The sequence below is a fragment of the Glandiceps talaboti genome, chromosome 15 (assembly GCF_964340395.1).
Source record: "Glandiceps talaboti chromosome 15, keGlaTala1.1, whole genome shotgun sequence".
In the NCBI taxonomy this organism is placed as follows: Eukaryota; Metazoa; Hemichordata; class Enteropneusta; family Spengelidae; genus Glandiceps; species Glandiceps talaboti.
This window is the reverse complement of record NC_135563.1, coordinates 13198847-13270935: the sequence shown is the minus strand read 5'-3', so window position 1 is coordinate 13270935 and position 72089 is coordinate 13198847. Positions and strand designations below refer to the sequence as shown.

Below are 72089 nucleotides of genomic sequence, written 5' to 3'. Positions count from 1 at the left end.
TCAGGATTAGCTCCATTCTTTGACTCTCTGTGTTTAAAGAGACGCGGTCGGAGTTTTAGAAGTTAGACTTTTACTGTTGTCTCTGCAGTTTTCAATTTTCTGTAGCCTGCAGAGTAACCCAAACCGTGAGAAAAATGTATCATATGTGCTTGTGAGCATATATCATTTGGTGAAAATCATGTCAATTGCGATCAGTATGGATACCCACAAGGATTTTGATATTGCTCATTTCTGATGATGTCCAGACCCATTTACTTTGTATCTTGATAAACTTATACTTGGAAGCCAAAGGGTAAAAGTCAAAAGTCATTTTCATATCGCATCTCAGATATCATCTCTTCAATATATATATCTTGTGGTTTGCAAAGCATCCTCGTTCGCATCATACATCAGATATCATCTACTCAATATATTTTGCCGTTTGCAAAGCAGACTCGTTCTCATGACAGTTTACATAAAATATTTTTAAAAAATGAAAATTGTCCTATGTTACCACATGTAGTACAAATAGTTTGTCGTCAGTTCTTAAAAGTGTTTGTGCATATAGTCTAACCAGGTCAAAGTTTAAACCAGGGCGACGAAAGGAATTTTTCGGAAAGCGATATCAAGTTGGTTGAATAAACAATTCTAAAAGAGATGCAGAGACAAAAAATGAATTTTCATGAGGTCAAATCATGTACAAAATACAGAGCTATAATTATAAATTTTAACAATGACAAAAATAGAAAGGTACTTGGAACTTTCTAGAAATGACTATTCAACGTGTATGTTACTGTGACCCCGGCAGGTCATTGAGCAGACGACATATATGGTGGCCAGATCAAATCGAACAAATTAACTACATGGGATTTTAAATTATTTGAATTTATGCAAAGTAAGTATATTGTAAAAACTACAAAGAAGTAAGGATATTTGGCAAAGAATTCATGCATATTGATAACCTACTTTATCGTTGATGCATGTATACTGATAAGATATTTTGCATCTTTTTTTACATTACTGACGATGCATGCATATAAATGGGATAATTTGCATTCTGCCCACATTCTTGATAATGCATGTATACTGATACGATATTTGCACATTGTCTGCATTTGGTTATATGCATATCAATGAGATAGTTTGTATGTAGTCTCGTTTATTTTACAATTACTGACACGTGGTTTATGATTAGAGTCAATATTGTTATTTTGATAAAAAAACACACAACAAAACATTTTCATTCCCTGTTCGATAGTTGTTTGTTCTATAAACAAGCAAAGTCTGGATCCGTTCAAATGTATTTGAGTTTCTAGCTGATTCGTCATGGTTAGCCGTTATTCGTCTCACGTGTCATTTGTAAAGTGGTATGCAGATTGAGTTTTGTGTGCTTTTTCACTGAGATGGATTACAGAAGCAATTACATAATAACTCGATTAATCTAATCTAGTGTCGTGTTAATGTCGATGCATGCTAGAAAAAAATGTTCTGTCATTTTACATATTAAGGGGTTCCTTGACATTTTAGCATACGTACACTAAATTACGTCATCAAATCATTTATTATACCTATAAACCAGCAGGTTTGAGTCGCTGATGATTGAAATTGAAGATTCAGCATGCTGAAGTAAGAATAAAGCTATGAATATTTCTTAAATATGCAGTAGAGATTACCCCAAAATGTATTACTCAAAGGAATCTGTGACGTCATATACTGTATAATACACACTGCCTGATTGGCTAGAGTTGCAGTCGTAGGAGGTTTTAACCAATCATACTTCAGTATTCAAGTAGAATTGTAAAGCTAGTTTAGTTTCATACGAAACTAAAACGTCCAAGTACAGAATGAAGTCATGTATTGCTCGTGCTTTCCTTTTCAAAGATAACAAGTGTGACCAGTATTGACAATAGAACATTTCTCTGTTTAAATATGTAGGACGTAAGCCATTTCTGTGCTCTTTCGTTGTATCGGAACGTGACATGGCTACTCACCCAACAAGAAGTCTGGGTCAAGTGAGTGCGTTCACCTGACGTAACCATAGTTACATCATCACAATCATCAAAACAGTCTCAACGCCTCTTAGATATTTTGGATGGGGTATCTTGAGATGGTTTCCGTTTCTACTTTATTTTGACTTCCCCGAGGCATCGTGGTTCATCCGTTCGTCTGAATCAATGGGATATGTAAATGACCCTTTCCCGCCTTTTTTATACAGTTACCCATATTGACAGTGGGCAAGACAGATTCCCCTTACTGTTAGAACAAGTCTCGTTAGTCATCATTATTTTCAATTTATAACACAGTAGATAGAAGACAGATTCCCAAGTTGTAAATGTCCCCATTAGACGCACACCACAATTTACAACAGTTTTAAAAAGGCAATCGTAACGACTTCATATAATATTTAAAAAAAGAATGCGAGTACCCCACCGCATGGTAGCTGTAGCATCCGAAGGCTAATTTTGGCAATTTCATTTCATGTTTTTTTTCAGTTTCCATAGTAATTAAAGAACGCAAGAAAGTGTGATCTAATTGAAGACATTCACAGGCTTGGTCTGAGATTCGATGTGCAAATGCAGAAAGTATTAAAAGCTAGTTCGATGATTAGTTGCTGAAGGGGTTGAAGAGTAGCACTTGTGTGTCTTTCAGGTCGACCAGCTTTAAAAGAGAAATCCGGAGCTTAATTGACCGTGAAGTGAGAACTATTACTATGTTATTGGCCAAAGACCATCATGGCAGGCTGGCGGGTCTTTGTTAGCTCCTCAGTCACTCTTGTCATTGGATTGAGGAAAGTGTCTGAAGTTAAAATCACGGCAAATTGACTTTCAAATATTGGGTCCTCGTTTGGAGACTCTACTGTTGGAAAACCGTACAGGCAGCACGTAAACATCATTACGTTGAAGGGAGCCAAGGAAGGGTTTGAATGAAAATAATGAAATGACGTGCATTACATTGATGAAGACAAATTACCCTAAGACCATGTGTACCTCTGTTTAGAAGAATGGTTACAGGGCATTGGCCACTGTCAAAAACTGACAAGTATGCCTCTCTGGTGATATACTTCTGTCGGTCTTTCATTCTGTCACACAGCCTCACACTGACCTGTTTCCTTTGAGATTGCCTTGATGTGAACAGACCCACACTGCATGTTATAGCCAAAAGAGAAAGCATATATTGTTCACTAGAATAACTTCGGGGACACTTTGTAAAATATATCGTGCGGAATTGCTTGAAGTCGCCTTGTCATAGCACACTGGAATACTCCAGTTTACAAGGTGTTTCATTCTAAACAGAACAAAACAAACAGTTATGTGTGTCAAAAGCATCACTTCCTTTTCAATAATAATCAAAAACCATAACACAAGATTAATTGGTACATATCACTCACAAATCTGTGTTTGTTATGTGTTTTTAACTACAATTTGTTGTATTCGTCAAGGCACCTTGCTGTCAACCAACTATTTCATGTTGTTGTCGAGAAGGAGAAAAAGCTGACATCCACCGACCTTACTACAATGTCCTAGGTGTTAAAGCAACGTATACACGGGAAACAAATACACCTTTATTCGAAGCTTGGTTCTTCATTCTAGGCGATATTGTATTTACTGTTGTTACAGATAGAACATTAAAATTTCAGATTTTTGGCATGATATCATTCATTCCTCCGCAATTGTCTAACTATTGCATTTCGGGAAACGACGCTAGTCAAGTGTTTCGTGTTCTCAATTCAAGTTTTTTTTAGTTCGACCAACTGTACATGTAGCATTTGTGTCATGTCCTGAGAAATATAAGGGTGTTATGTGAACCGGTTGTGTTCAAACGAAGACTTGTTATATATATGTTATCATTGAAATCAAATATATGATTCATTGGTCACTTGTTGGTGAAACAATTGATTTGTTTCATGTCTCGGACTTAATAAAACATTGTCAATCCATAAAAATGTCTTAAGGGTTCGCTGTAAAAACAGTCTGTAATTTGTTTGGTTTTTAACGTTGTTGATAGGTACAGATTCTAAACTTGTGAATGTTATTTTTAGCTGATTCCAATATTTTGATCTGTTTTAACTCCTTCTAGACTAAACTTTATCAAATAGACTGAAAAGTTCCCCCTTATAGACCCTATCCTACCATATATATATGTGTGTCGTTATACCTTCTGTTTCGCTGTCACTCTTCGTCTATGTCTGTCTGTCTGTCTGTCTGTCTGTCTGTCTGTCTGTCTGTCTGTCTGTCTGTCTGTCTGTGTCTGTCTGTCTGTCTCTGTTTGTCTGTCTCGCTCTGTGTGTGTGTGTGTCTGTCTGTCTGTCTCGCTCTGTCTGTTTGTCTGTCTGTCTGTGTCTGTCTGTCTGTGTCTGTCTGTCTGTCTGTCTGTCTGTCTGTCTGTCTCTGTCTCTCTCTGTCTCTGTCTCTCTCTCTGTCTCTCTCTCTCTGTCTCTCTCTCTGTCTCTCTCTGTCTCTCTCTCTCTCTCTCTCTGTCTCTCTCTCTCTCTCTCTCTCTCTCTCTCTCTCTCTCTCTCTCTCTCTCTCTCTCTCTCTCTCTCTCTCTTTCGTGTTCATTTTTGTCACTGTTCATTTTTTTATTTATACAATCCGTAATACATCTAAACACTTTTAGACTTCGAATCGACGAATGTCAGCATAAAAGTTTATTCATTATGTTTTTACACCTATAAATTTCAAAATTCTAACATCTACCATGGAGGTTATATATGGTTAATATGTCAGTGACCCACTTTCCTTTCTTTTGTCATCAGGCAAAAAAGCGAAAAAAAGTCCTTTGTGCTAAAGGACACATTACATTAGTTAAGTACCACGCCCAGTGTTTTATGTCGTGGATTTTAAGTCCCAATGTGGGTTAGTGTAAAACGTACAGCACAACTGGTTTGTTATTATACAGTTAACAATTGAGATACTTCTGAGTATGAATTTTAAATTGACCACCAGAAAATCAAATACTATATTCAATGCACTTTAATTATCACGTGATCTATTTTGGGATGGTAATTGTTTTCGTGTCAGAATGGATGCCGCGGATTGCAACTATGCATTCTCCTCTCCAATACTATGTATATACATTTATGTGAATCTAGAATTAAAGTCCTATCATTTTTTCGTCCTGGATTTATCAGAATTTTTAAATAAAGTTTAACAATGGCATTTAGAAGCTCATGGTAAAGTTTGTGCAGCTCACTCTGTTGTAATTATATACATGCACTAGACTTGCACCGGTAACAGGTAAGACTTAACGAGCCAAATTATGTTTCCGCTGTTTCTCTTTTTCGCAACATGTATGTATAGTATGTATGTATGTATGTATGTATGTATGTATGTATGTATGTATGTATGTATGTATGTATGTATGTATGTATGTATGTATTTTTTACTTATTTATTTATTTATTTATTATTTGATTTTCAAGGAAATATGTCCCCGGGGCGCTTTCTACCAGTCGGGGGCTATACTTCTATCACCCACATGACCAAAGACGAGAATAACGCTAAGAAATTACAAAACAAGACACAGAGACAGACAAAGGAACAGAGAGGCAGGCAGTCAGTCATACAGACAGAAAGGCAGACAGACAGACAGGCAGGCAGGCAGAGAGACAGAGACAGACAGACAAGCAGAAGGGCAGACAGACATACAGACAGACAAGCAGACAGAGAGACAGAGACAGACAGACAAGCAGAAGGACAGACAGACATACAGACAGGCAGGCAGACAGAGACAAACAGGCAGACAGACAGACAGACAGACAGATATACAGGCAGACAGACAGACGGCAAACACACACTAACGATAATTAGGACATGAGTGTATTTATTAGTAGATAGGAATTAAACTGTTACTCCCGAAATTCGTTCAAATCAATTAAGCCCCTCTGAAGCATTTGTGGCGATCCGCAAAGCCAAATATTATAATATCTCATAACCTACTTCTGTCCCATACCTTGCCCCTATGATGTCCCATACCTATGCCCCCTAACCAGCTCCACCCTTTAAAGCAAATCAGTTACATACACCATCTTAAATAGCGAGCTACTTAAAACGCCAACTAAACAATAAGAACTTTGAGATGATATAGAGATTCAGCTCAGCTTCAATTGTTGGTAATCGGACCATACCGTATAATGGGATTGAAAGAAATCTATAGTACTAGAAAGTAGTGGACATTTAGACGTATATAATGGCGACTGTCGAAGTTTTACCAAACGTGCACTTCATCCGCATTTAATTGATGAGTTTGTTCATTATAACATCGCACTTACAGAAATTTGCATAAGTGGACTACAGAACACATTATACCTAAAGAAGCAATAGAACAGGTGACCGCACCCTATATTGAAATAATGAGCGATAGTAAGGCGTTCTTTAGAAGAAAAAAAACACAAGTACTTCACCGCAATATATTTTACTGTGAGAGTTCTCACTGCACGAAATTCAAAATCTGATGAAAAGAATTACTAAAATGCAGTTCCTCCCGTGCCCCCAACGGTGGTAGTAGATATACTTAAGTATCGCCATAGACTAAATATCTTCGTGATTTAATCATTACTCTACAATGTCATATCAATTTTATCACAATTGATAGACGAACACAGTATGTATACATTTGTACTTTCAGTCAAGATGTATGGTTATCCATCTATGCATCTGTCTGTCTGTCTGTCTGTCTGTCTGTCTGTCTGTCTGCCATCCATCCACCCATCCATCCATCCCTCCATCTGTCTGAAGTGTATGGTTACCATATAATACAGTGTATATCAAGAATTGCAAAACAGAACAAAGTAACTGAGAGAAGCTAAGAAATCAGAACAACTTCAGCTTTCATGAAAAGGTGATTTTTCAAAGTATTTATTGAAAGAATTTTACGCATGTGCTTGGGACTGTAATGTTTTTGTGATGTTGTAAAAACAGATACCTTTAATTCACTTTTACCTGCCAGCTTTGTTCCAGACGTAAACAATCGTGTCTATTTACCGAGCATCACTTTCAGTTGATATTTTCTCTTAAAATCGTACCAAGTCGGAGTAAATTGGCACCTTTTCAAAAAAAATGTAGACATGGAGTCGAGCTTGAGATTCTCTGAACAACTTCTCTCGCTGGATAAAGAGCTATTTGCGAGGTCATACCAATTACGACTGACTTCGTAATTTACTTTGTAAGTAAGCAATTGTCATTTACTAGAAAGTGTTACGGTCAGTTACACAACCCAATTATTGACTGTAAGTGTCCCATCTGTTATCTGTACAGCAACTTCTGACCCTAACAATCATCAGTGTACAATACACACTATGTCGAGTAATCAAGTCGTAATTGCCTTGCGTGAGAGATTCCAAAACAACATCACTATCCAAAGTTTTAGACAACGAACTGCTACCAATAAAAATGGTCACAACAATAGTTTCAGTGTCAAGGAATGATTTACCGCTAACATTGAATGAGAGACCGGAGGTTTCTCTTTTCTCTTGATTAATTTTACGATTTGGAATAACGTCGTCGCGTTGTATCACGTGACAGCTTGTCATAGAACGGGTACATTTTTCTGTAGTATGGGTCTGACTTCATTCATATTTGACGCAACATTTTGATTTTATCTTTAGTAAACGAACGGGATTGAAAAAGGTGAATTATAGTGATCGACTAAATTAAGCCTTAATAGACAGATATCGACGGTTGTCGGTTCCTATTTGATCTAATCGATCTAGGCAAATATCTTGAAATATTAATTTCGATAAAAATTATGTGAAGGAGTCAGAATTAAATCTCGCGAAGAAATTTATATCAGGGTCAAAGGAGGGGAAGAAGAAAGAATGTCATTCAAGGTCAGAGACACGTGATATAACCACTGCACGTATGACACCCATGTATGTCAGGAGGAATCCGATAGTAATATTTATGGCAGGTGAGAATTCCAGGTTGTGAGATTTATTATGACACTTAAAATGACCCATTTGGAATTGCGCGAAAGTGTACGTGAATGACTTCCCACACATTGATGCTGGGCCTGTGTCTTTGGTTTACGCATTCCCTCGGTGTAGCCACTATACCGTTTACAGTTCAGTTTACCTTTGTCTAGTGCGCACTATTGAGCCTATTTCCAATGATCTTTCTGTCCTTTTCTCTTCAAATATGTCTGGCATGTGTTTGAGGGTACACTCGCCAAACAAACTGAAGAGGTGGTCACAAAAGTTTGCATGCTATCGTGGTATACTATAAAGACTATATGTGAATTTCGTGCAGGACTAAAAGCCCTCATAAATACTCCCTTTTGCAGAATAGTTTTGAACATTAGAAACACTTACAAAAGTGGTACCTTTTCAAGTACCCTGTGTAATATTATTTTCATAAGTTTTGATTAAGGTAATTCACACGTAGCGATAATGCTGATTCCCGTCGTGTGGCTGTGACCTATAAACACGTACAGCTTGGATACTTGGCTGTGGCCACAATACAGTATTGGACATTGTGAAAAAAATGTCAATCGCTCACCCATGTACTTTTTAAATACTTTTTTATAATGTAAGGTCACAGATCAAGGCATACCCAGCCATGTATACACAACACATCTTGATTGAATGAATTTGTAAATACTATTGCAAATATGAAGTGTGCTCAAGTTTAAGAAGCGGTGAGGTTGGTTTAATGAATACACAGAAACCCCAATATTGTTCATTTGTCCGACACTTTTCACGCATAATATTGAAATTTTTCGACCGGGTTTATTAGAGCGAGGAGGAGTGCAGTCTTTACATTGTTTTCCTTGTCGTGTTTAACGATTTAGAACGACTAACTTGATTTTAAGTCTCTCTAGATGTCCAACTATGCAAGTTGTTGGTTTTTGCAAATACACACACACAGCCCTAAGATGTGAGCGTGCTGAGGTAACTTTGTTGGCGTCGGCCAGAGCTGGAGATGTCTCCATTTGTAGAGGGTCAGTTGGGCGCATTGCCAATTCATCGATCGATCACAAGACAAAGCAAACACGCCAAACTAAACCGGAGGAATATATTCCCTCCTAAATCGCAGGGATCCTTTATCATGTCATCAGTAATAATGTCTCTGGATAGCATACATAGTTACTGTAGAATTCTATCTTGTTCTGAAGCACGTAACAAATGTCCCCTGATCTAAACCTACCCCACCCGGTGATATACGGTGTCCACACACATTGTTTAACATTATCCAAATCGTGTCTTACATGGGAAACTATCGATACTTTGAGAAACGAACTTTTTTTCATTCGCAGTTCACTTGAGAGTCTCAATTCATAGACTGAAACATTTCTATGTGTCAGTTATGTCTTGTCGTTATCTACTTACAGTATTCTAACTATTCTAAATTACTTGATATTGATTTACGCTACGACTGAACGGTTGAAAAGAATATAGGGCTTATGTTTTACAGTTTACAATATGTACATTGATCGAAACTCGTTTGCCCAACATCGGTGACATCTGCATGATCCGTTGTTAGGTACCGTCAACTTGACCATCTAGTTAGTCTACGTAATCCGCCTCACTGCCGTCTTTGTGGGTGGTTTGGACGTCCGATCGATCACCGCTAACACGTCGGTAACGACTACCCTAACAAAGCAAAATATATACACCATCCTTTTACCACGCAAACGTGGTAGCAACATAAAGTTTGGGATGGAAGAAATCCCAAGTTTTAACACCCGTGGAGTATTAATCTTGAAAACAACGGAAGAATCCTAATCAGCGCGAGAGAAATTGAAGTTCTTGCACCTGTCCTAGATTCGGGAACACTTAATCAATCGCTGATAATGTGAAGTAAGGCACCATGTTTTCTTTAGACCACGTAACAATAGGAGAGTAACAATGGCGATGTTCCTGAGTCGTTAGCGTTTATAACGTCTAATTAACTGCTTAGCCTTTGTTGATCAAGACAGTTCTGTATGGCAACTACTTTAATCTATTTTCAATTTTTAACTTTTGCTTCTGAGAAACAATAAGTACTATAATTCTTTACTATAGTCGTTGCAGCCAAACATCTGAAAAGTTACAAGAAAACTTGTACGACTGTAAAATTCCTCGAAAGTAGCTGTTGTAAAACTTTTTTTTTACAAAATGTATGAAACTCCCACGTTCTTTTTTCTGCTGGGTCACATGATTAGATGTCATAGAAATTGGGACAAGATCTAATGCCCCACCCCCTACGATTTTCGTCTTGTAAATTGTTCACGTGGGTGGAGTGTGAGCATTACGTCATAGTCGAAATATTAACAAACACAGAATCATTGATTATCCTAAATTAGTGGCACGTCCTCATTTCAATGACACCAGGTCACGCAACTTACAAGGTATCAAGTTGACAATTGTAGGCAAAGGTTAGGTTTAGTTTCAACAAAACTGTTGGCGATGATGATGATGATGATGATGATGATGATGATGATGGTGGTGGTGGTGGTGGTGGTGGTGATGATGATGATGATAATGATGCCGTCCTTTTACAGTTTTTCGATCAGAATTCTCCGAGAGTGTTTCACGAAATTAACGAGAATTTGTAAGTCTCAACGCAAAAGCCGTCTACATGCTTTGTCACTACCGACAATTGTAACTGTAGAATCTTTATACGGAACATTTTCATTGCACCGTTGAGTACCCCATACTTTCACTTGTGTGCCTTCGTTCTGCTACCCTTGTATGCATTTACAAACAATTGTAACAGGGGTTGAATACGAATAAATGTTCCTTAGAAGATGAAAGAAGAAGAAGAAGAAGAAGATGAGATGATGATGATGATGATGATGATGATGGTGATGATGATGATGATGGTGATTTATTAAGTATCATTAAATGTGCTGAATTTTGAATTTGTCGTTTTTACCAAAATCACTATAACAGCATACAACTAAACTAAACGAGAACAGTTTGTCGTTTTCCAAAAACTACACCTGGGGTATATAATTCCCTATCGTATATTACATATACTGGGCTTCTTTTAAGAAAATAATGTTAAAACAAAGTTAAGTCTTGAATGCCTATTTTTTAATTGGCAAGAGAACTGAAGAAAAAAAGAGTTGAGTAAGGAACCTAAAATGCAAATAAACTGGGTTTAGAAAACAATCTACAAAAACATACGAAAACAAAGTGTTTTTTTACAGGACTCTGAGAGGACACATTGCGAAATGAACATCGAGGTATTATCCACACAATAAACTCCAATTGGGATGAAGTTTTGTAGACACTTTAAATTTTTTAACTAGTTGCACATTCCGGTCGTGGTTCGTATTGTTTGGAAATCGCATAGTGGTTGCTTGGACTGCCACGTACCAAACCAGTCTTGTGTGATCAAACGACATTAAGAGAAATTGATCGATTTTTGATTTGAATGGACGAGCCTTTTCAGCTCTAACGACAGAAAAGTAAACCGTGCCCGCAAAACCCCCAAAGGACTACCTTTAACTGTCTGGGCTGTTCTTTACCAAAGATGACGTAATGGACTTTGTTTCCACTTCAATAAAACAAACTACGCCAAATGTTTTGGTGATTCTGACTGGTTTCTGATTGTATTGGGTTACTTTTTCTATTCATTACAATAATAGGTTGACACCAAACACAAGTTAAATATTGTGTTGCTGTCATGCTGTGAAAAATCGTTATATTTCAATTCTGTATTAGAGACAGAATGTGGCGGGCTTGCAGACACAATTTACTAGTGATAACCATAATATACACAGAAATTGAAATACAAACGAATGTTGATCAGATAATATTGTACCGAAAGGCGCCAGGGACAATAGCAAAGCAATGGTAGAAAACGGGGTAAAATGATTACACACTTTAGTCACAACAATAAACGTTTTTTCCACTTCTCTTGAAACAAAGTATAAGTGAGTTGAAGTGTAGAAATAATGTTTGGAAACATATCGGGTTAGGTCGAACAACTTGATTCTACGTTTTGTATTTGTTTGGAACAAACACAGTTAAGCACGTACTATCTACTGTATGATGAGACCATGGAATTTCGAGTGTTCATTTTTTTAGTCTTTCTCAACAATCTGTTTGCACAAGCAAGAAAAAGTAGGTTTTCTAATTTCCAATACTGTTGATTTTTATGATCAATTAACTGTTTGTGGTTGTTTCTTTACCATGAGGTTAAAACGAGGGTGATGTCTTCAGAAGTCATACATCATGAACGTATGTCAACAGTCATGCGTAAACTACGCCATCAAGAGGCGATGATAGACATCCGGGTTCCGAACAGATCACACTTCACAGTATTTCAACGAGACGGAACCGACAGTTTGGGCCCAGCTGCAATTTATGTCTAAACTAATGTTACTAAGTTTGTACGTTTGTTTTCACAGTTAAGCGTCTTTCAAGCTTGCAAAAATTCAATCGTCGATCTGTCTCTTACCAATGATGCGTGGAACCATAATCACTGAACCACTGACGAATTACAGCCTCTAATTTCATTCGCCTGCAGGTAAAAAAGTTACTTGAAATGATGTGTAATCTCAGTCACCATACATTGCTTTGGTGAAACTTCCGGAACGACCCGTGAAATGTACACTGAAACACATATCATCACCCCGATTTCAAACCTGTCTCATTTCGTGACTAGTCTTTTTAGTCACCTGTAAACGCAAAAAATAAAGGACATGTTCCTATATGCAGTGTATATACACAAAGACTATCATATCATATCAAGTATTATACGGTCGATATAGTTAGATCCTTTTGATAACATGCCCCGGGCCAAGGAAGGACATTCCGATAGCTAGACAGCCTAAACTTTCATTCTCTATTACATTACGATACTTATCTTTTCACTGACATGCGATCTTTCATTTCTATAATACTATCTTCGCAATGACAGTTATACAGTGTATTCGGTATACGTTAGAGGTACACCATCTGATCAGTAAACTAACTTTCTTGCTTCTTAATTGGTCAGTATTGCTAAGTGAACAATCCTAAATCACAACAAATAAGCCAGCAGATGATAATCAGGCAGTTCGATATGCTTTTTCCATGTCAGATTGACTGACAGTTTTACTTCCACGTGTTGTGTATGCATTCATGGTAGTACTACATACTTTCTAACTCTTAGTGCATATAGAATGATGTGGTGAGATGTTGCCCCGCAGGGGAAAGGCAAGGTGGAGGGGGGGGGGGGCGAAATGTCGTGGTATCGAACAACCAATGGCATCAGTTCTATCGTTTAACTTTTTTGACATGACTGCAAGGTATGGAAAAGACGACACCAACGTCAGATGGTGGGTAACAAGGAGGAATTGGATGGATCCCGAAATGAGAAAATACTGCCGAGTCTGCTATATCAAAAGTATTCACTGTTATAGTATTCTCCTCGAAAGTGAAGTTTTTTTGGCACCGGCAACACGATGAAATAGGACACATTAGATAATTTACTCGTAACGAGAGGGGACTAGAGCGTAGAAACGTGCCCTCTGTCCAATCGACTTTTCCTTCTCAAGACATCCATTCGTGCTTACATACAAACTATGTGAAACCCTGAGTTCTACAGAAAGAAATTGTTCTTTTTGTAAAACAGATTCAATAGACACTTGTACTAGTTTCCTAAACCGACAATACTTTGAGAGATGCTCGTTTTAAATGCGTAGTCAAGCAAGCAACTTGAAAATCGAATTGGAACAATAGGTAGGGCCTAACTAGTACGTGCTAGGATAGTAGAGAAATTTATTCTCGCCAAAATAAGAGATACTTTAAGAACCAGAAAGCGGTTGCAAAGAAGGAAAGTAATGATCTGAATCTGCATAATAGTATAGTTCTATCCCTGTGCTCAGTCATACAATATTATGATCTGACATTTGCTTTAATTATGTGGGTATTACTAACTAAGAAACCACCAGACCATAGGTTTGTCTGTCAATCTATTTCTGGCTATCGTTCTCCCTTTCTCTGTATATTGAAGTGTCTAGACTATATCTGCCTGCCTTTCTATCTATTCGTCCATCTGTCTATGGCTCTGACAAATCTCTGGGCTACTGTCTGTCTGTCTGTCTATCTCTCTATGGCAGTGACAAATTTATGGGCGACTGACTGACTGTCTGCCTGCCTGTCCAACTATTCGTCCCTCTCTCTCTCTCTCTCTCTCTCTCTCTCTCTCTCTCTCTCTCTCTCTCTCTCTCTCTCTCTCTCTCTCTCTCTCTCTATGACAGCTCGATTCGATATAAAATTCTATTTCTCACAACATTTATAAATATCACAATTTCAATTGGTATTGGTTTAGATGTTTGCCATTTTTATTTTCAAAGTGTTTTTCGCGATAAGTAATGAAATTTGGCAAATTAACCGACCAAAAAGCAAGATATGAAAGGCCAGAACTTAATAACTGTACGTCCGAAAGTTTCGTATTTGTGTATAATATTTATGCCGTCACCGTTCTACAAGGGATTTCATACTCGATTATATTGACATCCTTACCATACCCCAGTTGAGAGCCCTACCATACCCCAGCTGAGACCCTTACCATACCCCAGCTGAGACCCTTACCATACCCCAGTTGAGAGCCCTACCATACCCCAGCTGAGACCCTTACCATATCCCAGCTGAGACCCTTACCATACCCCAGTTGAGAGCCCTACCATACCCCAGCTGAGACCCTTACCATATCCCAGCTGAGACCCTTACCATAACCCAGTTGAGAGCCCTACCATACCCCAGCTGAGACCCTTACCATACCACAGCTGAAAGCCCTACCATGCATAGCCCAGCTGAGACCCTTTCCATACCCCGGCTGAGAGCCCTCCCATACCCCAGCTGAGAGCCCTACCATACATACCATAGCTAAGGCGCCCGTAACGCCGAAGCAGCAGTCGAGGGGCGTGTCATTATTTAATATGACCATATTTGGTAATCTGACATTGACATTTCAAGGTCAGCACGTGTCTATTTTCAATGCCATTTGGTATTACGCTCCTTTCACAAAGTGATTGACATATTTACTACACCACTTTCCACATTTTCGTGATATGACGAAGACTATGCATGGTATCACGTAAGAAAGCAAACCTCTAAGACTTCATTTCTAGTTACGGACACTGTTTTCCGAAAACATATTTGACATAGAAGCATACAAACAAACAAAACAAAACAAACAAACAAACATGTTCAATAATTTAGCACAATTCAAATAAAGGTTATCAAATTATTTTACTCTCTCTTCATTTAGTGATTATAGTGGTATTTTTAGACTCTACCTTCGTGTTATAAACAGTTACCCATTAGAAAATGTCCAAAAACTATTTTTCGGATACTGAAGCTACGCGCCCTCAAAGCGTAGGCAAATGAAGGCGATTTTTTGCAAGTGCCAAATTCTACTATTTGAAGCTGGACGATAGATTTACCGTGTCACTATACGTACGCATGATACGCTCATAAGCACCATGAAATAGCGTATCGTAAAACCAACAATCCGTGACAGTCTACTTAAAGTTGTTTCACGTCAATTTTTACGACACAGTGGGCAACTCATAAAATGAATTATATTGTCAATTATTGTAAACAGTTGAAAACAAAGTAGAATTTTTGCAGCTACGGAGTACGTTTCCAACTTGAGAACCAACCCACAGTGAATGTTTCGTTTGTACGTTTTATGCGTCTTTTTGTTTCTACCTTGTTTTGTGTGGCAGTCCCTCGAGCAAGGAATGACAACAAGGCGTGAAGGGATAAAGATATACCTATCTACAAGTCAGATACGGAGCGTCACCTTTATATCAACAAGCTCACTATTCTGTATACTATTGTTTGTGCTAATTGTTGTTTTGCCACGAACTCTGAGAAGGGATTCACCCCAACTCAATTAATACATCTGTCAACAACGGGACATACAGTTAATTACGAGTTGCCACTTCTAGAGAACTATCTATTAAGACAATGTTGCGGAAGAACAACACATCTTTCTCCGATTTTTGCAAAACAGGTTCGTGGTACTATTCATTGGTGGAAAACAACGGTCGAGAATTGTTTTTCTTTTCTTTCCCCCCCGAAAAGCTACAAACAGCTAACAAATTCTAGTAATTGGCTCGGAGAGGTTCTTTTTCACAAGTATACAGGAACATTCCACTGTTCATCAATTATGCACTTTTCGAAGACAAATGGGGGAAGCACTGTGTTAAAGAAAAGTTTTCAAAGCTCAAAGACTGATCCGGGTGATGTGTTTTGGTTGAAGTTATTTTCTTGACACACGGGTCGTTTGATCTTCAATCTGTAAAAGCTTGAAGAAAATGTATGAACACAGACTTCAGGCAAAAGATTGAAGACAAAGAGATCCTTACCAAAGTAAGCCTTTTCTCCGTCTTTAATTCGTTCAAACCACGTTTGTCTTTATCATTAAGAATTGTTTTTATAGATGATGGACATAGTTTGATCAGCACGTGGGGAAGAATGCATTTAACCTCAATTAGAAGATGCCTTTGCTAGGACCGACTTGTGTTTAGTAGAGGAATCCTAAACCTGACCTTTTCTTTTTAAATACGATGAATTAGAGCACGTGGTAAAAACGTCAGGTAGAAATCATACAACAAATACCAACACTTCTTGTCTCTCGTTAGCAAACTAATTGTTTGTTTGTTTATTGTTCAATCAATGAGAAAAAAATCTCTAAAAGTATGCTCCTTGATATCCTTAATGTCTGAAATCATAGTCGTAAATTCACGAAAACTGGCATTAGAGTGAATTTTTGTATTTAGTCCCTAACAACAGCACATTAAAACTGGCAAAGCTTAGGGGCACGGTAAGTGGATAAGTATATAGTATATCGCCACCAGAAAATAAAACACCCACGGTGGTTTATACACTACACATGCTCATTGGTGGTCAAATGAGAAAGTCGAAGGCTGGGGGGGGGGGGTTTAAGGGTCACGTGTTTGTTATAATACCATTGTTGCTCTTTGCATACCATACTATTATTTGTACAAACAATACTTTATCAATTGACTATAACTAATCATATGAGCGGCTAAGCAGTGTGTTTACAGCTATGTTTTCTTCGATCATCATCCTTTTGTGATGCACACTCGTTTTGTGTGGTGTTTCGTGGAGTGTGTCGAACCTTGGATTTACTATCTAATGGACACGTGTGTTTGAAACATTTGGGACATGGTACACACCCAACGTTACACCCAACGATAGACCCCTTCTTCTCTTCTAGTTACTGTGAGAGTGACATGATGTATTAAACTCGAGTGTTTATTCTGTGGGACATCAAGTATTGCTAAATTGTACAACTTTACTTTGAAGAAAGGTAAAGCGACTTTGCATTGGAACTTCAACAATACTGGCCATTGTTTACATCTGTTAATTTCGTCAGTCGAAACTTAATTTTAAGTAATTTAATCTGAACTTATTGTCAGTGACAGTAATTGGTCTATCGAATATATCTATAAATCAAGTGATTCAAAAACGATCAATCAATCCGACGACAAACTCGTGATAAATCCTTAAAGGCACAAAGACGCAAATCATTCCAATATGCATGCATTGACATCTGAGCAGGCAGTAACATGCCGAACTGAATAACGACACGGACACACCTAGAATTGATACAAAGCTTGATTACGACAGTTGCCTACAGCAAGGACGATGTACACGGCCATACTACACCCACGTGTCGTACAGTCGATGAGATGAGAGTGACATACTCAATACACAATAAAATTCCAGCGCTTGAAAATTGCTTTTTTTCGTGATATAAACGACACTGTGTATCACTTCACACCTAACCCCGCCAAGAACTCCAACTCAACTTCACAAAACATCGCCCTATTTCCGTGTAAGAAATATTTCAATAATGCTACACAAAATGGGGAACATACAGTCATTCATTAAGTAAACCCATCAATGTCTGAACATAGTGATAGAAGGCTGAGGACCCACTTCCCACAAATTCTAACCTTTTTGACTCAAAAATTTTGGCATTGAAGAAATAGTATTAGGATAGTTAACATTATAAATTAGTAGCTAAAATGTGCCAAAAGTTAAAGAACAAAATTTCATTTGAGCATAGTTTGATGAGATCTAGAAAAGACGAACGTGACAAGTGTGCTCATAAATTATATCATTAGTTAACTTTCCACCTACTGACAGGGCGCAACATTGTTATACTAAAATACTCAGATATATTATTCCGAATTGAAATAATCTCGACTTACAACAACAAAGGGAATAACGTGACGGGAATTCGGAATTAGAACAGCGTTTTCAATCTCCACTGAATCTGAGATCAAATGTCGTTATTAATGTGATTGGGGTTTTAGGTATAGACTCGATATATAGAAAAAAAGTGTAAGATTTTGCGAAATTATCCGTTTTTATCTCAAATCTATATTTCGAATTATTAAATTTGCATAAGATTATCAGAAAGCACAAAACGCTGTTCTGTATATTTATATTGACAGAAATCAGTACATGCCTTTTCCTATTCATCAGCAACTGTTCGTACACGCGCTGAAAACAATAAAAACAAAGGTTTTTGTTATATGTCTGTATGATGGCGCTTATCCCACAGGAAACGGGTTAGTTCACTTATCGTGACTTGCACACAGTTTTTTAAACAAAATCAAGACGTGACGTTCTGATTTCTTGGGAATCCCACATCACTACAAAATCAGTGCCAACATTCACACAGACAGTGGTATTATACGTACAATTAATATTGCTATCTCAATCACACTACTTAGATATCACCACCATTTTATTAATGAAAACTTTAAATACCGAATTGTTACTAGACTTTACTTTCCAAACTACAACAAATCCTGAGGAGAGCAAAGAAATATGGCTATAAATAGTCATCAATAAAATTCTTCCTTCACAGCTGACTCGGAGTAAGACAACTCCTTGAGGCAGTCTTTTTTGCGTTGGGGTCAGTCGTGTGGGATACGGGAGGGGCAAGAGCCAAAAAATGCCGAGATGACTTGACTCGAGGCCATTATAAAATATATGTCACACACATGTTCATATATGCTATCATGACGTCATCCCTCAATATCTATTACATTTCTTTACACGTTTATAAAACTCAACACACAGTGTATTTAGATCTCGCAACTTAAACTACTAGGGTGGAACTCTTTACGCTCAGAATGGTAGTAGGCCTATAGCATGTATAGAGGCTGCTTGTAGAACTATAACTTATATTCTTTACGACGAAACACTGTAATTTCCTTGCCTATCTTTGAAATCTATTTTATCACGAATACTCAAATTAATGTTTTAAGTTTTGCATTCTTAATCAAAACTTAAGGCCCAGTTAAAATTTGTGATTAAAATTTAGGTGTGGATAACAATGTCTGACAGAGCTAAAGAAAAAAAGTTGGTCTAGAACGGAATAATATTCCTGTTGATTACTAGTGTTACGGTTCCATTGATATGATAACACCAATGTGAAAACCTAGGCCTGGGATTGAATCCTCGACTTTTTAACACAAGACGCCTGGAAGGGTTTTCATGAAATATGCGGGTCTTCGTGATTGTACACACATACATAATGTATAAAGAGATGTGTCGCACAATCTCTTTCATCAAAGTCAGCCATTTTATATATACTGTATTTGCTATGTAATTTGGCAAACGTGCAAAGACGACATTTTGTGTATTTGCTAAGTAATTTGGCAGATGTGAAAGAATACTATTGACCACAGTCTTTTCCGGAGAGGAAGTAATTTTTTTCACTCGACAAAGTGTGATGCTCAATTGTGAATGGCCAAATACCTTTGTATATTCTTTTAAACTCATACATCAATGTTTCACTTGTTTCCTTTCCCTAATTTTGTTAGTCTAAGACTGTGATCAGCATATCAATATTGTTTTGTAGTTATCACTGCATATTCCAACAACATTCAAGGTCTGTCATCTTGCTGCATTCTACCTGTAACACTTTGTCAATAACTTTAAAAGGTCACGAAGCCGGGGATATTGCTTGCCTCTCATCTCATCACTTTCTATCGCGTAATTCCAAACAAATTATCGACTCGTCCATGCCGCAAAATGACTTCCTGTGAGGACCTTTAAGACACACGTTAGACAGACATTCGTAAATATACACAGGTACACCTTTATTTGGTACATGTCACCAGGTCAGTAACCTCATCAATTATCAAATCTCACGATTTCCTCTTCATTGTTCACACTCCCTCTCTTTTGGTTGTAATTTCAAATTGAAGAGCAAGCGGATGGTTTGTGCAACCCATAACGATACATTCTGAAAATTTATAGGTTTTTATCTTTAATAGGCAAACCTCTTGAATTAGTCTACCCAGTTACATAGTTAAATCACTGCAATCAACTGGGACAACTTTCAAAGGCCATATTACAAAATATGTAAATGATTTGATGACGTAATTTCGCTCGCCAAGTAATGACGTCATTGGAGATTTTTGAACACCATGGTTAGCACCTTTTAAAGTACAGTGGGGTGATCAGAAGATTTTGTTTTATTGTTGAAAAACAAATTCCAGTGACTTTTCCCCCTGAAAATAAACATGTCTTCTTGAGGCATGTTATAATCAATTTAAAACTGTGAAAGCTCCTCTCTACTTTGAGTCTGGTTGTTAAGTCTGAATGTTAGCCTACAAATAAATGACATTGAGTCATTGATATTCATGACACAATCGTACATATATATATAGTCACACATAATACACACAGTGATTACAAATGTTACTTTATACATATTAACAGGCCGGAACATGTACAATGGCATATATCACAGGTATGTACTTGATATGAAGCATCTACAATAACTAATCATTTCAGCACTCACCACTGTGTCAAGTAGATTACTATAGTATACTTCAGTCACACAACTGAACTGATTAACATGTGATGGTATAGGTATGGCAAAGTGTTTGTCTGTCTGTCCTGGCAAAGATTTTGTCTGTTTATTTGGCATGGCAAAGTCTGTTTGTCTGGCGTGGCAACATATCTGTCTGTCTGTCTGTCAGGCATGGCAAAGTGTCGGACTGTTTGTCTGTCATGGCCAAATGTCTGTCTGTCTATTTGTCCGACATGGCAATATATCTGTCTATATATTCCAATGTCAGTGCAGGTGTGCATGAATCCATATGGAGATATGTTATTAAAAATGATAAATTGATGGGCAAATTTACCAGGACAGGGGCAACATCATCTTTTAATTGAGATATAACACTTTTGTCATGGGTTGACATTCTTTATCTTTTACTTGATAACACAGCTTTGATAGTTGTTGGTCACAATCTGTCTCAATGTGTTTGTCAAGTGACTATATCTTGTAAAATGTGAGCTTTTTCAAGAATATACATTATTTTGACATTCTTTGTAAGAGGGCACGTGCAAACCCACCATCTTGGATGATGCATCATGGGAAATGTACTTTCGCTAAATTAAATTAATCACTGACACTGCAAATGATTTGTTGCGTTGTTTGTCACTAGAAATAATCTAGTCTCGGTGGTTGTCCAGACCCTTGCATGATGTCTATCTTCTGACTACGTCAGATAAAGTGTAAAACAAAAATAATATTCCAACTCCTTTGAGTATACTCAGTTAGGAAGTATCGTACTTTATTATCAAACAATATACTGTTTGGATGTCATTGAAGGCATATCAAGACTGCTTTATGGTTTACTAACTCTCCATGCAGACTATATTGTTGCTCTGATCTCTAACGGAAGAGAAGAGACTTTGCAACAGCGCCCTCTATGAAATTCATCATCTCAGATGGGGTTATCTTGACCTAGATGTAATGCTATTGATGGTGTTCTGTAACCACCACCAACAACACCAACACCATGTCAATGAAAGCAGACATTGCAGGCTAGTCTGAGAAGAGTAACAACATACAGACAGACATGACCAATCTGTAGGTATCACGTTACTTTAGATAGCTCTGTGATCTGATTGAGAATGCTCAGAAGGGATCTGGTAAAATTTCCTTCGTCTTTATCCTTACTTGACAAGGAAGTGGCATACATCTTCTTGTATTTAATCAACAGTTTCTGATCACTGTATGGGAAAGAAAAAGAAGAAATATTAATGGAAACCTATTGTCTACAACGAAGTATTCTGATTTGTTCAATTTTACAAAATAATGTAAACTATAAATAGTTCAGTCTATCTACAGATATTTAAAATTTTGACGTGCGATGAATGTTATATGTATATGTACCTCTAACTGGCATACTGGGTGCTGGGTATAGACATAGCTCAATTCAATATCTGCAGATATTGAGAATTTGGCTTGCAAGAATTTGAAGAAATCATATGTACCTGTAACTGCTATGTTGGGTGCTGGGTAGACACATGTCAAATTCATGTAAGCTTTCAAAGATAACATAGCCTACACAATGTATTTTGATAGAATTTACAAACCCAACATGTATCTATATCCCTTGCCTGTTTACTGCACGGTTGTGTGTCATCCTTAGATCTCATATGAGGGCTAGCGAAGTAACACCACAGTGCAGGAAACAGCTACTAGTATACCTCCCTCTAACATGTCATGTTTGCATATTTCAATAGAACAGATGTATGCCACATCTTAATGTTATATGTATATATGTTATTTGTAGTGTCTGACATTTGACCTTGCTGAAGGGCAAGTTGACAAACAATAGATATTAATAATTGAAGAAAAACAGTCTGACTGGTTGTTCAAAATCTAATTTTCTGGATAGAATTCTTCTCTATCAAAAAGAATATTCTCCATTAGTATGATAAGTTAAGTTCATAAAATGATTTAAAGATTCTAATAAATAAATTTGATATCCTACCTTTTTTTGTTTGAATGTAACTTGACTAGCTGTAATAAAACAAACTGCATTCGTGCTTGTAAAAAAGTGAGCAACTTTTCAATTTCTTCTTGCTCTTTGATGGTGCACTGGTTGTCCCTAGCAACTGTTTCAGCCTCCTCAGATGCCTCTTCATAATCTAATTTTGAGTGTTTGTCTTGCACCGAAGTAGATTTTTTACACTGGCATTCATCTTGACTAGTATTACATGAATGATGTTTGCCTGTGGTATCTCTTTCTACAACTTTGTGTTCTTTAGGCTGACCATTGTCAGTTTCTCTTCCTTCCACAACTTTGTCTTTCTCAGTTCTAGCTACTATGTTAGATGACTGTTTGGACTCATTCTTAGTGTATCCCTGCACAACACTTTTAATCAAGTCCTCCAAGGCCTTCTTGCTTTGAAGAAGGAAATCCAATGCTGTAAGCATTGTTTTGATTTTAGCACTGTGTGCATTTTGGCCTGTGAAGACAGCAAGAGAAACAAGGGTTATGTCACAGTTTACATACAAGATGCTATCTTGCAAAATGTGTGTGATTCCTGTGAGCACCGGTACATCATCATATGACATAACTTAGTACAAATCTACACAAATTTCCATTCAAGAAACTGAGAATCACAATGTGAATTAAAGAATGTCCTAATGAGATATGAAAGAGAAATTAAGTCCTGCTAGATCTCTCTCTTCACAAGTGAACTAGAAGTTATTCTCTAGATTAACATCTTGTCATAAATGAGATGCAAATCTATGTAAATGAGATGTAAATTTATGTAAAGCCTGAAAGAGGGATGTACATCTACTTACCATTAAAGTGATGTTCACACATTGCGACTCTTTCCAATATTACTCGAAGCATTTCAGACGGGCGTTCTAACTCCCGAAAAAGGTTGATGGCCTTCCCATAGTGGAGTTCTGCCAAAGTTCTACAATGTTTTTTCTTTTGGTCACTTAACTACGGAAAAAAAACTGGCAAGATGTCAATGATTGTTTATTTGACTGACATGAACTACACATACTAAACACAACAAGGTGATTTGGTAAATTCATCTGTCATCTAACTTTAAAATGAAGGACTAGGTTGATCTTATGATATTGGATTTTGATCAGCCTTAAAAAGAGCTGTACAGCCCTGAAAAGAGATACACTGCTGAAAAGAACTACACAGTCCTGAAAAGAACTGTACAGCCCTGAAAAAAGATACACTGCTGAAAAGAACTACACAGTCCTGAAAAGAACTGTACAGCCCTGAAAAGAGATACACTCCTGAATAGAACTATACAGTCCTGGAAACCAACATCATAATATATAAATCAGTTCCTTACCTGATTCCTGTAGGAATTATGATGCATTGATGCCAATCTGTGATGAATGGTAGCAGCTCTGTATTGAGTTATTGGTTGCCGTGGTGATCCTTCGCCAACATCACAATACTTGAGTGCTTTTATCATACAATCTTTGATGTTTTTCTCCACCTAGAGTAGTCAAGACACAATAGTAGTTGTAACATTTTGTTAATTTCAGTCTGTTCAAAGATACATCAAACCCTTTCTGGAAATGGTTTAATCCTTTTTATTAGTTTAATTGTCAGCCTACTATATCAAGGGGTGGGGGTGGGGGTTTGGTTGGTTGAGAGGGGGTACTCTCAATATTTTCATAAGGGGGTGTGGCCAAGTTGAAAACATGTACCCATGTACAATCCAAAAATAGACCCACTGTTAGGGATTTTCAGTCATGAGTTGTCATGAGAGAAGGAAAATTTTCCTGTCATTCACCTTTACTCTGTTGCTGTGAAGATTTTTCTAAAGCATGGAGACATTTCCTATGTTATGATTAGGGAATTTTCTGATGAAAAGTCGACCCGCGTTTTGGGATTTTTTGTGTGAAAAAGTGATCCATTTGGGCAGCACATACCCATAAACCTTTTTATGAGAGTAAAGGCTGATAAACTTGAAATTCAGTTTGTTACCTCTTCCTGGGCCATGACTTCCAATGGTGCGTTATCTTGTAATAATGTTGCCATGGTGAAGTATGTTGTTGATAGTTCCCAGCTTACTGATTCTCTTATTGGGCTGTTTTCATCACCTAACTGTCTCATTGCAGTCTGATAATAGTTAATTGCCTGCAATAACCCAAAAGAGAAAGGTTACAACAAAACTCAACTCTACAGGTTTCTAGACAATCAAACTTGTTTTAATACTCTGACCATCCTGATGACAGAGTATCATCAAGTTAGCATGGCCAACAATAATTATTATGACACAAGTGTGTTTGGGCAGATTGGCCTCCCCATCAACCATTGCTGCATAAAATTATTAAAACTTTTAAGTATCCCTTGTTCTCAAAGAGACGAAGTTCATCATCTTTTAAAAAAAATATGGTAAAGACAAGTTCATAGTCATTGAGTCTGTTAGACAGTCTCAGATTCGTTTAAATGAAGAAAATTAAATTGTATTGCTAAAATTGCATACCCCAGTAGTCTGTGTGTGTGTGTGTGGGGGTGGGGGGTGGGGGTGGGGTGAGGATGGAGGTTAGCTGAGCACTTTTCCATATTCTTATACTTGTTTCATCAACAGTCACTCTGTGTGCTATACACATAACACACTAGACAATCCTTCTTGTCTAGAACCTGCCACCCAGTATCACAACCAGATTAAAAAGCAATATTTCTACTCAGATGTGAATAGTATAAACACGATACAATTAGATGTTATTCTCCAATATTTTTTTGTTCAGCCAGGAAAAATATGAGTGCCCTAAGGAGTATTTTCTGAATGAATGAAGAAAAATATTAGAGAAATTGGGGAAAGTAATTGTAATTTTGAATGTTTTGACTCATATTTCAAATACGGCAAAACCAGTGACATAGACATGCATTGTTGTGACGTAGAATGACCTGAGTATAAAGTACCACAACACCTCTTCCAAGGTAAAAGATTTACATTTCTATTGGCTTCCAATGTAATAAGTCGTTTATTTTTATATTTTGAACACAGCAGATCCAGTGACGTGGACACGTGTTGTCATGACATAGATACATTTGTAGAACGACCAGCGTATAAATTGCATATTTTTGTTCAACAAGGCTCGAGCATGGTGTATAAATGTAACCTTACTTTGTTATAATAATGTCGTTCTTGTTGACTAAATCTTCCGATATTGTAGGCTTGGGCACATATTCTCATAAGTCGTCCAGCATTACAGTTCACCAATGCTTGATTCACTGTATCATTTACTGCATCAAATACTTTCAAAGCACCTTCAAAATATCCAAAACTTTTCTTCCATAATATTTCTTCTTCTTTACTTGGACTTTCATCATCTTGTAAAATAACAGAAAAAAAGCCAATATATTTTAAACAAGAATGTTTTTTTGTAAAATGAAATGAGAACAACACTTAATGAAAATTAAATGAAAGAAATTATTGTTAGAGTTGAACCATGGTGGTCAAATGATTAAAGTGTCTGGCTTGTAATCTGCAAGTTTCCAGTTCATATGTCAGTGCCACCATTTGTTTCTGAGTTTAGGTAGAATTAAGTGGGACCAAACTTATCCATAAAGATCTCTCTAACCAAACTAGCTCTTACGGATACTTCAAAATCAACCCCCATCGACCCAGTCAATCGATAGAAATCTTCCTACTTTCATTGCTACAATTTTTGATTTCAGGAAGAAAATATCTTACTGAGAGCAGTTGAACAATGGCTTAGGCTCCACCCAATCACCAACACACTGATATACTAACAAAGCATATTTGTTTGATGCTTTCAATAATCAAACAGACCAACCAATGGTTGACTTCTACGTTGGTTAGAGTTTGATAAGAGAGATCTCCATGGATAAGTTTGGCTCTGTTTCACTCCATCCACACTCAACTATGAAGATATTGCCTATCAACAAGGTCATACAGGAAAGTCACATGATAGGCACATGACAATCACATGATAAATACTCACCATCCTGTACCTGTTCTGCTGTATCTACAGCTTGTTTCATATATAGTTTACCGAGTTCATTTCTAGCATTACCCAGTCTTCGAGTCACATTCATGATATCCTCAGGGTTGTCCTGACTGCCACTTTCATTTATTGATGCTTCATAGCATCTCACACTACTCACCAAACACTCTTCTACGGTTACTGGCCACTTTACAGCCCACTGAACTCCTACAATGAGACAATATGTATGGTATTTTCAATCACTGGTCCAACTCTTCTGTATGAAATGTGTGAATTTTGATCATGAAAATCGGGTTTAACATGAATCAAAAGTTTTATGCCAATATTTTGATATCAATTCATAAGACTTATCATAGTAATTCCATGTCAAATTACTTTGAGATTTACTAAAAACAGTATGAGGACTTTATTTCTTGAAAAGCTAGGTAACTTACTGTTTGCACTTATTATTCTTTCAATACTTTCTGTCAAAATCTGTTCATGTTGTGATGGCAACACAAAATGATCTTTGTATTTGAATACATTTTCAGGATGACCTGCCAGCATGACATGGACATCACCGCATGAACTCAAGATGGCTGCCAGTGAACTCATCCCACTTTCTGTATTTGATGACAACATATGGACAACAGCACCTAAAGTATAGAAGACAAGATTTTGATGGGTATTTATATTGCCATGGAAAAAAGACAGCATATGTTTCTTGAAAATGCCAATAAAATTTTTTCAAAGACTATCAATCTAACATATTTATCAGTTCTCAAAATGATAACAGATCAGATTAGATATGTATAGAGTACTCCACATGTTAGTGTTGCTACATCAGATGTGTGTGTGCATATATTCGCATGTTTGTGTGCATAGCGTGCACATGTGTGTGGTGTGTGGGGAGTGTATGTGTGCATGTGTGTGCAAGGGTGGGGTGTGTATGTACGTATGTATGTATGTATGTGTCTGTGAATGTGTGTGTGGGTAGTGTGTGTGTGCGTGGGTAGTGTGTGTATGTATGTGTGGGGAGTATGTGCATATGTGTGTATATGTGTGTGTGTGGGTAGTGTGTGTGTATGTGTGTGTATGTCTATGTATGTGTGTGTGGGTAGTGTATGTGTTTGTGTGTGACATGTGTGTGTGTGTGTGTGTGTGTGTGTGTGTGTGTGTGTGTGTGTGTGTGTGTGTGTGTGTGTGTGTGTGCATTTGTTGATGAGAAAGAGAAATGCTACTTACTATGACACATCAAAGCCATTTGTAAATATCTTAAGACATCACCAAGCTTGTTTTGTTTCATCAGAACATTAGCATATGCCTGACATACAACTCTTGCTTTCTGTAACAATGTCAATTTCATTTCTTCTTGCCAGGATCCTGGTGCAAATTGTCTCCTAGCAACAGTCATGGTTTTATAATCCTGACTGACAGCTGCATCATCATTCTGATTGGTAGTTGACTTGTGTTCATTTTGACTGACATCTGGGAATTCAATAGCACAATGACTTGGACTTCTACCGGTTGATGACTTGGAGTCTAGATCTCTGTCTATGGCTGTTAAACCCTATATACACAGAAACACATACATACACACACATATGTAAACACACATGGATAGACAAATACACAGACAGACAGACAGACAGAGTCAGACAAACAGAGACAGACAGACAGACAGATAGACAGTCAGACAGACAGACAGACAGACAGACAGACAGATAGACAGACAGAGACAGACAGACAGACAGTCAGACAGTCAGACAGTCAGACAGACAGATAGACAGACAGTCAAAGCAAAACATAAGATATGGAGATATGTGATATCCATTTTTGAGATTAGAGAATCTTGACTATGCTGTAAACTATATGAGGGCATATAGATGTAAGTAATGGACATTTTGAAAATATACAAATACTAGTAAACTGAGTACACAAATGACAATATAATTTACAGCTTTGTTGATACATCTACTTGTGTGATTACATAACATGCTGTGTAATGATGACTCTATTATATATTCCCTACTACAAAGTTATGCCATGTTGGCTTGCATCTTCTTTTCCCTTGGTACAAATCTTTGCCCATTGTTGAGTTTACTCACAGACAAGGACGTTTGTCTGTGGTTTCGATCATTGCATTAACATAGTGTGATTATGCAAATATATGTTAATGACCATTATGTATAAGCACTTTTCTTTCCTTTGCAAAATATGAAAAATTCTTGTTTTTCATAAATCTTTTCAGGGACACATTACTGTATGCTAATATATTACAATATAATTTGTTATCATGCAAATGTAATAAACAGTGTATTGTTGTAATTAGTTATTCTAAACTGAAAGTGGAGGTGGAAACTGCCGAACTATTAGACAAACTGTGTCATACCACAACTATGTAATTGAGTGCTTCTTCACACTTGCGGGCTTTAATGTTGTCATGGTTACTGGATGTTGATGAACCACGTTTTTCAATTTCTCTCCAATGCCAGTGTTTAGAAGGTAAAGATAAACTCTTCACTTCAAGAGATTTGGAACAGTCTGAGTTTTCTTCATCCCTCTCACCATCTCCATAGCTACTACTATGAGTGTTGCTATGGCAACTCTCCTCATTCTCATCATCATCATTATCATCTTTGTCCTCCTCCTCCTCCTCCTCCTCCTCATCATCATCATCATCATCATCAGATGATTTCTCAATTTGGCTTGTTTTGAGATGTGTATCAGGTATGCATAGATCTGACAACAAGTAACTGGCTGAAGTGACGATCTGAAACACAATCATTAACATTCAAATTGTCAATATACCATAGCCTAGTTAATAGAAAAACAAAAGAATGTAAAGTTTTCACCACTAGGAGTGCTGTTTAACTTAAGTGAGGACGACTGGGTACTGTAGATGCAGTCTTGACAGCCAGTCAAAAACATTCTGCTTATTTTGTTCAGGATGTTATTATCTAATATTTTTACATTTTACCATTGCAAGTTTGAATTGCATTTCTGTCCTTACAGCATTTACATACATCTTGAACTGTGTCCATTTTTCATCATCATACGATGTCTTATGACTCTTGATAGTCTCATTGTAAGATCTGTGCTCAGAAGGTTGCTGAACACAATACAAATATGACAGTATCTCTGGTGAATGGGTCCAAGTGTAAATGCCCTCAATATGCACCACCAGTCACCTAATATCAAAAGAAAGCCCAACTGTCTGGCATCTAGACTAGGGTCTTGATTGCCATCAAACCAGTTATCTTTAGGTAATAGTAACATTGAAGCAGTGTCTTTTTCCTCCACATAATGCTAATCTTTTACAATAGTAAAGACTACCAACCTGGGGATGTTTTTCTTTGTCCAACAAAGACAAACAGTTCTTTAACAACTTGCTTATTGTAGTCTTGTCCCTGTTATGACAAATCAGAGATGAAATATGATAAAAAAAAGAGGAAAAGAAAAAATGACACCAAATGAATATAAATTATATTTATCATCAAAGCAACAGTATTAATTGTATATTGATCTACATTGTTTATTTGGACATTTTGTGTACACATGCTTACATGTCTGTACAAATGGTATAAAAATTTCCACTGAAGATGGCGACAAATTTTTGTCTACAGTACATATCTACTGATACATACATATTACATGTGATTATGCTATTGTATTGGTATAAGAAAAGACTAATACACATGTATACATTAACTCAGAGATTGATTCAGTGACACATTTCCTCACACATTTTGTTGAAAATTTCATGTGACACTTGCATGTTTATGATCTAACTCTTTATAAACGTTGTGTACATCTGGAGTGTTAGCATCTAAGTTTCCTCCAGCAATGCCAGAAGGCAGATTATTTCTTGTAAGACCAGTTTAAACCAGTTTGATCCACTTCTTTCTAGTCAATAGATTCTTGCATTTTGGTCACTTTGTAGGATAAGAAGTGTAATAGCAATGTACCAACAACAGCAATGACTTTGCAGGCAAGTTATTTCTTGACTAGTTTAATCCAGTTTGAACCAGTTCTTACCTGTCTTTGGTGTTGGATTGTTGCATATTCTTAGCTACTTTGTAGAGTAGGACTGCAACTGGTACAGAGAAGGGATTTTCCCATTGGGCTTCAGCTTCTGAACACAGACTTGACAAATCATACAGTTTGACTACATCATCGTTATTACCTTAGATAAAAAAAAATCCACAAATATTTGTCAGATAATGTCAACAAAATGTGCCTTCTGAAACACGACTGGTTTAATCATATAGGTTGGAGCTCTCCAATGTCTATGGTTTAGTTTGAATGATATACGATAATTTCCTTCCTGCAATCAACATTTTACAAATCCTAAAATATGGAAGACAGAAAGTATATTAATAATGAAATGGTACTAATAGTGTTCATGAAATCAATCGAAAGTTAACTATTCAAAAATATAAAATACTGCAAATTTTTCATCACATAAGTTGACAACAAAAAATCTACATACAGCTTTGAGATTGGCACTGCAGTAAAACTGAATATAACAATACCTTTGAACAGCCAGTATGTATGTCCAACCTTTGTGCAGTTCGATTTTAAAAAGGACAAGATATTTTGAGCAACATCTTTGATGACCCTCGGCGAAAACTGTGAGTCTTCAAGTTTTGGAATTTCTTCTGTATTAAGGAGTTCATAGTTTTGTACAATTCCATTCAGGTGATAACACATTGCTAACTCAGGGACGTTACAAATCAAATTATCTAACCAATAGTCTAACCCTGTCAGAACATTAATTGGTTTTGTCTCATCTCTGAAAGAAAGGAAGAAAGAAAGAAAGACAGAAAGAAAGAAAAAGAAAGAAAGAAAATTGAACTTTTAATGGAACATTTAAAATTTTAAGTCACATGGTCCAGAATTTGTAACTTTACTTAACCTTCCCTAGCTGTAACTGGGGTAATATTTTTCATTCAGACTACCAACATTATATCCACTCAAAATTGTTAAAATACATATACCAATAATTAGACATTGTACATGTCAATTAGAGGTATATATGTTATCTATAAGTAGTATAGTAATTATATGATCAAATCAGAAATATAGCTTAGTCTAGTCTCAACCATATATGGACAAATCAGACAATTACCTTAGTTTCAGACTACCATATATGGACATATCAGAAATATACCTTAGTCTAGTCTCAACCATATATGGACAAATCAGACAATTACCTTAGTTTCAGACTACCATATATGGACATATCAGAAATATAGCTTAGTCTAGTCTCAACCATATATGGACACATCAGACAATTACCTTAGTTTCAGACTACCGTATATGGACATATCAGAAATATAGCTTAGTCTAGTCTCAACCATATATGGACAAATCAGACAATTACCTTAGTCTCAGACTGACAGCTGGGTATTTTCCTCCTCCAAATATGGGTAGGTCAGTGCCCAACAACATCTGAATATCCTCAAAATGCCATAAAACTTGACGGGCAAATTCATTTCCATTGACCTATGAGATATAAGTTGTAGACCTTCTTCCAACAAAAACTTATACATAATCCCACGAAATCAATTTGTTAGTTTTACGCCACAAAGCTCCGAATATGATTCTTCGGACTAATACAAATTCGAGCAGGCAGGCAGGCAAAATGAAAGTGAGAACACTAATAAGTAGAACTTCAAGACAGTTCAAATTCTTTGGTTTGCAATCTTTTCATTGTGACTCTGAACTGGAATTGCTACTATAATAGATGACGGCAATTCAACGCCGTTTAGGTGGATGATGCGGTGATGCTTCAGCATTGATGTTAACCTTGACATTTATTGTGTAATTGTTTAAAGTTGCACATCCAAAAACACCCCAGTTGCAGATTTATACGTTTTCCTTTGTTACCTTTGACGCGTCAAAATGTACCGTTCAAGTCCATGATTTACTGGAAAGGAGAATATGGTACAAAGTCTTGGCATTGTATTGACAGCTTGTAAATAATTCATATATTTTCTGTTTGAATACATACAACTTAGCTTGTGAATACATGTTGTATTTTCTGTTTGAATGTATATAACTTAGCTTGTGAATACATCTTGTATTTTCTGTTTGAATGCATACAACTTAACTTGTAAATAAATCCTGTTTTTTTCTGTTTGAATTCATACATACATATTGATTGATTGACAAATGGTATAAATACTAGTACATACCCATGGAGGATCTCCTACTGTATCTTCCTGTGTGGTACCACTACTCCTTGGGTCTGGTGAATCTGTAGGTTCTTCAACAGTGTATGGTTCTGCGTTTTCATTACCATGTCCTACACTATCAATACTAGCATATGGATATTTAAAAAAAAACAAAAACAAAAGTGGGCTTTGTCATCAGTTCTGTAGTATTAATCAATATATCAAATTAGTTATATGCATTTTCTATTAATTGTTTCAGATTTCAGTGTATCTGACTTACTCATGTAATATGTAAATAACTAATAGATGTACTAATACTGTGTCCATGTTCTTGTATTCATTTCATAGTTTGATAAGAACAGACTCTTTATGTGTACATGAATTGCCAGGGGAACTGGATATTTGTTTGTGAACGTGAACTGTTAGGTAAATGGGCCATAAAACTGTTCGTATCAAATGATGGAATGTAATACAAGTTTCTGTACTTCTAACATGCTTTGCCAAGTGTTATTAATCTAATTCATTTGTTTACTTTCCCTGTTTGTATACAGGTTCCGTTTGTCCACGGTCTGGTGTCTGAAGTTGTAAGTGGGAAAGAGATAGGTCTTGTTGTAATGTACTTTGCATTTGTTTTGGCTAGAAGTATGAAAACAATATTCATCAAGTCTTAGTGGTACTAAGATCTGCTGTGATATTAACAGTGTTTTTATCAAAGGTTGTAGGTACCACCAGGTAAAATTGCCATCGTACCAGGGTGCTTCACTTAAGTTATGGTACATGGTATGGACATCTCGAGTTTTACTTGAAGGGACACCATTCCAGGAAATTAACTACATTTTTATAAACTTTGGGTTCTGGAGAGTCATTTCATGATTTCACATTACATAAATTTTGCACAATTGCCAAGAAACATCAAATTGAATATTGCTTCCCATTCAATGTCCTAGCACTGGTCAAGTGTTGCATCATGGGAGTCAGCAAACATACATGTGTTAGATGAACAATATAGCTAATTCCTAAGTACTTATTACCCTCAGATGGTCATAAGTATTAATTCTTGTTCATTTAATACATATGCATGTCTGCAGACTCCGTGAGGCAACATTAGACCTCTGCTAGAACAATGAATGTGAAGCAACTTTAAATTTGGTGTTTCTTGTCAACTGTGTGAAATTTATCTGTGGTGAAATCATCAAATGACTTCTCCAGAACAAAAAGTTTATGAAAAATAGCTCACAAGTAATTTGCTGGAAACAGGACTCTGAAGTTTGTAAAAACACTGATCATTACATGAAATACATGTATTCTCACCTGTAGTACAGAAATTTGGATAGCAAACTTCTACTATGAAGGTCATCCCTTGTCTTTCTCTTTCTTGTAAATTTTTGTTTGCCATCATCTTGTGAGATTTGATGCAGAATAAAGTTCCTCAGCCAATTTCTTCCACTCTGTGATCAAAGTATATAACATGTTTTTTCTCTCCATTTTATCAGTTTATAATCATTTTTAACACACAAAAAGAGAAAACAGTTGCATAGCTGTGAATAAAAATTCTTTCCAAATGATACAATAAGTTACCTTGTTTTACTTCTTATTATATCATATCCAGTTCCTTGGAAAAATAAAAACTGTTGCTTTTTGGCACTAATAAAGAACACATTTATTCCCTATTGCTGATATGGTTTGTCAAGATCATTATAACCCATCACAATGGTTAATGTTTAGCATGGTGAGGGTGGCTTTGAATGTGCAAATGGCTGGTTCAAGTCTCTTCACAATCATTGTTTGTGTTTGCTTTATTGCACGAAAGGCCACAGGCCAAAGATCATACAAAACTTGTTTGGAAAAACACACACAATAACTGAAGACGCTGTCAAAGTACATTTTTCAAAAAAAAGAAGAAGAAATGAGAATTACTGTCTACACTTCATTGCATAATTAATAAACAAAAGCGGCTAAATCATTTAACTGTGTGTCATTGGTGGTGCGTAAAAGGTTAGTAAACTTTTCATATGATAAGTTGTTATTATGCCAGGCTGGTAAAAGATCTTCCCTCATATTTTGATACTGAGGACATTTAGTTAAGAAATGAAATTCAGTTTCAACACACAAATTATTTTGTAAAAAGCAAAAACTACTGAATGTTTCGTTCTCAGGGATAGCATCATTCAGACTTGTAGCATAGTGGTTGCTATGTGAATGTTTTAGTCCTATATGCTATAATGGATTGTATGCGCCCAGGGAGTTGAAGAAGTATAATGGGCCATTGTGTTGTTCTGGGTCCGTGCCACACATGTACACTGAATAACTCGCAACTCTTTTCATGAAACCATGTACACTGGTGAAATTTGCCTAAATTGAAAGAGCTAACATCTAAGCATACAAATCAGAGAGGATATTCAGTATACCGTGTACCATGTAATAATCATAAAGTGCTTTGAGCAAAGTGTGGAAAAGTTCTATATAAAAATACATTACTATTATCATTGTCACATTTATAACCAATTTCTAGGATGATAATAAAAATGTTATTTATAGGAAATTGGAATATGCTATTTTCAATAATACTGATACCTGTGGCGCTGATAATAGATGTCGGTAAATATCAAATTCATCTAGGAATAGTGTCCTACCAATACGATGTACAGCTATACTGACTTGTGCTTTGCAGAATGGAATCTTCAGTAATGTCTTTATATTCTGTCAAAAAGAAAATACTCAACACATAAGGACAGTACAGTTATTTTATGTCTTCCATTGTCTCTTGCATTATATTTGAAATAGTGCACCGCTGCGGAGTATGTACAGACATTTTATCAGAAACAGTAGACTGAAAGATTATTTGATGTTAATAACGAAGTAATTATAATCTATCCTACTGGACTTGTTGTTGTTTTGAATGGCAACAGTTTCACGTCCTGTTGAGAACATTCATAGACTTATTTGATGTTGCTGTTGTTGTTGTTGTTGTTGTTGTTGTTGTTGTTGTTGTTGCTAAACAGTGATGTGCATATTCCATGGTGAATCTTTTAGTCTATCGGAAACATAGGTTTTGGAAAACTTGACCATGACACAAGCAAATTTCAGTGATTACGAAATGCAAATCTCTGTAATATTAAATGGGATAAGCACTATGTAGAAAGATTCTGAGTAAACCTGAACTGAGTACAGACATTACTGCTGGCCCATAACCCTGTTTACAGAGAGACATTGATAAGATACCCACACAGCATATACCCATAGATCTTGATACATAATAATAAGTGGACAAAACATGAATGACTACATCACAAAATTGACTGGAATTTCATGAGAACCTGTGTTGGTTGTCAGATTGAAAACTTAACTCATATAATTGATGTTGATGACGTTAGTAAAGTCAAGATAGTAGTAGTTCTTACCTCTGAAGCTGATATTATATCTACATCTCCTACTGTATCTGGACTTGAATGTGCCATTCCAAAACTGAATCAATTCAAAAGAAAGAGTCTGGGTTTACCACTGGTGTATATCAGTAGAACATGCAAATGGAGAGTTAGACAAAGTCTGACAATTAAAAAAAGGTGAAATATCTCATTGTAAATTAAGTTCTCTTACCTTGAGAATCTAGTTCTACTAGTTCCCCATGTGTTATGGAAAGTAAGCTTGGAACCACTTCGTAGCCAGTTTGCTGGGGGATGTTTTAAATCAGTGTGCTGTTTTAATTCTGAATACATTGATAACTGTTGAACTCTGGAGTATCTGACTACGGCTGAAGACTTCACTTCATCTTTAACAGCTATTTTAGCAAAGTCCTTTGTTATAGAAAACACATTATTATTGGGAATATCATGATGTATTATAATGATGACTCATATTGTAAAGAGAATATGAACATTTCCATACCATTACAATTAAAAATTATACACTGTACTTTATATTTGCAAAAATGATATTACATTACATTACAACAACCAGTCACTGACAAGACACACGAACTCCCTTTCTTGTCCCTAACTCGCAAGTGCAGATTTTTACTGACCATACAGAGCCCTCAGGAGAACACTAGAGAGGGCACCCTTGTTACATTGTTATCTGAGGAACCCTTAGTCTGCACTGAACATAGCATTAGTTTTGAGCATGGAAGTAGTTCTACTTCCATGATATTACTGACTTGACTCTAAACACCTGCTTACATGACGGTGCACGAGTCTATATTACTGACTTGATAGGAGGGACAATGCAGAATCGAGTCTAGGTCCGGATTACTCCGTATGCAAGCAGGACGAGAATGGCTGCAACTTTTTATCTGATGCATACATTACAAACATGCAAATAAACACAAAAACAGACCAATGTAAACACACATAATAAACAGACGAACGGCTACCTTTATCGTAAAACAAGCAATAGTTTTATAACTTACTTTTCCTTGGTCCCGGTTTTCTTTTTCTGAAGAATCTCTCGAAGCAAATTCCTCCTCTGTGTTTGAGTCATCAGGTGAACTTGCAGGTCCAATACTCGCCATGTTGTAATATGGAATGAATAAACAGTCTTACGAATATATGCAATGTATTGTAGCTTTATGAACTGTAAAAAGAACTGGATATGTAACGCATGATGTCATTACAAGTGGTGTTTGTTGACAACATTGAGAATACAGAGTTCTAGATTATTCTTCCTTGCCTGGTACATGGTCGACGATATCGAACTTTCCAGCTGGGGTGAGCGGAAGTTATGGTCGACCGTATTTTGTTTGGAGTTGGTGAAGATTAAATCCTAACTTCTAAATTTGGTGTATTTTTTGTTCGTAAACAGTGTTCTATTTATTAAAAAAGCTACTCAAAATTCCATAGGAAAATGACAATAAACATTATTGCTTTCATTGCTCTCATGATCGAACGTGACAAATAAATGCCACATAGTCACGTAATGTATCTACGCCCCTTTCTTAAAATATACTCAACCGGAAGTTCCCTGTACATTCTGAAAACATGGCGACAACTCGGATAACAGTGGCACAGTTTCTTCGTTGGCTGGTCATTTGTGGGCTTATCGTGCCCCTTACATGGGTAACAGGTAAGTGGTATCATAAACTTAATAGGTATCATAAACTTTCTCATTGTTGGGCAAATCAGGCTTTCAATAAAGAAGTAATCATAAATCAATCTAGGATAGGTGTGATATCGAGGGCAATCTTACTTCGTTACCCACCGTGTGTGACCGTATGTGACACTTTTTGTTCAGACGGCGGCGGTTTTTATAGTCAAAATGTTGTCAATTATACACAATTCAACAGTATACTCCAAATCTAACAATAGTAAAGAATGTCATAATTTTTTCAAAACTTGAAATCAAATCAGTTTGAATGTAGACGTTTCACTGGCAAATTCTTTCAAAAGTGTACAGTGTGAAGTTCGTCTGCTGTGTTATCGTTAAGCGTTGACGACATACCGCGTACCAGCCCGGTTGACATATTAAGTCGACGTGTCACTCACGTATTGCACGGCAAAAGCTTTATGCAGCAATGCCCGTACAACTTTCTCTCGTGAAATCAAACCAGTTGAAGGAATTCCGACATCTCAAAACTGATCAAAAACTTTATTACTGTAATAAAATATAATCAAATTTTGTAATACACCAACAAAACAACCAGGTATCTAAGCGGTGGCGGTATCAGCTGATGACACGTACACATACAATGATGTACCTCCCTAGATCTCGGTACTTCTAGGCAGTGTAATATTGTATGTATGTGTATTTGCCCATTTCTATTTTCAAACAAATCTTTTCGATATTTCTATTGTTAATTTTCGTGTTATATTTGTTGCCTTGGAATATCTCAGCACTTGAAAAAAAATAACTTATCGTTATATTATTCTGAATTTTTATTTAATATTCCAAAATGAGAACAGCTGAAGTAAAAACTGATTCATTTAAATATTAATGAGAAATATAATGGAATTTTGTTTTTTACATGCCTATTAAATTATGAAAATATTATAGATCACCCAATCAATAGAAAATAATTCAAAGTGAATGATATATATGATATCTCTTTTCAGGTTATGCAGTGAATGAAAATTTATATTTTGAAGTTTTAAGCCCACCAGATATCAATTATATATTTAAAATAAGACCAGCAAGAACTTTTGGGGAGATTTTTGTAAGTATTATGTCACAGTTCATATTTTTATCATTACAAATATTATCACTAATTACTACGCACTAATTAGAGCTATTTTGGGAAACAAGGTTTGTTCACACCATATATTGAAAACCTTGAAATTTCGCTAATGACTTATTTTTGCTTATTTCGTTAGAAAACAAAATGTAACAATAAGTAGTGACTTCATAAATGCCTTTTTTGTACATAAGTACAAAGTATGAGTCTGGTAATTAGTGAAAATTAGCATTTAAAAACTAGCGAAAGACTGTAAAATTGCAAACTTTTGTAGTGAAAATATCTAGGTTTACATTAATATACTTAGTTATGTTGTTGTGTTTGCTGAAGGAACTGTTTTGTTGTTGCTGAAGCATGTATGATGAAATCTTATTGATATCCCATAATTTACTAATATGGTCGTTGCAAATATGGTGCACACTCCTTTCATGGTTATTAGCATACTAAATAGAACACATTTGTCACAGAAACATAATGTTCCTTTTCAGGAAGAAAACATGAAAAAAAATTAACCAAAAAATCCACCCTGCATTTCTGTAGACCAGCTGGAGTTTCTGTACCATATTAAAACTGGAACAAAAAGAAATTAAAAATGAGTTACAAGGATAAAATGTACTTGAATTCAACAAGTTTCTAACAGGGTTCCTCTTCAGGGTTATTTTCATTATGGTTTTTTAGCTGTACAGTGTTCTCTCCAGAATAAATGATAGGTGTGTAGAAAATTTGCAAAACAGAAAAAAATAAATATGTAAATAATTTTCTGTTCTTTTCAAGAAACCATAGGGTGGTACACATTAATCTATGAAGTCGAGAGGAAATCTCTGGCTATACCAAATTTCTCCATTTCTGTTACATGGGCAGTAAAATAACTTTGTCCAAATGTTGTTCATGATATTTTGAAAAGTAAAGAACCAATATTAAAACCATGAATTTCAAAGAAAGCCTGTCCTAAACCATGATGTAGTTTATATCATTAAGTTATCCTGTGATTTTTTTTCAGAGACACAGTTTTTATAGAATAAACTTAGTTCCAACAAATCCAGAACAAAGCTGTTCAGAATTAAACAATGGAGAGGAACTGAGAGGATCAATAGCACTTATTGAAAGGGGGTGAGTAAACATATATGTTTAGTTGTATAATCTACATTTTATATATTGCAAATGTCAGAGTTATGCATTTTTTGTTCAAATATTGCAGTGTTTTTTGTTTGATGGTAAATCAGCACTTTATTAAACTTAATAGTGGAAAAATTGATATTGCCATTGTTGCAATGCAAAATATAATATTGAGTCTGAAAAGATGAATTAAATATAAAATGATAAAAACAAATAACCAAGTAGATATATAGGACTATGAATTTGAAATATACTAAAATACTAAAATATCATTTAAATATAATTTGAATAAAAAAAAATAAATAAAAATAATTTGGTGGATCCTCAGAACTACATTGTATGAATTTGAAATATACCAAAATACTAAAAAATACAATAGTAAATAGTTACTTTGAAGAAGTGAAATGAGAGAAGGGACAAATATATTATACAATGTATAGTACAAATCAATATGATCAGTTGACTGAAATTTGTCACAGATTAAATGTCCTCTAAAAGGTTAGATTGCCATATGATCAATACTGGGTAATTTATTTTTCAATGGAATGCACATCGAAAATACTCTATTGTCTGGCATTTTGAAACCAAATGCTGCTAGTACATGAATAAGGAAAAATATGTATAATCTATAATGCTTTGTTTCATATATTTGTGAATTAACTGTATACATATCGTATATACAGTATATTTTAAATGATCAGGGCTAGAACTGTTACTGATGTTTGATGTTAAAATATACCGTACATTCTTTACCTAGCTATGCCATAGATGTTGAATTTTGAAAGCTGTTTGAAGTCCAATAGAGCTTTATTGAGATTTTTACCAACCCATTCAAAGTTCACATGTGATTGTCACAATGTGTCTATCTAATCAGAAAACAATCAGTTTTCTTACTAATGAAAATTTCTACTCACAGAGTCAAACAGTTTCTTGGTGGCGAATCCCAGAGTTGATGAGTATTCATTCTCGAATCAATTTTGTGTTGTAGGGGTTGTTCTTTTGTTTCCAAAACTTTGATGGCAGAGAAATATGGAGCTCTAGCTGTTATGATCCATGACCATAATTCTAAAAATGATTGGCAATATATTGATATGATACAAGATGAAACTGATCGAGAAACATCAATACCAGCTGTATTTCTACTTGGTAAAGATGGGTAAGTCTTGTCTGATCACTGCTTTGTTTGATATATATATATATATATAATACACTAACATACAGTGTGCCCTATAATCATAGCCATATTTTGTTGTTAACGTTGTGAGTCAAAATGATGAGAACTGACATTTCTTGTGAGTCACCACGTAGTAAGGGATAGGGGAACACCAAATTTTGGTGTGTCACTAGATATTGTGTGCATTAGTGGTGTGTCAAATTGGCTTAGAAGTTAGAGGGCACACTGCTGACATTAGAATACCTTGAGTCAACACTTTCTTAGAATATGGTAGAATACCTAAAAGGGGATTGTTACTTTTCTCTCTTTAAAGCTGCACCTGCAACATTAAAAAAACCCAGTTTTGTTAGACTTAATGACTTGCTTGTAGTATCGTAAAGCTTGAACAATATTGAATTGTATGATGGTAATATATATTTGTGTAGTAAGGTAAATACATGTATAATTGTTTTTTTTTAAAATGGTACATAAATGAACTGTTATAAAAATAATAACAATTGTGAGATTTACATTTTAAAATATTGTTGATTGACATTTGATATCCAAGAAGTGTCCAGATAAATTGATCAAGTTGCTTCAGTTTGAACCATTTCTGACTATTTAAGAAAGAAAAAGTGATAAAAAAAAGTGCTACAAGAGAATCTTCAAAATGTTCTTTCAAGTTTGCTGGAATGCATTATGCTATTTCTACTTTAATTAAACTGTTTTTTGAGATTCTTACAAACATGATTGCAATGAGACCTCTTATCTGTATTGTCTGTGAGGTACACTGTGTTTGGGCGCCCTCACACATCAACCACTCCTGCAACACCTTGAAAGATTATAAATATTGAGGGCCAATAACATGATATATCTTACCAGCTAATGTCTGTAGTGATTGAGTTCAAAGATGATTTGTAACTGCTTTCTCATTTAAGTGGGGTTTTTTGGAGGACAGTTCTGCAGGAATACATTTGTTTTTGAGTAATTATTTGTACATATGCCGTTGTGTTTTACTTTACAGATTCTTAATCAAACAGTCAATACAAGCCAGTGCTATGCCAGGAGCAATTATTACCATTCCAGTCAATGTAACAGGAGTACCAATGCACAGTTTACGTTTACCACCCTGGTCGCTATGGTAACCACTGACCTTTAACCTATGGTAACCATGGACACTGCTCATCATTGACCTTTCACCTGTGGTAACTGTAGACACTGCACTGTTCACCAACTATTCACCTATGGGAATTATTGACACTCCATTTACCTTTCACTTATGGTAACCATGGATACTACTCATCATTGGCCTTTCATCTCTGGTAACCATGGACACTGTTCATCACCCATTCACCTTACATTGGTCAGAGTTGGCAACATAAAACCCTGTTGTGGAGGAGTGATGCAGAATATGGTATGGTATAACATTACAGGATTTGTGATCAAGGACATCAAAATACTTGTATTATAAAATTTGCATGAATACATCATTCAAGTGCCTTATCTGTTTTTATACTAGAAGAGATGTCATTCAGCCATGATGTCTTTTGTTTTTAGATTCAGATATAAAGCTATTGCCATAATTCAACTCACTGAAAACACTATCAATCATCATTCAGTGGGTACTAAGGGAGCTGTAACCTTGTATTAAACCAAAGTGATGTGCAATGTTACAAATAAATGACTTCAAAATATTTTCCCAGACAGGTGATAAAGTCTATCGGCCTGCATCTCTGTTTAGCGATGGTTCAAATGTTTTGATGTAAAATGGCTTCTTTGATTCCCCTAACAAACCTTGAAAAAATAAACATCATCTGTTATAAGAAAACAGTGAGGTCCTCACCGGGGCCTGGGGTCCTCACTTGTAGCATGAACTGCCTATGCACTGTCATGGAGTATGTGACATGATGTCCACCACTGACCAAAAAATTTCTGTGGCAACTTTACTTTCATTAAGATTAGTATACTGGAACAGAGATGTTGTCATACTAAAGTAAAACAAACCGACTCTTCACTGAGTTGGTTTTTCATCTATTCCAAGATCTTATCAAATATTGTGTTGTCAAAATGACAAGAGACAATAATTTCATATGTAGCTCTTCATGGTATGTGTGAACTTTACAACCACTGTTTTTACTAAGGTTTCAAAAACCATAGTAACAGTGCAGATGGGGGTAAAAGTTGCATATCCATACTGTATCTTGCACCATCACTTTGGTGAGGGAGCGGGTCAAGCCCAGTAAAATACCTACCTAGGGAACTCAAGTAGATTTGATCTATAACAACCAGTATGAAGATATTGGAAAATTATACTTAATTACAACAAGTTGTAGTCTAATGCATACCTTCATTGTTCTGACTTAGAAAAAAATAACATGTACAGTTTTGAACTGTATGTTTAAACTGTTGCTATTGATGTACTTCTAGTTACATTGTTTACGAGGTAGTTTATTATCATGATTATAACATATATTAGCATTATCTATGCATTCTTTGTTGTACTATTTTATTTAATATTCATCTTTTTTTTTGCATAATCAGTACTTAAAATAAGTTTTAAAATTTGTATTTCTGTAAGTGGATGTGCACAAAACTCTCCTGTGAAAATAATTTTTTTTTTCATTTGAGAGAAAATTCAAGAAATTATAACCGTCAGTCAGTCAGTCAGAAATGCAGAGTTAGAGTAGGTCACAAGATTAGTTCAAAGTTTAATAAAATATGAGAAATAATTCAAATAGTAATCACATTATTAGTTTAATTATTTCAGAAGTTTAACACTAACAATGTCTTATTGAAAAAATCATTTTTTGAAAAAAGTGTCTTGATAATGACATACATGTAACTTTTGAAATCACCCTGGCATTGTTAGAGTGCTGCTGAATCTTTGTAGGATATAGACTAATTGTTTCTCAAATATTTGCATGTTCAGGGCTTGAAATTAACTTTGTAAGTTTCTTTGGTAGTCCTAGTGGGCTACAATTTCAGAAAGTGAGGATGGTGACAATAGTCCTATATTCCTGAACTGAAAACAGAGTTCCTCTATTGGAAATATGTGTGTTAATAACATACTTTTATGTCTGTAAATCTTTCATCTTTAAATACTCATATAGTAGCCTGAGTGGTCTACCAGCTGCAAATTATGGTAGCCCCATGACAAGAATTGGTAGTTTGTGCACATGCAACTGCTGTTAATTTTGAGCCCTGATGTCATCATAAGTCAAGCAAGTACACTTTTAACTTTATATTACCAGTCTTTCAGGACTACCTCAACAAAGGTGTCAGGTTTCAGGGATCAACTTATTCTTCCAGTCAGTTGCCAAATTGCATATATTCTAATATAAGTCACAGCCCAGGGTTACAGGTACTTTTAGTGTTACGGTCTGCAATGAACATTACTGCTTGATCTTGTGGTTTTCAAGTTTACATCAGTTGATATCATGATGTTCTGGAATACTTTCATCTTTGCATATGTTTGCTACTTTTTTTCTAATGTCTCTCTTCTATGAAAATAAAATCATGTGATTATACTACCATGGAAATCATGCTATCTGCAAACTAAGATAGACGAAAACTAAACAATATTATTGCAAGATGACTATCGATGGATGTTGATGTAATTACACTCACAGTAGGGTGAGGTCTCTGATAGCAAGTTTTCCTCACATGGGTGCACATTCAACCTCATTCAATGATCACCTACTATCTTGATTACAGGGTAATTATATCCACATAGCCAAGGAACCACTATCACTCACTTGTATAATCTACCACACGCAACAATAGTTTTAGTGTGTGTCCATCTTAGATTGCAGATACCTTGATTTCCATAGTACTATTTCTAACAAAACTTTCCTTTTAAGTGAGGAGTCCCAGACATCAAAGGAAAGTTTTAGTGAGCATTGACAATTATTTTAGCAGAAACAAAATACTAGTATAGCATACTACAATATTATCAGATTTATTGCCTGTGTAAATCATTAATGATTTTCACATATATGCAGGAAATTAGCTCATAATTAGTTTGTTATTTCTATTTACAAATGAACTGTACATGTAATGTATATGATTAGATTTCTATAATGTATAATCCACAAACTTTTGTCAAAAGATTTGACTCACATTAAATGATAAATTCAATTGTAAATATGGTCCTCAAGCTCTGTAAACTATATTGTTGATGTTTTGTTAATATTTTATTTGACTTTATATATTTCTGACATGTTGAAGCTCAAATGTGAGGACCTTGAGTTAAACTTAGATAGTATTACATTGGCTGTTGGAGTCAGCATCATGGCAATTAACAAGATACTTACTAGTATATAATTCAGCATGTTATTTAAAAAAAAATCTATGCACCAAATGCTTTGCAAAGGTTTGAAAACTCTGGTATTACACAGAGAATGGGAATGCTTAATTTGACGAAGACTTGTTCATTGAAATGTATGCACCAGTTGTTCTGCAAAGGTTTGATTACACAGAAAATGGGAATGCATAATATGATGAAGACTTGTTCTTAGAAATGTATGAATTAGTTGTTGCATAAAAATTTAAAACAACTCAGAAAGAGAAGGGGACTGCTGCTAAGTTTAATATTTCCATACTTTATACCACAACTTTCTAAAGGTGTCGTACTGAAATGCTTATATGGAATCGGGGTAGATTTTACATTCTTGCCATTTCCAGCAAAGATATTATGCATCATACTGAGCAGAGTCATATTCTTTGTGTATGTAATAAGAGAAGAAAAAGCTAAACAAAATCTGGACTATAAATAGATTCTTTTCAATAGTATTTTTCAGTCAGTGAAACTTGCTTGGTTTTAAATCCATTACTCAAGATATCGTGATTTTTTCACAAAACAATGATTTTGAAGACACATTTTACATAATACATGGACAGCCCTTAAACTTAACTATTGCAAATAGCTTTTCACTTTTCCAGCGATGAACAATTCACTTCATGAACCTAACCTAAAATAAAAAAGACAGTCTTTTAGATGACACTGAACTGTTTTCAGTTACATTTTAAAGTGGTCAAAGTTTACAATTTATTGTTGTTTCTTGTTAGTTGTTGTATTTCAGCAAACTTTGTTGAGATATTCTTGATATACAGAGCCATTCAGCAGCAATGCAATATAATTTTACATAAATAAAGAAATTTCTGTCAGGAATACAGCTGTTTGTGATTTTTGTAACACAACTGAGCAGTGATATAAGCATGGTGTAGTGTATGTATGTATGGATGGATGTATGGATGGATGAATGGATGGACGTACGTACGTACGTACGTACGTACGGACGGACGGACAGATGGATGGATGGATGGATGGATGTGTGTATGTATGTGTGTGTGTGTGTGTGTGTGTGTGTGTGTGTGTGTGTGTGTGTGTGTGTGTGTGTGTGTGTGAGTAAACATTCCACAGACCTAGACTGATTCCATCAGTATTTGGTAGGGATGGGGATGGAGGGGGTGTTTAGTGGAAATGGTTCCCTACAGGTGAGAAAATTAAGTAAATAAATTGAGACAAATTCTATAAACAAAAAAATGGTTACATTTTTATTACGCACACACATATATAGAATTTTCGACATACGAATGAAGAACCTAGAACTTTGATCCGAAATGCACTAGCAAATGCAGTGATGTTAGGTGTAAAAAAAATTTGTGTGGTTCCAATTACATTGAATTTTAAAATAGGTGGGGTAGGTAGATTTTTTATTTTATTTTGTAAATTTTCTTCTTTTTTTCATATGTGATTGTCTAGTTCAGATAGTTATGTTTTCTGTTGCTTTCCATATGGTCTCTGTGTTATTGGCTTCTTCTCATCAGATGTACAGCCATTACAGATTGGAAGAACAGTTTTATATTGTCTTTTTCAGTTGATGTCAGTTTCCGCATATACTATACCTTGCGAGACTTCACAATTTTCACGATTTTCTTATTTTTTTCTTGAACATGTACAAAAAAAAGTTTAGGGTTGGTGCGAAAAACTAGGTGGGGTTGGGTAACCGGAACCAAACAACTTTTTTTATTTGGCCTTACCATAAGATATGACATGCGCCCTAAACTATAAATACTATACATACACATCTAAACTATGAATATTTGTGTATTGTGAACAATCCAGAATACAATTTTTAATATTTCAGTATTCAATTTCAAGATAGCAGATTGTGTAATTGGCAACATCTATCAAGTCATCTATACACATCTTGTTGTTCTACTCTATGGCATTGCACAGTATTGTCACTGGAAAATTGGTGGGTTGTACGGAGAAATGACAGGGGGTTTATAAACCACAGTTTGCCTCATACAGATCTTTACTTGGCCTGTGCCTTGTCTGTTATCAGACGCGGATTATATTTTGTGATATTCATAAAAACACTTTCTGAAATATTTTTTATAACCCTAACCGATGTGGCAGCAGTGGGATGCCAAATTCCCCCTAAAATACAAAATTAGACAATATAGTGAGTCAAAATAAAACATGACCCTCCCCCCTTATCCCATTTTCTAATAAATGGCCCTCCCGAGGACTGATTTGTAAAAATGAGCCCCCCCCTCGCCCCACTCCCAGAATTGTCCCTCCCCTCCCCTTGTAGTTACTGAAAGCTCCCTAAGCTTATGTGTTTTATGAGGTAAGTAAAATGTGTGTATGAGAGCTGGATCATTCAGATATCAAACGAGACAAATAGATTACTATTTCCTATAAACTCATGCATTTGCTAAAATAATCATTTCAATTTTTGGCTCTTTTGTTTTTATGAGTTTTTCATGCGATTATTTATTTTCTCTATTGTTGCTAGTCTATCAGCTAGCCCTCGGATGTTCTTCCGATAAAATACGACACACAGCCGAACAACGCTATCGAGGATGGTCGGGCAAACCCTCACATGCGAACTTCGTTCGCTTATAGTTATAGCATCGAAAGAAAGCCCGAACGTCTAGCAGCAAGACTATATTGTTGCCTGCCAATTCTCACCATGATGTGACATATTTACCTTTCCTCTTAGACTTTCTTATTAAAGTTAAACATTAATTTTCACAACCTTTCAAATACCAGTTGAAACACCCATTTCATTGACAGCGCAAGAACTAAAACAATTTCTTACATATCAGTAAATCTAAAAAAAAATTAGTAAAATAGATAATGAAGAAAATATATGCATAGTGTTAATAACGGAAACTAGTTATTATATATTATGAAACACAAATCAATGTCGTCGTGCTTGCACTTTTTGTGCAAAAATCTTACTGAGATTGCTACATTTTGTCATCTGGCTCAACAAAGATGTAAGTGCAAAATGTTACATTTTAATCCTTTTGAGGGTGCGGATCACATACAGGTAGCTTATTCAAAGAAAATGTAGCAATGTTGACAAGTTTTTTTTCGTGCCAGACGATGAAATGTAGCAATGTCAGTAAGACTGTTTGTGAGTCAGACGACATCCCATTCCAGGTTAAATATGTCTTCTATTGTATTCCAAGCCTCCGATTATCTGTAGTCATACTAGTAACCATTGTGGCACATTCTTTGGGTCTATTTCACTCCTTTCACAGCCAACTCATCTTTCACCCTGTCTAGATATCCAGGATCGGGGTAGCCGTACCTGAAAATAAAGGAGAGGATCATAAAATATAACGAAAAGTCAACAAAATTGTATTTCGATATACAATTATAACCAAAATGAAAAACAATATTACATTAAATATCTATGCACATGTAAGACTTCAAATTGCTAAAAGAAGGCATTCACGAAACAATCTTGGTTTAAAAAATATGTTTTAGGAGACTGGCTAGAAAACAGAGCTCTATAGGAGATGCATAAAGGTCAGGGGTTAGATCCATCGATCCTACAATACAACGATACGTGGAACGTTGAACTGACCACATAATTATATGCATACTCACTCTTGAGCTCCACTGTGTTTATTCGTCTTATGACGAATATCATTCCAAACAACTGTATCAGTTGTGCCGGTCATTCTGGATGTATCGATAGTAAAAGTTAGTCGACGTTGAAAAGCAATCTTCAACAGACGCAGTACTTCACGGCCTTCAGCATTATCTGGCAAAAATGCTGTACGTTGTGTGCCAGTATACGGCTTTCCGGGATTAGGATGTTCTTTCTGGAGGGAGTGAAGAGACAATAGTTGCATTTACTAGCAAAAGATGGCAAACATTACTTTAATTCATCTGCATTGAAATACACCCATCCCTCCCTCCCTCCCTCCCTCCCTCCCTCCATACATACATACATACATACATACATACATAATGTTATTGTAATGCAGCTAGGAAATCAATTTATACTCACTCCCTGTTTTCCTGAAGGAAAATTGTAGGATATAATGATGGTACCACAAGATGGATACCCAGGTAGACTGGACGCCTCTACACTATCTTTCATGGTTCCATTAGGCATGTTACCAGTCAGCGTACCAAAAGCTTCAATACAGACAGGACAACGCTTTCCCGACTGCTTCTCACATTTATCCATGCATTTCTTACAGAATTTGTGTTTGCAGGGAAGCTCTCTGGCGTGTTTTATTTCCTCGAGGCATATCTTGCATCTAGTACCACTACTAGCACTCAGGTCGCCAATAGAGACAGATGTGGCGACGACTCTTGATGTCGATGTACGCCTGACGGTTGGGGTTGCTGTCATCGAGATGGGACCCTGAAATGCACGTGCTCCACCAATTTCTCCTTCGTCGACGGACGACTTTCCGGGAGACGGGGAAGTTTCATGTCTCACATTCAGCTTCACAACCGAAGATCTTGGAGATGATCTCGGAGATACTCTGTGAAGCAAGCCCTTGTCTGCAGCAATAAAACAAAATTAAATTTCAAGATAATATCAACACCAGAGTCACTTGTAAACTAATATTCCATTCAAGGATCGATGGTCATAAAAGAAAACAATGGGCATTTACGAATACTTTAAGAAAATACCATCACCGCGTACCGGTGTATGAACATATCGAGATTTTGTATGTGCACGCACCGGTGACGGTATCCCCCCAAATAACACCGTTATTTAGTACTATGACCATCCTTCAATAGAATATTAGCTCACAAGCGATTGTGGGCTGAACAACACGACGTATGGTACAGTCTGCTGATCTCGTAAAAAGCCAGCCTTTATTCTGTAAGATAATAAGGCATGAATTGAATCAAAGTTGTTCAAAGTTCCTGTCAAAAAATATATTTGGTCAAGTTCTGGCCCCTCATTTTCCGATCATTTACTTATCCCTTCTCATGAATAGGTGGCCTGTATCAAGATAACAAGGTGAAAATTGTGAATTGAATTTTACGTAGATGTCTCGAGACACATATGTACTTTATGTGAAAATGGTAAATTGGTCACGCTGTTATTTTGGTACCAGTCCCACTCGTTCTTAGTGTAGTCAACATCTATGGTGTATTATTGGATAATTGTCTTATAATATATTATGGGAGTGTGGGCGTGGATTCAGATTAACCAGTCACAATTTCAAATTATTTGTGAAAATGTATACCTTGCACACCATATTCGCTTGTCTTTAATCCTAAAACTTGTCTGTTGACGAGATTGATATGTTCCAGACGTCCTTGTAGGATGACTGTTTTACCGTCACCTTTGTTGTAATGAAGTATTCCAGCTTTTTGAGCAGCAGCGTCTATTTTTGTTCTGGCTTCGTCCTCTGACATCGCCAGTCTTGATACATCAATAGTTGCTGCAACTTGGTCGTAAATACTCTGAGATATAAAATTAATGTTCTTCAGTAAACTTAAGTGTCATTTCATTATTTACACAGGCTGTCTAGGTGACAGGGGTCACGTCAGTAGCTCATATTGATTTGATATATAGCTTGCTTTTTGGAGAATATGTTTGCCTTTCACATTTTCAAGAAAAACAAACACGAAATCTACATTTACTGTTCATCTGTAAACGTGTAAGCACTCAGAAGAGACGATCGCACTATAAAAACGAAAAGCCGATATGGGGGAAACAGTGAGGGAAAAATGTCTAATCACAACCTGTGGATTCTCAACTGTTAAAACATGCTTCTATAGCTGATGTACTTCCAGTTTGTACATTTGAAGAGTTGCTAACTACTAAACTACTAGTATGCACTTATGGATAGTTTATAGGGTCAACCGATAACCTGTTGATCCTATACAAGTGTCAAAGCCCAGGGACTAGACATACCTCCTTAGCTGCAGCACTCCCAGCCCCCTGATTTTCCCGAAAGAGTTTTCCAACACTCTTTCGGACATCCTTTAAAAAAAAGACAAACAAATTGTCAATTACTTTTCAAGCACATTGAAAGAAGAATGACTCTGACAATTTCCGCAATTTTAAACCGTGACTGACTTTGAGAATGTATGTATTTGTTCGTCAAAGTTAGAGCATGTCGGTAACGTCACGGTGTTATTAAGTTAGTTTCGGAAATTTATATACACTTAGCAGTTGCCATGAATATCTAGAAGACTGAACCCGAGACAGTTCGAGTTGGTCAACACGCGGACCATGATAGAGAAGTAGACATAATAAAACACGCTGCCCTTGTCAACCCTGAGTGGATGGGTGGGTGGATGGATGGATGGATAGGTACAAAATGCAGGTAGGTAGAGGTAGCTGGATATATATATATATATATATATATATATATATATATATATATATATATATATATATATATATATATATATATATATATATAGGTAGAGAGATAAGACAGATAGATAGATAGGGTACATGCTGCTACAAACAACTTCGAACTTACCTTGATCGGAGACTTTTCCGACATTATCGTTCCTAAGTGGACTGGTATATAGTCAACATTTTCTTGAAAAATGACATCGCTGGTCAGCTTAGGGTCTTTTCTTTTCTTCTTTGCCTTTTCTTCTACCTGACGATCCAGTTCTTTCTTGGCTGCCATGATGTCTACAGGTCCCCCATACATCAACAGGTTGGTTAAGTAGGAGTGTACACTTTCTACACTGGCTAAACTCAATGACAGATGATCGATTTCAGAATTTATGGCATCTCGTTTGGGTTTGTAGAGTTTGTCCACTTCCCCCAGAAGTCTGTCCGTCTCTGCTCGTGCCTCTTTTTCCATTTTCTCGACAGCATCTTTAACCTGCTTCTCAGTTTCCACTTTATTTCCGTCCAGATTCTTGCCGACGTTTTCTGCCCTTTCTTTCGCGTCTTTATATGCACCGATTTCTTGTTCTAGTTTCTTCTGATATTGATTCAGCGTTGGTGAATACTTCTCAAATGCCTTCTCCAGAGTTATCATTTTGTGGTCTGGTGCCGTGTGCTCAGTCACGTTGCATTTCAGACATGCAGGTACTTGGCAGACATCACAGTAGAATTCTACAGGTGTTGTTGGATGAATGTCGCAGAATCGAGGCTGGAGTAACCGGAAATGCTTGGATCTCATCTTGGTGTTGTATTCTTCCACAGTCATGAACTGATGTTCTTGTAGGGCTTTGACCACTTTATGAGCTCTGATACAGTCGTCACAGAAATATTGGCCGCAATCTTTACACCAATAATTGGCATCCTTTTCACAAATTTCGCACTTGGACTTGGTAGATTCATTAAATTTTGTGATTATTTCAAGGAGATCGTTCATGAAACAGTTGTTGCCGACTTTAGTAGCTCCTCCAGACGGCAAAGGCCACGTCTGCTTACAAGTGGGACATACGAGATTCCCTTTGTTGGTCTTAACCCAGTCGGTCAAGCAATGCTCGCAAAACGTATGAAAGCATGGTAAAATCTTGGGTGATTTGAAACGATCTATGCATATCGGACATAGCAGAATCTGTTCATCAATATCATTGATTAACTTGTTTGATGGTGCACCACCCTCGGCCATCGTGATTACCTGGGGGGCGAGAGAGAGAGAGAGAGAGAGAGAGAGAGAGAGAGAGAGAGAGAGAGAGAGAGAGAGAGAGAGAGAGAGAGAGAGAGAGAGAGAGAGAGAGAGAGAGAGAGAGAGAGAGAGAGAGAGAGAGAGAGAGAGAGAGAGAGAGAGAGAGAGAGAGAGAGAGAAGTTTGCACATTATATCAAAGTATATTAACAATTCGTAGATTTTAAAATTACTGCATTCAAGGCAGAGGTCATTCAGGGTTCATGCATTGTAAACCGAAGTGACTGAACTACTGTTCGTAAACTTAACTAGTTACAGTACGCATAATTTTATAGCCATGGAAGCGACACTCAATTTTACACATACAGCCTGCATACTGAGTAGTATATGAATGTTGCTGGAAGTTTTTTTTTTTATAATCGACGCCGTTGCGAAGCTACATTCACAATTACATTTGTACAAAACTCACAATATGGCCGACAAGTGGATATTGCACTTTACATTATAGTCTGCAAGCAAGGTGTTAAAGTTGAGATGCTCTATTTTCACAGTCCCAATAAATAGGTCACGAGAAACTCAGTTCTAACGCTGTGTGTACTTTGCTATAAGACAAACTACACTTCCTGTGTCAAACTTGGTAGAAAGCGTCCGGACAATTTCCATATTTAATCCACGTTACTCACCTGTATATTTACTGTTTAACTTTGACGAGATCTCGGCGTCAGGTACACTGTTCACAAGGAAGTGAACCCTTGGTAAAGTAGTCGGGCGTATACTATTGTGACACATGCGCAGAAGTTATATTTGGCATTTTGTACACAAGTTATTCTTTGAAAGAAGGCGAGTTCGTGGAAATCGTCAGTTAATTACGGCATTGCGGGGGTTATCCTTTTGGTGAAACAGGATCGCTGCATCCCTGTATGTTTTTAAACTTTCTATTTCTCGTATAATTTCATGTTTTCGCTTTCGCTTTCATTTATTTCTTACTTTCAATTTATGATTCTAGCAATACAACAATCATCACTATTTTTCCGTTTTGAAGGAGACAAACTCTGTTTATGATTTAGTGATGTTCATTTCCTGCAACTGTCATATCTTCAGGAAATTCTGCTCCCCCTGATGAATCGTTCATTTTTCTTTGAAAACGTCTAGAAACCATCAACTGTGGCACAGTGTTTTGAGCAATACTAGTAAGATCTTCTACTAGATTTTGATAGGTAAAACGTGACGTCACTTCATTGTTGTTTTGAGATAATGACAATAATGTAAGGCATTTTATATAACAGTTTCCCACACTCAAAGTAGTTTACAATTATTACCCTGATACAGATATGTAAGTATAACTGCACTATGACTATACCATTTCAACTCCCTGGGAAGCATGCAATCCTTTGCATCATCTGATGCGATTAGATCCTTCACATGACAACCTCTGTCCTACTAGGTTCCGTGGTTGAAGCGTGGTTGAAGTCTTGCCCGTGGACTTCAGAAACACGCCAGGTTTTTATCAGTGGTGAGGCTAGAACAGGAAACTTGTATGTATGTATGTATGTATGTATGTATGTATGTATGTATGTATGTATGTATGTATACATACATACGAACTAGCAATTGCAAATAATTGGCACTGAAGCCGCATCACGGGTTATCCATCTTACTAATAAGTCTATTGATGCAAGCTGGGGTATAGTGTACATTATTTCATACAAGAACAACCTGCTAGCATATGTCCCATCACGTGTGTATTATTTGTGGTGATCATATGAAAACAGTTGGACACATGTACATCATGTGGTAGTACTGCTTGTAGTATGCTATATGACACAAAGACAATCAAAGTTATAAGGAATAATAATGCATCATTCAAAAGAGACGCCATGGTAATAAGTCAGATTGTTAATTTCTCGATGGATAAATAAAAGGTTCCACCTACAGGCTACACCTAATACAGATACATACTACTATCTGTGGTTCCACCTACTGGCTACACCTAATACAGATACATACTACTACCTGTGGTTCCACCTACTTGCTACTACTAATACAGATACATACTACTACTTGTGGTTCCATCTACTTGCTACTACTAATACTACCAACTCTGGTTGATAATTAACGAAATAAGCGTCAACGTCACGGTGTTGCAAATTTCGTATTAATATAGTATTCGCTCATTTGACTCCCTTTGCCGCCAATTCCTCTGTTACTCTGTATAAGTAGTTTGGATCAGGATATCCATATCTGAAAACGAATACAAATACAAAAACGTTATAATTACACGTGATGATGATAATGATGATAATGATGATGATGATGATGATGGTGGTGGTGGTAATGATGATGATGACTGTGACGACGATGATGATGATAACGGCGATGAGATAATGATAATAATAACGACAACAACACCACCACCACCACCACCACCACCACCACCACCACCACCACCACAACAACAACAACAACAACAACAACAAAAACAACAACAATACTAATAAAAACAACAGCAACAATAATAATAATAATAATAATAATAATAATAATAATAATAATAATAATAATAATAACTTTAACAACGTCAACATATGTTTAAAGTTAACTTTAAGTTAATAACTAAGGATGACCTACGCCTGTGGTCCACCAAATCGGCTTGTCTTGTGATGTATATCATTCCAGACAATAGTATTTGTCAGTCCAGTTGTAACTGATGTACCAATAGTAAAAGTCAGTTTTCTATCGAAAGCAATCTTCAAGAGTCTCAACACTTGACGTCCATCAGCATTGTCTGGTAAAAACACAGTACGTGATGTACCAGTGAATCTCTTTCCGGGGTTGGGATGTTCTTTCTGAAATAAAATGTACATAAATATATTACACAATCCCACGACCTCGCAATTAATTTCCAGTACTTTGTAGGGAAGCTATGCTCACCAACTTATGGTGTGTACCATGTTGCCATGTTCTGACATACCTTTAATGCCATGAGATACAGTGCCTCATTTAACACTAGCATCGAAGGCAAATAAAATAAAAACTTCAACTTGATAATTTTGAGCTCACATTTGTAATTTTATTAAATATGTAGTTACCATTAACACATCCCAGCTGCACTGTACTAATAAAAGTCAACTTACTCCTTGTATTCCAGACGGGATGGTATATGTAATAACAATTGTACCACAACCAGGATAACCAGGTAGATTTGACTTCTCTACACAATCAGTCATTGTCCCTGGAGGCATATCACCGGTGATGATCCCATAAGCCACTTTACATATTGGGCAAGTTGGTCCTGATACTTTCTCAGATTGGGTGATGCACAATTTGCAGAATTTATGTTTACATGGCAAAGTTGTTGATTTCTTCCTATCAGATAGGCATATAGCACACATCTTATCTTCATCACTGGTATCACCATGACGACCACTTAATTTATCAGTGCCATCTCGGAGGACTTTTCCTACTGGTGTCCCTAGTAAAGACGAATCAAATGATATCTCTCTATTTATCACCATTTATCAAGTCCAGTTTGTTCAATGATATGTTGTATCAGTTGTATGTAAATGTATGTTGTTAAACTGTATCAAGCTAGCATTGATTAGTGTGTAACGACAAATACATCCAGTTCATACAGTTGTAGAAGTAATTACTTAAAAATTAGTATTTTCATCAATTTTCATCTGTTTACGGCGCTCTGGTGTTACTCCGTTATCTCTCGTATCAACACGAATACGGATGTTTTAACCACTACTTTGGATAATGCATAAGGTCTGTACATTTTCAAATTCGACAATGGAATTCATCTCCATCCTGTATTCTATTGAACCAAAAATCCACTTTGTGTTAAAATAACCAGTTATGAACTTACATAAAACGTTACGTTTTGCGGTTTTCATGGCACGGAGTAGAGTTCAAACACGCAAGTGACAACATACAATTTTGATTGTCGCCACTCAATTACGATGAAAATAAACACTTGGTTGATTACTCAGAAAGCAAATCATTGACCTACGATTTTACGGACTTTATCGCAACTTTTTTACAATTTATGAAAATTTAAAAGTACGAAAATACCACTTTGAATTCCCACCCTCAACACTGTGTAATTGATTATGATACAACTGTAAATAATTACTGTTCATGTAGAACGGAAAGGTCAAGCATCTACAAACCATGGATCATTAAGGAAACGAGGACCCCAATAGCTATTTACCTTGAGCAGTGGTCACCGTAGCTGTTGGTCGCTCTAGTCCCAAAACCTGCCTATTAACATAGTTTATTTGCTGAAGATTTCCTTGCAAGAGGACACTTTTACCATCACGTTTATAGCAATATATTATGCCAGCCTTTCGAGCAGCGTCATCAATTTTTGTCCTGGCTTCATCCTCAGATATATCTAGTGATGGCAAATCAATAGTGGCCGCCACTTGGTCAAAAATATTCTGTAAAGATTAATTTTGGAAACACAGTTAGACAGCCCTAAACACAAATTACATGATAATAAGTATAGTCAGCAAAGGAAAGGCTGTGCATGTTAATTCACATCCCTCCTATCTCTATATAGACTATAGGTCCCATCTCGTGTAACCTCGGTTTCTATATATGTCAGCGTGTCGCCATGGGAAGTTTCTGACTTTGCCTGTCCCTTCCACTGGCAACCTATCAAATTTCCTATCTTTTTAAAAATTACTTATAAAAAATAAATGTTCAAATATTTGTCGTCAAATTGATTATTTGGGTTTGAGATATATGACCTAAAAGAGGTCACTACATAAGCAAATATTGTCAGTTGAAGAATGCAATTGTGAATAGGTCAAAACAGGACATGTTTGCAAATCACTCAGAGTTGGTCCAACACTTGCGAACGGTGAGTAATGGTCAAACATACCTCTGTAGCTGAGTCATTCCGAAACTCCCGATTTTCTCGCAAGAGTTTTCTAGTCTTGACCTGGTCATCCTGTAGAATGAATAAATATGAAATCGTGTAGATTTATTCTAGATACATACCAACTACAATGTGCAATCCAGAAAAGTGTAGCATCGTTCTGACAATGCAGACAAGACATGCAAATCACACAAAGTACAAAGTTCACTTCAAGTAGGCTATCAATACTGTTGTGTACTCTATTCAGGCTGTATACAAGCCATAAACTATCAGGATAAATCAAAATACCTACCTATACTATCACCTACAAAACACGCACACACACACACACACACACACACACACACACACCTATCTATCTATCTACCTACCTACCTACCTACCTACCTACTTACCTACGTACTTGCATGCTGACTGACTGACTGACTGACTGACTGACTGACAGACAGACAGACAGACAGACAGAAAGACAGACAGACAGACAGACAGACAGACAGACAAGCCAGCTCTTAGTTTGCAATATCTAAAACGTTGGGTATTCAATCGAGAGGAAATGAAATATATAAAATAACTTATATGAATGTATCCAATCCTACTCTCTTACCTTCATCACAGATTTTTCAGAGAGCACTCTACCCACATGGACTGGTATATGTTGAACATTTTCTTGAAAGATGACATCGCTGTTCAGCTTAGGGTCTTTTCTTTTCTTCTTTGCCTTTTCTTCTACCTGACGATCCAGTTCTTTCTTGGCTGCCATGATGTCTACAGGTCCCCCATACATCAACAGGTTGGTTAAGTAGGAGTGTACACTTTCTACACTGGCTAAACTCAATGACAGATGATCGATTTCAGAATTTATTCTCTTCCGTTTCGGTTCAAAGATTCTCTTTGCCTCATCCATAAGCCTGTAACCTTCTTTCCTTGCCTCACCTTGTATTTTGTCTCCGGCCTTCTTTATCTCTCTTAAAGTGTCTTCTTTATTTCCGTCCAGATTTCTCCCCACATTTTCTGCTTTTTCTTTTGCCTGTTTGAATGCTGTTATTTCCTTTTCTAATGTCTCCCTGTATTGATTCAGCGTTGGTGAATACTTCTCAAATGCCTTCTCCAGAGTTATCATCTTGTGGTCTGGTGCCGTGTGCTCAGTCACGTTGCATTTCAGACATGCAGGTACTTGGCAGACATCACAGTAGAATTCTACAGGTGTTGTTGGATGAATGTCGCAGAATCGAGGCTGGAGTAACCGGAAGTGCTTGGATCTCATCTTGGTGTTGTATTCTTCCACAGTCATGAACTGATGTTCTTGTAGGGCTTTGACCACTTTATGAGCTCTGATACAGTCGTCACAGAAATATTGGCCGCAATCTTTACACCAATAATTGGCACCCTTTTCACAAATTTCGCACTTGGACTTGGTAGATTCACTAAACTTTGTGATTATTTCAAGGAGATCATTCATGAAACAGTTGTTGCCAACTTTAGTAGCTCCTCCAGACGGCAAAGGCCACGTCTGCTTACAAGTGGGACAGATGAGATTCCCTTTGTTGGTCTTAACCCAGTCGGTCAAGCAATGCTCGCAAAACGTATGAAAGCATTGCAAAATCTTGGGCGATTTGAACCGATCCATGCATATCGGACAAAGGAGAATTCGATCGTCTATTTCATCAAGTATTTTGCTTGATGGCACACCACCCTCAGCCATTGTGATTGGTATGTGGTTTAAACCGGTTTATATCCTGCTACTAGTACTAGCCTGAAAATAAAGAGAAAGAAAGGTTACAATTATGTAACGGCCCTTGTTAAGCTTACATGTATTTGATAATGCAACTTTTTCAAAGAAATACTGTAAAACATGTACATGACATTGTGTGAAACATTCGTAGCTGCACAGACAAATCTATAACTTGCTTGTTGTAGATGTAAATGCAAGTCTTTATGCAATTCGAGCACATTTTAGCAAAAAAGCTTCCTTAATTTAAACTTACCAATCATTTAACACCTGTGTTATTTGTTGTGATATGTATAAGTTGCAGCCACTTTAACTTCTATGCGTGTTTACAATTTCGACTCTCACATACGGACGTGGTTGCTGTACAAATTTGAAAAGCACTTTCAGCAGGAGAAATCCTAAAATATACATTTAACTCTAACATATACTTGGAGATACTGAGTCAGTAGGGCGTACCCCTTCAATCTTTGGGAGTTGAGCATTGATGTATTAGTTACTAATACACCCGTGATTTTGTTGGTATGAGGGGAGGGATGGCGTACATCATATCCATGATGGCTGCTGGTGGGGAGCATGTGGTGGGGGTGTCCCCTCTCACGGTAAAACCGGAAAAATAAAGACATGTAGAAAGCCATTTAGAGGCTTCAAATATCAAACTATACACAATGTATGCATATGTAATACTACTTTCTCGCTCATGCACTTTTTGAATATTTAACATTGCATTTATTGGATAAGAATACTTGAATATGGTATTCAACACCTCAATTCCCTTTAGCAAAGTTATCTCCAGTACATATTATATGGCCCTTGTCCTAATCTTAATTCTATTGTATATATTCGCGGACCTGATGATGCTCTGTTAACAGGACGAAAACTAGCCAGAAGTGTTGGAGACCTTTAAGTTGAGTTTGTTTAGACCATTCAGTTTTCACGCTTTTCTTTCTTTGACCCCTAAACTGAGGTGACCCCTCTGGTTTGCCGCCCCCACGGCTGTAAAAACTGAACGCTCCCTGAACGAGATTGTAAACTCAGCCTGTGGGTTGTATATAAAGGCTTTTTAAGGACGACTAACAATCGACACCAGTATGTATAAAAATACAAGTGGGTAGTACTGAGGTCAAACAACACTTTCATGTGGGCCAAAGAAATAGGTCATGCAACGCCATATTTATGTCAGACATTTTAAGCATGCAGGTCCGCTTAAAACATTGTCTGGAATAGTTCAAGGTTAGGAATGAGACAGTTATCCACTTACTCGCATGTATACGGTGTTGGGTCTGCCTTGTACGACGTTCAAAGCGACATGACGTGTAGACTATGGAACCTTGTCGGGTTGATCTATCTACGGTCTATCATCGACACATGCGCAGTACATCACAATCACTCTGCACAAAGCTAATTCTCTGAATTGAGACGAGTTCGTAGAATTCGTAAGTTGAGTAAACACTGCCAAAACAATATGTATGATGTTCTTTTATCATTAATCTTAACATTCTGTACATGTATTAATTCATTTCGATTAACTACGTTTTGACCTCGTCACTACGAGATATATCAAACTATAGACAGTGGAGTGTCTGATGAAACCCAGATAAATTGCAACTGTTTATTAAGAAGTATATAACATTATATCAAGAAGTATATTTTGCAGGAAAAAAAGTTATTTTTACAGAAAAAGTTTTGTATATGGATAAGTCACGATTATTATTATTACTTTAGTGTTACTTTATAATAAAACAAACAAATACATTATATGCTATTATGACATGCACCGAGTTCAATGCCCCGAATTTTCTTTCTATGAACCAATAGACTTCACTTATAATATTAAGAAACTTACATCGAAGATGGACATATTGCTGTACAGTTATGGAGTATCTGTTCAGTAATTCTTAAATGCTAGCGAGGCAATTTCTCCAATTCATACACACACAACCGCAATCTCAGCACAACTTTACATTTCAATACATTGAGATTCAACGTACAGTTAAACGTACGTTGTCACGTGCCTGTTCCTAAAGTAAACATGTAGTTGGGGAAAATAAACGTTAGGATTCTGCTTTGCTTTTACCCATAACCATTTTTAATTCCATTTGTTGAAAAAAAAGATACATTAGCATTGAAGGGAAAAATACATCTCTACTATAATTGTAATAATTGCCTATTATTTCACTGATTACCAACTTTATTTAGTGTATCTATGACAAATATTTATACGTAACAAAGCATTTAAAACTTTCATAAGTACAATTTAAATCTTACTGTATTGGCCTAGTATACTAAGCACTAGTCTCCCTGCCAGACGTCTTGACACTCGTCCCTTTGAAGGCGCAATTTGAGATACAGTTAGAGGAAACAATTGAGTCACAACGTTATTATACTTTATGTAGACAAGGAAAACAACAATCTACACGTACCTATGCTCTGCAATTAATCTTTTATATCTAGAGATTTTCAAATTCAAGTTCATAATGAAAGTAAATGTAAGAGATATATATCCTGTTATGATATTGGGTATTGAAAACCAACCCCATGTCATTTAATGACATTAATATTTTCCGATATAAAATTTCGAGAAAAATATGATCGAAACTGTTTCTATAATATGATATTTGAGATGTAGTAGCATTTAGTAATTGTTGTATTTCTGTCGCTGGACTTTCAATAATCAATCCCATATCAGCCATGATCATTCTATCTTAACATATTACATATGATAGACGACATATAATACAGGATTCAGCTTATTTGACTCCCTTTGCTACCAATTCTTCTTTCACTCTTCTCAAATAATCGGAATCAGGATATCCATACCTAAAATCGAAATTACATATTAGGTTTATGATAATATCTGATAAGGATTGTCCTGAAAATTGGACACATTCTATAAAGTTCTAAAGATGAAGATATCCCGTTATGCACATGACATGGACATTTTGAATACTATTTGTATAGTTATAATCAATGGCCAAGTTTTATGTTTTAAATCAAGTTGTAAGTTTTATAGAAAATACAAGAAGTGTGCCGATAAACACTGGTTTTCTTGCTTACCCTTGTGCTCCACCAGCAACACTTGTTTTGTGATGAATATCATTCCAAACGACAGTATCTTTTAAACCAGTAGTAACTGATGTACCAATTGTGAAAGTTAGCCGACGATCAAAAGCAATCTTTAACAATCGTAATATTTCACGTCCTTCAGTGTTGTCAGGTAGATAGGCATTACGAGATGCACCAGTGTAACGTTGGCCAGGATTGGGATGTTCTCTCTGCAATGCAGTCATACAGACAAGTGTGTGACATAACAATTAGCATAATTTCGTCAATATGATGTGATGTTGTATTGAAGCCAACTCATTGTTCTATGCATGTGCACAAGTGAATGATCGTCTGTAAATGGATGGATGAATATATATCATTGAGTGAATTAATTTAACGAATAAGAACTGAAAGGTCAACATTAAATAAAATAACAACATGTATAATTTCACATATTCTGCACATTTTCTCGATCTTTTGGACCTTTTAGGGATGCATTAATAGATTTTGAGGATTTGATGACTGCAAATCTTTAACAAGTGATATTTGGTTTAGCCAATTTCTCAATACTTAATTATTTACTGCTCCTTGGGAAGTAGTACCTGCACCGCTCCTAATTCCAAATTACAATTCCACATTTTGACACAGGCCAGAAACAGAAACCAACAATAAGATAGAAATGCATCTAAGAAAATGATCATCATTAAAAGAGGTTTTATCTAATTTTCCTTTGCATTATTTTACAAAATGTATTCAGTTTTGAGTAGTGGCGCATTTTTTTACTCTCTTGTCCACTTTGTGCAGTCTTATTTCTTGCTCCTTGTAAATAAATAAATAAATTTGTTAAATAAAAAAAGAATGTGTATTAGTCATCTATTGCTATCACCAGGATGTAATCATATGGTCATAAAGATATATTTATCTGAATGCTGATGTAGTGTTCGACATGATCAATTTTAGCCTGTTTTACGGTACTGACCATGATAACTCGTGTTCTTGAATAGTATACGAGAGATAACCTCAGACCACAAGGTGCACGTGGTCTGAGAGATAACGGGCTACCATAGAGCGCCGTAAATACTGAGGCTAGATAAACTTTGAACTGAAACTCGAATGAATCTCTGTCGAAAGGTATCGATAAAACTCAAGAACGCACCCCTTGTTTTCCCGACTTGAAATGGTAAGCGATGACGATAGTAGCACAGCCAAAGTAACCTGGAAGGCTGTAGTTTTCCACACGATGAGTCATAGTACCAGGTGGCATGTTACCAGTAATAGTGCCAAATGCTGCTTTACATTTTGGGCATGTTGGTCCAAGTGATTTTTCAGCTATTGTAAGACACTCTTTGCAGAAAGTATGTTTACAAGGCAATGTCTTTGGTTTCTTTATTTTATCTAAGCATATCGGACAAGCTTCATCATCTTTGACTAGGATTTCACCCATAGCTCTATTTTTCTTACTAGGAAGTGCCCTGTCTTGAGACGTTGAAGGTAAGCTTAGCTCCTCTGTCTCTTTTGTGTTTACCTTCGCGTAACGCTGTAGTTTAAAACGAAAAAACAAATTATTCATTTTAATATCGGTATTAACGACACATCTAAATTAATGGAAGTAATGACATTTTAAAATGGTAAATGTATTTCTAATATTTGATAAATAGTTTGACATTGTGTTTATTTCAACAATCGATGGCTACTACTGGTCAAATCGCACATCCAAGATCAAAAATACTTAGTAGCTTACGTATCACAAGTATAAAATCAACTCACTTTTGGTTTAGCTCGATCCCTGGTGAACACACGTCCAATTTGGGTTGGTAAGGCATAGTTAGATTCTTCAAACACCAAATCAAAATTCAACTCGTCGACAGAGTCGATGTCAGATAGAACTGATCCACCAATTTTAGTTTGAATCTGGGTGTCACTCGATGCTTTCCTTGCCGACAAAATATCAACTGCATTGCCATATCGAAGGACATGAGACAAGTAAGAATGCATACTCTCAGAATTTCCGAGTATGACGTCAATATGTTCTAACTGTGCAAGTATCTGTTTATCCTTCTGTCGACAAGTTTGTTTCAACTCACCGAGGAGTCTCTCCTCTTCTTTCTTGGCTGTACGGTATATTTTCTGAACAGCAGCTTTGATTTTCGTCTCAGCAGTTGTTTCCATCCTACTCAAAGACTTTGTGAATGCGGTTGTTTTATCTTTCACCTTCCTTAAGTTTTGGACATCTCTTCCCAAAGTTTCAATGTGTGACTGTAAAGAAGGTGTATATTTCTTGAGCGCATCTTCCATTTGTATGACGTCATGATTTGGAGCCTTGTGTTTGACAACCGTGCATTTCAAGCATACCGGTGATTGGCAGGTGTCACAGTAAAACTCTAACTGGCTGCTGGGATGAACATCGCAGAATCTAGGCTGGAGTAACTTGAAATGTTCAGTTTCTTTCTTTTTGTCGTATTCTTCCATAGTTACCACTTGGTGATCTTTCAATGATCTTACCACTCGGTGAGTTCGAACACACTCTTCACAAAAAAACTGACCACAATCTCTACACCAATAGTTGGCTGTGCTATCACACCCTTCACATGCTGACGGCTTATTATATTCTGACCCAGCTTCATGCATCAACTCCAATAAATCGTTCATGAAACCATTGTTTGGTACACCAGCTACCCCTTTAGGTGTCAAAGGCCAGGACTGCTTACAGGTCGGACAGATCAGATTTCCCTTGCTTGTTTTCACCCACTCCGTCAGGCAAGACTCACAAAATGTATGAAAACATGGCAGAATCTTCGGCGACTTAAAACGTTCCATACATATAGAACACAAGAGGACTTTGTCATCAATGTCAGTCAGTAGTTTCTCTTTAGAGTCATCTTGCTGGACTTTAGACATCGCCATGTTGTATTATGTGATGTTTGTTTCTCGTCAAACCAATTACGAAATTTCAAATTGACTACGAAAAAATATATAAATACAAAAATACGTTGGCGAATGATGACATCACGTAATCATTGTAGGCCTTAATTAAAATGAATGCATAGTATCATTTCGTGTAAACTTAAAATCTTTATCAAAAAAAGTTTAGATTTACCCAATACTAGCGTATGTTCATTTTGATCACGTCATGAAAAACCTCTTTACATAAATAAAGGTGACATATTATAACACATATAGACACTGTATTTCTCGATCGGGATTTATCAAACACTCATGACGTACTTATCTTGTGCACATGTTTGTCGTGATATTTCATCTATCATTTCCTTATTCGTAAAAACGTCCCATATTTCATCACGATTTACCAAAACGGAGCAAAACCTGAAATCGAAGTAATATTTCCTCTTTGTGTTGATAAATTGATCATTGAAAAGCTCAATATTGTGAACCATACCTGATATTTTTGAACCCCGTGTACATGTATCGGTCTCGATCGACAAGATGGATACCAGGAAATGGCAATACAATACATATGTACCGTCTGATATTACCCACAAGCACTGAAGAATCATAGCACAGTTCGTAGAAAAGCTAATTGTTTTCATGACTTACTCGCTAACCTTACGAGGGCGCTGTTGTCTTCAGGATGACGAAAGAACTGGCAGTTGGCGGTGCGTCTTGGACGGTTTTGTAAAAGACGCTGTGGTTTACGACGATAGCTTTGCAGTTTTACTTTCACTTCTCTTTGTCATGCTGGAAGCAGTGTTTATTCACCCTAATTTTCCAATACACGTATGATGTGCATTTATATATGCTTACATGATTGTGTTGATTATTGAATGATATAATATAATAATATAATATTATTATTTATTAACTAAAGGCTATTAGGGAAGAGGAGGATTTTAATCTGGGCGGGAGGCCTCGGAAGAAATATTTTGGTTGATTTTTTTCTCGCAGCCCCCTCCATGCTCTCCCAAAATATTCCACGGTCCCTTTCAGACCATCAGCATTTTCAAAGACCCCCCCCCCCCCTTGATATTTTTCGTAGCCTCTTCTCTTCAGGTCGGTCCCTGCCGTAAATTCTGCTCGTGCCGTTATTCCATAGCCCCTACACGATTTCATGTAGGGTCTATGGTTATTCTGTCTGTGGTTCACTCATTGTTGGAATCTTATCAGTTACCGTAGAGCCACAAAGATAACACAGAATCATTCTTTTGTCCAGGGCCATCTTATTCTTCTGCAAAGACAACTGTTTTTCTCAATCAATTCACAGACAACTAATTTTTGTCTGTGCCCAATTTTACTTCTAATCCAACTTTGGCAATAAGCTACCACCTTCAAATTCCCGACTTGCAGCGCCCTCTCGCCGTCAGGGGAGTATTATGCTATCATTGGTAGCATCACAGTGTATATACAATGTACATAACATTTTACGTAAGACTCAAGACATCGACGGCACTTGACTCTGAATACCACGTACTGATGTCATTTTAACGTCATCGTTTTTTATCATTAGCAATAAAAGTCAAAGTATCATCAATTATGGGGTTTTCATGACGTGTTCAATTGTGAGAACACGATAATTCATAAAGATCATTACTATTAGATTATGACGTCATACGTTATACACCTTCCATTGTCTATGGTTGTTTTTCTGATCATACTCTAAATAATTAATTCAATTCATTGATGCATGTAAAGAAAATAAACATATGTTTGAAAGGATATAGCTCAATTATAGCCGCATACAAAGTCAAAATGCAACCATGTAAATATAATATGTGTCAAGTTATGTCAGATATTGTTACATGTAACCTGCTGTTAGAACTCTTTATTACTAATTCTCGCATTTAATTACACATTTGAAAGAAATAAGAACGTGAAGAAAATCCCACAGTTACGCAATTAAGGAAATAATGTATATATTTGAAAGAAATAAGAATATTAAATTTTACGTTATTATCAGTTACATGTATTTGATAGAAATAACGTGACATTTCACACAGGATTGAAATTAATTGTAAATGATGAAATATTCTAGATCTGAGCATAAATTACTTGTGACGTGAGTCATTTTATCGGTAGTGAACGTGGCCTATAAATGAAATATTCTTTGTATGTCTCTGAAGTTAATTAAAATATAAGTCTGGGAACACCAGGGTTCATATGTGCGTCATATTTATAATTTAAACACCACAGATATTAAATACGTAATAACACTAGTAATCACAATGATAGATACCCTAATTTGAATTGCTATAATTTTCACTGCAATTTTTGATGATATTCTTTCACATGTGTGAATTATGAAAGTTATCCTGCAATACTAAAATTAATGATACCGGGGATGATGAAGTACAGCATATACAGTTATGTGAAATATGTGACAAAAGCGAATAAATAACAACTTTAAATATGATGGCTTCAATTGATACACGCATAACGAGAGTTACACATGACATTTTGACTTTTAAAGTGATTGATCGATAATATCCAGTCGATAATGTCTTTCAAAATTGAAAATTGAAGCATAGAGAATCAGAACGGCTGGTTGGATGTTATCATCGAAGTTAAAAGACGTATGAAACCACAAACCGTCGGCCATTTTGAGTCATTTGTCAAATGTATTAAACTTGTGTATGCGTAGCGGTAAATAGGCATATATCGTACAATAAATGAAGATGCTTGAAGTGCTACCAAGATGTTTACAGAAAGACAATCATGTATGACGTTGTCATCCTTACACAGAAATAAAGACTGTACGATTATGCTGGTGGGAAATACCAATACACTATGTAAAAGGTAAGTTATATTTGTTGAACATAAAATAATATACCCTGATCTGTCTACGTAATGACAACACATGTGTACGTCACTCGTTCTGCGGTGATCGAAATATGAGTCAAACGTTCTACATCACCGTATAATATTTACAGATTAGTCATACATTATTTATAAGGAGGTATGATTATATTATTCCCCAATATTTTTCTTCATTCAGTCGGAAGTTACTAGTGGCCTAAGGGTTTGGTCACTACGAGTCACTAGACGAGTAGTGACAAGGCTCCTTAGGTCAAGAGTATTTCTCTTGGCTGAACAAAGAACAAATAATTGGGGAATAATATCTAATTATTTCGTCAACCATAACGTGGGATAAGAACCTTAACATTGCACATGGGAACATTTTACACCTTTCTGCTGGAATTCAGAAGAACAATCGCCACATCACAGGAACAGAAAACACTACGAGCTCAAAATTTAGACGGTGAAATGCAAATGAAGAGAGTGAAAGTGACCAATTTCCATATATGGAAAATGAAATGAAACACATCATTATTTCAGTACATCCAGGGAATGGACACAGTTCCCATATCATATTTACATTGAACTGATTACAAATTTATGAAAATCTACAATCTAGGTATGGCTATCCCTTTGAAAAATGTTTACCTTTCGGCTGTAATGTATTTAACTTTCTGTTTCGTCATAGATTTGTGTATGATTTCCTTCCAATCTGTAGCTTCTAGCATGTACATTAGGTCATTTCATATATCCTGTCTTTTGTAAAATATCTTAAAAATACGTAAGTTTTCATCATCGGTGATTTCGCTAATGCATTTCGGTTAGTAAGCAACTCTAGAATTTCAAAATGGATTCTCTAATTGTGAAATGTATGGAAGCACTAGTAAAACTCATTTGAATTTTACTTCAAGGAGATAAATTTGGTTGAAAGTAGTGAGATACATTCCTAGGCGTAAATGTAAGGTTTCAACAATTATAACCCTCCGGGTGCAATTTGATAGACGGCGAATGTACACAGTAATGGTACGATGGCTTTACTATCCACTCACGACCCATCCTAACCTTAATTTGACTGAACAACTACGCATGTTGCAAACACGTGACAATAGATGCAAAACGTGCCGTACAAGTTGGAAGTATTGCATTTTTAAAATGCCAGTAAACTACTGAATCAATATCTACAATCTGGTCAATATAGATTATTCTAAACATTTAGCAGAAATTCTAGCCAACGTTAATTTGTGTATACAGGTTTTTGAATCTATCGTGTAAACTGTTAGATTTTAGTAAATCTATGTAACTGTTTTTGACCTGCTTTCATCAAAGGTACCATGCAACACTAAATGTCTTTATCAGTGTAACAGTTAGAGGTCGACATGCTACATTTATTATTAGTTATTTATTTCGAGCGTAGGTCAAATATTCAACTATAATGTAAAGACGACATTGCACCGTGACTGTCTCCTTTGCAATGATCTGCAATGACATGTCCGTTATCTATGTTACCGTTCACAGCTACAGGTTGAGTTAAGATTTCACTCTGATATAGTCGAGACCAACACTTAATGGTAATATCATAACGTAATACAAGCGGAACTCCTGTCTTTAACAACGACCTACTTTCTGGTAGATAACGTATTGCATGAGGTAAATTTTCCAAACACCCATATTAATTGCAATGGGAATCGGACGACTCGGCCTTATGTTACTGTTGGGACTGATGTACTTTTCCTACTACTAAGTCGTAATTCTCTGTTAGTCTGAGTAGTGAGTCCTGGCTCCCTTGTGTACAGTAATCTATGTATCATTTACCAACAACAACGTATGACACCACTGCCTTCTCCCACTAGACAATCTATCTCTGTACTCGAAATGTTTGTAACGTACACATGCTGTTTCTTTGTTTCCTTTCCTTTCAGGACATCCCTGGTTAATTTCTTCATGGTGTAGAGCACGAAAACATCATTGGAAACATATATAAGCAATGTTTGAACGTCAAAATTGTTTGTTTCCAATTTACTATACCCTATTCGAAAACCCGAATGGCCATCTTTCCTCGTATTACCACAGTGTCAAATTGTTTACTGGGAGTAAACTTTGGCATTTACGAATTCTGTAACAAATTGGGACCACGCATAGATGTTTCACATTTACAGACGTGTTAATAATCATGACATATTTATGGAAAGAGGCTTTGGGATATAGGTGTCGCGTGGCTATACAGACAAGGTATTACACATTAGTTGAAACTTCAGAGCAAAAGAACGCATGCGCTTTCCTCTTCATGGGTTTGCTGATATCCGCATCGAGACTTGTATTTGATAATAGAATGCATGTCTTTTATGTACGGGAAACAACTGTATCAAGAAGTATTGTAGAAAATGTTGAATCAGTTTTACATGTAAACTGAGTCAAAAGAAAATAACTCAGTCACAAACTCTGTGTTTATATTCTGGAAAATTATCGCAACGGAGAAAGTCAACATTTGTCATGAATGGAGACAGAAGATATCATGAAGTTTCGAGTTTATCACGTACTTATCACATTCACAGTTCTCTGAACACCGTCCGTTCTTGATTTGATTTGATTTGATTTGATTTATATTTCAGCAAAAAAAAAACATTCAGTATACAAAAATAAAGAAATACAGACATTATTGTGCTGGGATAAAACAGGAAAGTTAAAAACTTATTTCTACTGTGGTCCCACATAGAACAGACACACTCAACGTTACCACCGATATAAATCAAACTCACACGAGACAAAACAAGTAACAACAATGAATAAAAAAGAAAGTAATCCTTGCAAATCGATCCATTAAATCATAACAATACCTTTCCTTGAAAAGAGTACTTGAAGTTATGCTCTGTATTTTACTTGGCACTTTTGTTTGAATTATACAATATCTAAATCATTATATTTCTACATTGTATTCTCATATTCAAAGCCACCCTCTGTTTACCACAAAGTCAACGCTCAACAACACTGCGGACATATAAATTGAAGATTAATAGAAACGTACAATGTAGGTAACTTTAGATTATTCCAACAACCCTAATCAACCGTATAGAGTACGACGACCTCAGAAAGAAGAATTGTATTGTAATAACTATGTCGTAGACATTTTATTCGTGGCATTGTACATAATTTATTTGTTCCACCACAGATAAGTTTAGTTATCTGTAGTTCCACTAAGTGTTATATACATTTGTTTTCCGCTGTAATTGAGAATCATTGTTGATAGCATGATGTTCATTAAAACTTGGATTTCTTATTTATACAAGTTTTTACACAATTTCTATGCGATCCTATTTCTGTAGTATAGATCTTTCAAAAGCTTACCACGGACTTCATTGCATAGACCACCGTTTGCTTTTATAAATTAACACTCACCTACTCTATCAATTTAAAAGGGTTTTGGATTAAAGCATACCAAACCAATGATAAGTTTGATCCACTCTTTAAAGGTTAAGGAGCTAGGTACACTTTTAGCATTTATTTTCAACAAGA

The 72089-nt window shown here is 36.2% G+C and overlaps 5 protein-coding genes across 6 annotated transcripts; 1 reads left to right on the top strand and 4 right to left on the bottom strand.

Moving 5' to 3' along the window:
• Window positions 1–19990: 19990 nt before the first annotated feature.
• On the bottom strand, window positions 19991–37522 carry LOC144446153 (erythroid differentiation-related factor 1-like). Of its 2 annotated transcripts, XM_078135880.1 has the most exons (20): window positions 37283–37522; window positions 36475–36671; window positions 36279–36342; window positions 35452–35577; window positions 34189–34325; window positions 32899–33022; window positions 32085–32206; window positions 31234–31493; window positions 30737–30884; window positions 30039–30108; window positions 29091–29471; window positions 27944–28268; window positions 27154–27354; window positions 26717–26926; window positions 25876–26081; window positions 24729–24881; window positions 24085–24234; window positions 23567–23714; window positions 22746–23223; window positions 19991–21978 (listed from the first exon to the last, which is right to left on the bottom strand). In XM_078135880.1, exons 1-20 carry the CDS (start codon window positions 37382–37384, stop codon window positions 21843–21845), a joined length of 3738 nt encoding a protein of 1245 aa, XP_077992006.1. In that variant the 5' UTR covers window positions 37385–37522; the 3' UTR covers window positions 19991–21842. The 2 variants fall into 2 exon arrangements, with proteins under 2 accessions (XP_077992006.1, XP_077992007.1); XM_078135881.1 differs by lacking the exons at window positions 19991–21978; window positions 22746–23223 and having other exon boundaries at window positions 23593–23728.
• Window positions 37523–37839: 317 nt separating this feature from the next.
• On the top strand, window positions 37840–46472 carry LOC144446386 (protease-associated domain-containing protein 1-like). The gene is made up of 5 exons (XM_078136133.1): window positions 37840–37935; window positions 38922–39022; window positions 40041–40150; window positions 41145–41312; window positions 42334–46472. Exons 1-5 carry the CDS (start codon window positions 37851–37853, stop codon window positions 42452–42454), a joined length of 585 nt encoding a protein of 194 aa, XP_077992259.1. The 5' UTR covers window positions 37840–37850; the 3' UTR covers window positions 42455–46472.
• Window positions 46473–47918: 1446 nt separating this feature from the next.
• Window positions 47919–53989, bottom strand: LOC144446677 (uncharacterized). Its single transcript, XM_078136496.1, has 7 exons — window positions 53859–53989; window positions 52083–53189; window positions 51506–51574; window positions 50832–51051; window positions 49628–50133; window positions 49222–49439; window positions 47919–48919 (listed from the first exon to the last, which is right to left on the bottom strand). The coding sequence occupies exons 2-7, from the start codon at window positions 53178–53180 to the stop codon at window positions 48850–48852; spliced, it is 2181 nt and encodes a 726-aa protein (XP_077992622.1). The 5' UTR covers window positions 53181–53189; window positions 53859–53989; the 3' UTR covers window positions 47919–48849.
• Window positions 53990–54861: 872 nt separating this feature from the next.
• LOC144446720 (uncharacterized) lies at window positions 54862–61135 on the bottom strand. The gene is made up of 7 exons (XM_078136541.1): window positions 61048–61135; window positions 58665–59813; window positions 58064–58132; window positions 57389–57617; window positions 56310–56647; window positions 55804–56021; window positions 54862–55416 (listed from the first exon to the last, which is right to left on the bottom strand). The coding sequence occupies exons 2-7, from the start codon at window positions 59760–59762 to the stop codon at window positions 55347–55349; spliced, it is 2022 nt and encodes a 673-aa protein (XP_077992667.1). The 5' UTR covers window positions 59763–59813; window positions 61048–61135; the 3' UTR covers window positions 54862–55346.
• Window positions 61136–61885: 750 nt separating this feature from the next.
• Window positions 61886–66280, bottom strand: LOC144446560 (E3 ubiquitin-protein ligase TRIM56-like). The gene is made up of 5 exons (XM_078136352.1): window positions 66229–66280; window positions 64599–65790; window positions 63988–64368; window positions 62844–63061; window positions 61886–62606 (listed from the first exon to the last, which is right to left on the bottom strand). Exons 2-5 carry the CDS (start codon window positions 65733–65735, stop codon window positions 62537–62539), a joined length of 1806 nt encoding a protein of 601 aa, XP_077992478.1. The 5' UTR covers window positions 65736–65790; window positions 66229–66280; the 3' UTR covers window positions 61886–62536.
• Between the last annotated feature and the right edge of the window lie 5809 nt (window positions 66281–72089).

What these genes read in the sequence shown, in the direction of transcription:
- LOC144446153 (XM_078135880.1), bottom strand. Translation starts at nt 37,384, where the DNA reads ATGGCGAGTATTGGACCTGCAAGTTCACCTGATGACTCAAACACAGAG. An exon ending in AAAACCGGGACCAAGGAAAA is followed by an intron (nt 36,672 to 37,282) that starts GTAAGTTATAAA and finishes TCTATAACAAAG; the next exon opens with GACTTTGCTAAAATAGCTGT. An exon ending in ATCTATTATCAGCGCCACAG is followed by an intron (nt 34,326 to 35,451) that starts GTATCAGTATTA and finishes CTTTGATCACAG; the next exon opens with AGTGGAAGAAATTGGCTGAG.
- LOC144446677 (XM_078136496.1), bottom strand. Translation starts at nt 53,180, where the DNA reads ATGGCCGAGGGTGGTGCACCATCAAACAAGTTAATCAATGATATTGAT. An exon ending in TTCCTTCAGGAAAACAGGGA is followed by an intron (nt 49,440 to 49,627) that starts GTGAGTATAAAT and finishes CACTCCCTCCAG; the next exon opens with AAAGAACATCCTAATCCCGG. An exon ending in AAACACAGTGGAGCTCAAGA is followed by an intron (nt 48,920 to 49,221) that starts GTGAGTATGCAT and finishes CTTTATTTTCAG; the next exon opens with GTACGGCTACCCCGATCCTG.
- LOC144446560 (XM_078136352.1), bottom strand. Translation starts at nt 65,735, where the DNA reads ATGGCGATGTCTAAAGTCCAGCAAGATGACTCTAAAGAGAAACTACTG. An exon ending in GGGATCGAGCTAAACCAAAA is followed by an intron (nt 64,369 to 64,598) that starts GTGAGTTGATTT and finishes TTTAAACTACAG; the next exon opens with CGTTACGCGAAGGTAAACAC. An exon ending in TCAAGTCGGGAAAACAAGGG is followed by an intron (nt 63,062 to 63,987) that starts GTGCGTTCTTGA and finishes ACTGCATTGCAG; the next exon opens with AGAGAACATCCCAATCCTGG.
- LOC144446720 (XM_078136541.1), bottom strand. Translation starts at nt 59,762, where the DNA reads ATGGCTGAGGGTGGTGTGCCATCAAGCAAAATACTTGATGAAATAGAC. An exon ending in TCCCGTCTGGAATACAAGGA is followed by an intron (nt 56,022 to 56,309) that starts GTAAGTTGACTT and finishes ATTTTATTTCAG; the next exon opens with AAAGAACATCCCAACCCCGG. An exon ending in CGATTTGGTGGACCACAGGC is followed by an intron (nt 55,417 to 55,803) that starts GTAGGTCATCCT and finishes ATTCGTTTTCAG; the next exon opens with ATATGGATATCCTGATCCAA.
- LOC144446386 (XM_078136133.1), top strand. Translation starts at nt 37,851, where the DNA reads ATGGCGACAACTCGGATAACAGTGGCACAGTTTCTTCGTTGGCTGGTC. An exon ending in ATAGCACTTATTGAAAGGGG is followed by an intron (nt 40,151 to 41,144) that starts GTGAGTAAACAT and finishes TTTGTGTTGTAG; the next exon opens with GGGTTGTTCTTTTGTTTCCA. An exon ending in TTTCTACTTGGTAAAGATGG is followed by an intron (nt 41,313 to 42,333) that starts GTAAGTCTTGTC and finishes TTTACTTTACAG; the next exon opens with ATTCTTAATCAAACAGTCAA.